The following is a 72,089-nucleotide window of genomic DNA, read 5'->3' as shown; positions in this document are numbered from 1 at the left end:
AAACCAGAGACTCTGCAACTAGAAACTCCGCAGCTAGAAACTCCACAAATAGAAACTCCGCAACTAGAAACTCCGCAGCCAGAAACTACACAACTGAAAACTCCACAACTAGATACTCCACAACTGGAAACTCCACAACTAGAAACTCCACAACTACAACTAAAGACTCCACAACTCGAAACTCCAAAACTAGAAACTCCACAACCAGAGACTCCGCAACTCCACAACTAGAAACTCCACAACTGGAAACTCCACAACTAGATACTGCGCAACTAGAAACTCCACAAATAGAAACTCCACAACTAGAAACTCCACAACTAGAAACTCCACAACTTGAAACCTCACAACCTTAAGTTACGCAACTAGAAAATCCACAGCTAGAGATTCCGCAACTTGAAACTCCACAACTAGAAACTCCACAACTAGAAACTCAACAACTAGAAACTCCGCAACTAGAAACTCCACAACCAGAGACTCTGCAACTAGAAACTCCGCAGCTAGAAACTCCACAGATAGAAACTCCGCAACTAGGAACTGCGCAGCTAGGAACTACACAACTTGAAACTCAACAACTAGAAACTCCACAACTAAAAACTCCACAACTGGAAACTCCACAACTTGAGACTCCGCAACTTGAAACTTCACAACTAGAAACTCCGCTATTAAATACTCCGCAACTAGAAACTCCGCAAATAGAAACTCTACAACTTAAAACTCCACAACTAGATACTCCACAACTGGAAACTCCACAACTAGATACTTCACAACTGGAAACTTCACAACTAGATCCTCCACAACTGGAAACTCCGCAACTAGAAACTCCACAACTAGAGACTCCACAACTCGAAACTCAACTACTAGAAACTCCACAACCAGAGACTCTGCAACTCCACAACAAGAAACTCCACAACTAGAGACTCCACAACTTGAAACTCCTCAACTTTAAACTCCACAACTTGAGACTCCACAACTAGAAACTCAACAAATGAAAACTCCACAACTAGAAACTCCGCAGCTTGAAACTACACAACTAGAGACTCCACAACCAGAAACTCCAAAACTCGAAACTCCACAACTGGAAACTCCACAACTAGACACTCCACAACTAAAAACTCTTCAACTAGAAACTCATAAACTTGAGACTCCACAACTAGAGAATCTACAAGTAGAGACTTCAAACTAGAAACTCAACAACTAAAAACTCCACAACTAAAAACTCAACAACTAGAAACTGCACAGCTTGAGACTCCGCAACTGGAAACTCCACAACTTGAAACTCCACAACTAGAAACTCCGCAATCAGAAACTCCACAACTAGGGACTCCGCAACTAGAAACTCCACAACTAGAAACTCCACAACTGGAAACTCCACTACTAGATACGCCATAACTGGAAACTCGACAACTAGAAACTCCACATCTAGAGACTCCACAACTTGAAACTCCACAACTAGAAACTCTGCAAATAGAAACTCCACAACTTGAAACTCCACAACTACAAATTCCACAAATGGAGACTCGGCAACTAGAAATTCCAAGAATAGAGACTCGGCAACAAGAAATTCCACAACTAGCGACTCTGCAACTAGAAATTCCACAAATAGAGACTCGGCAACTAGAAATTCTATATCTAAAAACTCCACAACTAGAAACTGCAAAACTAGAGAGTTCACAACTAGAAACTCAACAACTAGAAACTCCACAACTAAAAACTCCACAACTGGAAAAGCCACAACTTGAGTCTCCGCAACTTGAAACTTCAAAAGTAGAAACTCCACTATTAAATACTCCGCAACTAGAAACTCCGCAACTAGAAACTCCACAACTTAAAACTCCCCAACTAGATACTCCACAACTGGAAACTCCACAACTAGAAACTCCACAACTAGAGACTCCACAACTCGAAACTCAACAACTAGAAACTCCACAACCAGAGACTCCGCCACTCCACAACAAGAAACTCCACAACTGGAAACTCCACAACTAGATACTCCGCAACTAGTAACTCTACAACTAGAGACTCCACAACTTGAAACTCCACAACTTTAAACTCCACAACTTGAGACTCCACAACTAGAAACTCAACAAATGAAAACTCCGCAACTAGAAACTCCGCAGCTAGAAACTACATAACTAGAGACTCCACAACTAGAAACTCCAAAACTCGAAACTCCACAACCAGAAACTCCAGAATTAGAAACTCCGCAGCTAGAAACTCCACAACTAGAGACTCCACAACTAGAAACTCCACAACTAGAAACTCCACAACTTGAAACCTCACAACCATAAGTGCCGCAACTAGAAAATCCACAGCTAGAGATTCCGCAACTAGAAACTCCACAACTAGAAACTGCGCAGCTAGAAACTACACAACTAGAGACTCCACAACTAGAAACTCCACAACTAGAAACTCCACAACTAGCAACTCCACAACTTGAAACCTCAAAACCTTAAGTTACGCAACTAGAAAATCCACAGCTCGAGATTCCGCAACTAGAAACTCCACAACTAGAAACTCCACAACTAGAAACTCAACAACTAGAAACTCCGCAACTTGAGACTCCACAACTTCAAACTCCACAACTTGAAACTCCACAACTAGATACTCCACAACTTTAAACTCCACAACTTGAGACTCCACAACTAGAAACTCAACAAATGAAAACTCCGCAACTAGAAACTCCGCAGCTAGAAACTACACAACTAGAGACTCCAGAACTAGAAACTCCAAAACTCGAAACTTCACAACTGGAAACTCCACAACTAGACACTCCAGAACTAAAAACTCTTCAACTAGAAACTCCTAAACTTGAGACTCCAAAACTAGAGAATCTACAAGTAGAGACTTCAAACTAGAAACTCAACAACTAAAAACTCCTCAACTAAAAACTCAACAACTAGAAACTGCACAGCTTGAGACTCCGCAACTTGAAACTCCACAACTTGAAACTCCACAACTAGAAACTCCGAAACTAGAAACTCCACAACAAGAAACTCCACAACTGGAAACTCCACAACTAGATACTCCGCAACTAGTAACTCTACAACTAGAGACTCCACAACAACAAACTCCACAAATAGTGGCTCGGCAACTACAAAAAATTCCATATCTAGAAACTTCACAACTAAAAACCCCACAACTAAAAACTCCACAACTAGAAACTCCAAAACTAGAAACTCTACAACAAGAGACTCCGCAACTAGAAACTCCACAGCCAGAGACTCTGCAACTAGAAACTCTGCAGCTAGAAACTCCACAAACAGAAACTCCACAATTAGAAACTCTGCAGCTAGAAACTCCACAACTAGAAACTCCACAACTTGAAACCTCACAACCTTAAGTTCCGCAAATAGAAAATCCACAGTTAGAAATTCCGCAACTAGAAACTCCACAACTAGAAACTCCAGAACTCAAAACTCCACAACTCGAAACTCCACAACTGGAAACTCCACAACTGGAAACTCCACAACTAGACACTCCACAACTAAAAACTCTAAAACCAGAAACTCCTAAACTAGAGACTCCACAACTAGAGACTACAACTAGAGACTTCAAACTAGAAACTCAACAACTAGAACCTCCACAACTTGAAACTCCACAACTAGAAACTCCACAACTAGAAACTCTACAACTAGAGACTGTTCAACTAGAGAATTCGCAACTAGAAACTCCAAAACTAGAGACTGAACTAGAAACTCCGCAGCTAGAAACTCCACAAGTAGAAACTCCACAACTCGAAACTCCACAACTACAAACTCCACAATTAGAGACTCGGCTACAAGAAATTTCATGTCTCGAAAGTCCACAACTAAGAACTCCACAACTGGAAACTCCACAACTAGAAACCCCACAACTAGAAATAGCACAACTAGAGACTCCGCAACTAGAAACTCCACAACCAGAGACTCTGCAACTAGAAACTCCGCAGCTAGAAACTCCACAAATAGAAACTCCGCAACTAGAAACTCCGCAGCTAGAAACTACACAACTAGAGACTCCACAACTAGAAACTCCACAACTAGAAACTCCTCAACTTGAAACCTCACAACCTCAAGTTACGCAACAAGAAAATCCACAGCTAGAGATTCCGCAACTAGAAACTTCACAACTAGAAACTCCACAACTAGAAACTCAACAACTAGAAACTCCGGAACTAGAAACTCCACAACTAGAAACTCCACAACTTGAAACTCCACAAAAAGAAACTCCACAACTACAAACTCCACGAATAGAGACTCGGCAACTAGAAATTCCATATCTAGAAACTCCACAACTAAAAACTCCACAACTAGAGACTCCGCAGCTAGAAACTCCAAAACCAGAGACTCTGCAACTAGAAACTCCGCAGCTAGAAACTCCACAAATAGAAACTCCGCAACTAGAAACTCCGCAGCCAGAAACTACACAACTGAAAACTCCACAACTAGATACTCCACAACTGGAAACTCCACAACTAGAAACTCCACAACTACAACTAAAGACTCCACAACTCGAAACTCCAAAACTAGAAACTCCACAACCAGAGACTCCGCAACTCCACAACTAGAAACTCCACAACTGGAAACTCCACAACTAGATACTGCGCAACTAGAAACTCCACAAATAGAAACTCCACAACTAGAAACTCCACAACTAGAAACTCCACAACTTGAAACCTCACAACCTTAAGTTACGCAACTAGAAAATCCACAGCTAGAGATTCCGCAACTTGAAACTCCACAACTAGAAACTCCACAACTAGAAACTCAACAACTAGAAACTCCGCAACTAGAAACTCCACAACCAGAGACTCTGCAACTAGAAACTCCGCAGCTAGAAACTCCACAGATAGAAACTCCGCAACTAGGAACTGCGCAGCTAGGAACTACACAACTTGAAACTCAACAACTAGAAACTCCACAACTAAAAACTCCACAACTGGAAACTCCACAACTTGAGACTCCGCAACTTGAAACTTCACAACTAGAAACTCCGCTATTAAATACTCCGCAACTAGAAACTCCGCAAATAGAAACTCTACAACTTAAAACTCCACAACTAGATACTCCACAACTGGAAACTCCACAACTAGATACTTCACAACTGGAAACTTCACAACTAGATCCTCCACAACTGGAAACTCCGCAACTAGAAACTCCACAACTAGAGACTCCACAACTCGAAACTCAACTACTAGAAACTCCACAACCAGAGACTCTGCAACTCCACAACAAGAAACTCCACAACTAGAGACTCCACAACTTGAAACTCCACAACTTTAAACTCCACAACTTGAGACTCCACAACTAGAAACTCAACAAATGAAAACTCCACAACTAGAAACTCCGCAGCTTGAAACTACACAACTAGAGACTCCACAACCAGAAACTCCAAAACTCGAAACTCCACAACTGGAAACTCCACAACTAGACACTCCACAACTAAAAACTCTTCAACTAGAAACTCATAAACTTGAGACTCCACAACTAGAGAATCTACAAGTAGAGACTTCAAACTAGAAACTCAACAACTAAAAACTCCACAACTAAAAACTCAACAACTAGAAACTGCACAGCTTGAGACTCCGCAACTGGAAACTCCACAACTTGAAACTCCACAACTAGAAACTCCGCAATCAGAAACTCCACAACTAGGGACTCCGCAACCGGAAACTCCACAACTAGAAACTCCACAACTGGAAACTCCACTACTAGATACGCCATAACTGGAAACTCGACAACTAGAAACTCCACATCTAGAGACTCCACAACTTGAAACTCCACAACTAGAAACTCTGCAAATAGAAACTCCACAACTTGAAACTCCACAACTACAAATTCCACAAATGGAGACTCGGCAACTAGAAATTCCAAGAATAGAGACTCGGCAACAAGAAATTCCACAACTAGCGACTCTGCAACTATAAATTCCACAAATAGAGACCCGGCAACTAGAAATTCTATATCTAAAAACTCCACAACTAGAAACTGCAAAACTAGAGAGTTCACAACTTGAAACTCAACAACTAGAAACTCCACAACTAAAAACTCCACAACTGGAAAAGCCACAACTTGAGTCTCCGCAACTTGAAACTTCAAAAGTAGAAACTCCACTATTAAATACTACGCAACTAGAAACTCCGCAACTAGAAACTCCACAACTTAAAACTCCCCAACTAGATACTCCACAACTGGAAACTCCACAACTAGAAACTCCACAACTAGAGACTCCACAACTCGAAACTCAACAACTAGAAACTCCACAACCAGAGACTCCGCCACTCCACAACAAGAAACTCCACAACTGGAAACTCCACAACTAGATACTCCGCAACTAGTAACTCTACAACTAGAGACTCCACAACTTGAAACTCCACAACTTTAAACTCCACAACTTGAGACTCCACAACTAGAAACTCAACAAATGAAAACTCCGCAACTAGAAACTCCGCAGCTAGAAACTACATAACTAGAGACTCCACAACTAGAAACTCCAAAACTCGAAACTCCACAACCAGAAACTCCAGAATTAGAAACTCCGCAGCTAGAAACTCCACAACTAGAGACTCCACAACTAGAAACTCCACAACTAGAAACTCCACAACTTGAAACCTCACAACCATAAGTGCCGCAACTAGAAAATCCACAGCTAGAGATTCCGCAACTAGAAACTCCACAACTAGAAACTCCAGAACTCAATACTCCACAACTCGAAACTCCACAACTGGAAACTCCACAACTGGAAACTCCACAACTAGACACTCCACAACTAAAAACTCTACAACCAGAAACTCCTAAACTAGAGACTCCACAACTAGAGACTACAACTAGAGACTTCAAACTAGAAACTCAACAACTAGAAACTCCACAACTTGAAACTCTAAAACTAGAAACTCCACAACTAGAAACTCTACAACTAGAGACTCTTCAACTAGAGAATTCGCAACTAGAAACTCCAAAACTAGAGACTCTGAACTAGAAACTCCACAGCTAGAAACTCCACGAGTAGAAACTCCACAACTTGAAACTGCACAACTACAAACTCCACAAATGGAGACTCGGCTACAAGAAATTTCATGTCTCGAAAGTCCACAACTAAAAACTCCACAACTGGAAACTCCACAACTAGAAACCCCACAACTAGAAATACCACAACTAGAGACTCCGCAACTAGAAACTCCACAACCAGAGACTCTGCAACTAGAAACTCCACAAATAGAAACTCCGCAACTAGAAACTCCGCAGCTAGAAACTACACAACTAGAGACTCCACAACTAGAAACTCCACAACTAGAAACTCCACAACTTGAAACCTCACAACCTTAAATTACGCAACTAGAAAATCCACAGCTAGAGATTCCGCAACTAGAAACTCCACAACTAGAAACTCCACAACTAGAAACTCAACAACTAGAAACTCCGGAACTAGAGACTCCACAACTAGAAACTCCACAACCTGAAACTCCACAACGAGAAACTCCACAACTACAAACTCCACAAATAGAGACTCGGCAACTAGAAATTCCATATCTAGAAACTCCACAACTAGAAACTTCACAACTAGAGACTCCGCAACTAGAAACTCCACAACCAAAGACTCTGCAACTAGAAACTCCGCAGCTAGAAACTCCACAAATAGAAACTCCACAACTAGAAACTCCACAACTAGAAACTCCACAACTTGAAACCTCACAACCTTAAGTTACGCAACTAGAAAATCCACAGCTAGAGATTCCGCAACTAGAAACTCCACAACTAGAAACTCCACAACTAGAAACTCAACAACTAGAAACTCCGCAACTAGAAACTCCACAACCAGAGACTCTGCAACTAGAAACTCCGCAGCTAGAAACTCCACAGATAGAAACTCCGCAACTAGGAACTGCGCAGCTAGGAACTACACAACTTGAAACTCAACAACTAGAAACTCCACAACTAAAAACTCCACAACTGGAAACTCCACAACTTGAGACTCCGCAACTTGAAACTTCACAACTAGAAACTCCGCTATTAAATACTCCGCAACTAGAAACTCCGCAAATAGAAACTCTACAACTTAAAACTCCACAACTAGATACTCCACAACTGCAAACTCCACAACTAGATACTTCACAACTGGAAACTCCACAACTAGATCCTCCACAACTGGAAACTCCGCAACTAGAAACTCCACAACTAGAGACTCCACAACTTGAAACTCAACTACTAGAAACTCCACAACCAGAGACTCTGCAACTCCACAACTTGATACTCCACAACTAGAAACTCCACAACTTTAAACTTCACAACTAGAAACTCCACAACCAGAAAATCTACAACTAGAAACTCCGCAACTAGAAACTCCACAACCAGAGACTCTGCACCTAGAAACTCCACAACTCGAAACTCCACAACTAGAAACTCCACAACTAGAAACTCCACAACTAGAGACTCCGCAACTCCACAAATAGAAACTCCACAACTGGAAACTCCACAACTAGATACTCCGCAACTAGAAACTCCACAACTAGAGACTCCCCAACTTGAAACTCCACAACTTTAAACTCCACAGCTTGAGACTCCACAACTAGAAACTCCACAACTTGAAACTCCACAACTAGAAACTCCACAACCAGAAACTGTACAACTAGAAACTCCACAACTAGAAACTCCACAACTAGAAACTCCACAACTATAATCTCCGCCGCTAGAGACTCCACAACTAAAAACTCTACAACTAGAAACTCCACAACAACAAACTCAACAAATATAGACTCGGCAACTAGAAATTCCATATCTAGAAACTCCTCAACTAAAAACCCCACAACTAAAAACTCCACAACTAGAAACTCCACAACTAGAAACTCTACAACTAGAGACTCCGCAACTAGAAACTCCACAGCCAGAGACTCTGCAACTAGAAACTCTGCAGCTAGAAACTCCACATACAGAAACTCCACAATTAGAAACTCCGCAGCTAGAAACTCCTCAACTAGACGCTCCACAGCTAGAAACTCCACAACTAGAAACTCCACAACTAGAAACTCCACAACTAGAAACTCCACAACTTGAAACCTCACAACCTTAAGTTCCACAACTAGAAAATCCACAGCTAGAGATTCCGCAACTAGAAACTCCACAACTAGAAACTCCACAACTAGAAACTCAACAACTAGAAACTCCACAAATAGAAACTCCACAACTAGAAACTGCGCAGCTAGAAACTACACAACTAGAGACTCCACAACTAGAAACTCCACAACTAGAAACTCCACAACTAGCAACTCCACAACTTGAAACCTCAAAACCTTAAGTTACGCAACTAGAAAATCCACAGCTCGAGATTCCGCAACTAGAAACTCCACAACTAGAAACTCCACAACTAGAAACTCAACAACTAGAAACTCCGCAACTTGAGACTCCACAACTTCAAACTCCACAACTTGAAACTCCACAACTAGATACTCCACAACTTTAAACTCCACAACTTGAGACTCCACAACTAGAAACTCAACAAATGAAAACTCCGCAACTAGAAACTCCGCAGCTAGAAACTACACAACTAGAGACTCCAGAACTAGAAACTCCAAAACTCGAAACTTCACAACTGGAAACTCCACAACTAGACACTCCAGAACTAAAAACTCTTCAACTAGAAACTCCTAAACTTGAGACTCCAAAACTAGAGAATCTACAAGTAGAGACTTCAAACTAGAAACTCAACAACTAAAAACTCCTCAACTAAAAACTCAACAACTAGAAACTGCACAGCTTGAGACTCCGCAACTTGAAACTCCACAACTTGAAACTCCACAACTAGAAACTCCGAAACTAGAAACTCCACAACAAGAAACTCCACAACTGGAAACTCCACAACTAGATACTCCGCAACTAGTAACTCTACAACTAGAGACTCCACAACAACAAACTCCACAAATAGTGGCTCGGCAACTACAAAAAATTCCATATCTAGAAACTTCACAACTAAAAACCCCACAACTAAAAACTCCACAACTAGAAACTCCAAAACTAGAAACTCTACAACAAGAGACTCCGCAACTAGAAACTCCACAGCCAGAGACTCTGCAACTAGAAACTCTGCAGCTAGAAACTCCACAAACAGAAACTCCACAATTAGAAACTCTGCAGCTAGAAACTCCACAAACAGAAACTCCACAATTAGAAACTCTGCAGCTAGAAACTCCACAACTAGAGACTCCACAACTAGAAACTCCACAACTAGAAACACCACAACTAGAAACTCCACAACTTGAAACCTCACAACCTTAAGTTCCGCAACTAGAAAATCCACAGTTAGAGATTCCGCAACTAGAAACTCCACAACTAGAAACTCCAGAACTCAAAACTCCACAACTCGAAACTCCACAACTGGAAACTCCACAACTGGAAACTCCACAACTAGACACTCCACAACTAAAAACTCTAAAACCAGAAACTCCTAAACTAGAGACTCCACAACTAGAGACTACAACTAGAGACTTCAAACTAGAAACTCAACAACTAGAACCTCCACAACTTGAAACTCCACAACTAGAAACTCCACAACTAGAAACTCTACAACTAGAGACTGTTCAACTAGAGAATTCGCAACTAGAAACTCCAAAACTAGAGACTGAACTAGAAACTCCGCAGCTAGAAACTCCACAAGTAGAAACTCCACAACTCGAAACTCCACAACTACAAACTCCACAATTAGAGACTCGGCTACAAGAAATTTCATGTCTCGAAAGTCCACAACTAAGAACTCCAAAACTGGAAACTCCACAACTAGAAACCCCACAACTAGAAATACCACAACTAGAGACTCCGCAACTAGAAACTCCACAACCAGAGACTCTGCAACTAGAAACTCCGCAGCTAGAAACTCCACAAATAGAAACTCCGCAACTAGAAACTCCGCAGCTAGAAACTACACAACTAGAGACTCCACAACTAGAAACTCCACAACTAGAAACTCCTCAACTTGAAACCTCACAACCTTAAGTTACGCAACTAGAAAATCCACAGCTAGAGATTCCGCAACTAGAAACTTCACAACTAGAAACTCCACAACTAGAAACTCAACAACTAGAAACTCCGGAACTAGAAACTCCACAACTAGAAACTCCACAACTTGAAACTCCACAAAAAGAAACTCCACAACTACAAACTCCACGAATAGAGACTCGGCAACTAGAAATTCCATATCTAGAAACTCCACAACTAAAAACTCCACAACTAGAGACTCCGCAACTAGAAACTCCAAAACCAGAGACTCTGCAACTAGAAACTCCGCAGCTAGAAACTCCACAAATAGAAACTCCGCAACTAGAAACTCCGCAGCCAGAAACTACACAACTGAAAACTCCACAACTAGATACTCCACAACTGGAAACTCCACAACTAGAAACTCCACAACTACAACTAAAGACTCCACAACTCGAAACTCCGAAACTAGAAACTCCACAACCAGAGACTCCGCAACTCCACAACTAGAAACTCCACAACTGGAAACTCCACAACTAGATACTGCGCAACTAGAAACTCCACAAATAGAAACTCCACAACTAGAAACTCCACAACTAGAAACTCCACAACTTGAAACCTCACAACCTTAAGTTACGCAACTAGAAAATCCACAGCTAGAGATTCCGCAACTAGAAACTCCACAACTAGAAACTCCACAACTAGAAACTCAACAACTAGAAACTCCGCAACTAGAAACTCCACAACCAGAGACTCTGCAACTAGAAACTCCGCAGCTAGAAACTCCACAGATAGAAACTCCGCAACTAGGAACTGCGCAGCTAGGAACTACACAACTTGAAACTCAACAACTAGAAACTCCACAACTAAAAACTCCACAACTGGAAACTCCACAACTTGAGACTCCGCAACTTGAAACTTCACAACTAGAAACTCCGCTATTAAATACTCCGCAACTAGAAACTCCGCAAATAGAAACTCTACAACTTAAAACTCCACAACTAGATACTCCACAACTGGAAACTCCACAACTAGATACTTCACAACTGGAAACTCCACAACTAGATCCTCCACAACTGGAAACTCCGCAACTAGAAACTCCACAACTAGAGACTCCACAACTCGAAACTCAACTACTAGAAACTCCACAACCAGAGACTCTGCAACTCCACAACAAGAAACTCCACAACTAGAGACTCCACAACTTGAAACTCCACAACTTTAAACTCCACAACTTGAGACTCCACAACTAGAAACTCAACAAATGAAAACTCCACAACTAGAAACTCCGCAGCTTGAAACTACACAACTAGAGACTCCACAACTAGAAACTCCAAAACTCGAAACTCCACAACTGGAAACTCCACAACTAGACACTCCACAACTAAAAACTCTTCAACTAGAAACTCATAAACTTGAGACTCCACAACTAGAGAATCTACAAGTAGAGACTTCAAACTAGAAACTCAACAACTAAAAACTCCACAACTAAAAACTCAACAACTAGAAACTGCACAGCTTGAGACTCCGCAACTGGAAACTCCACAACTTGAAACTCCACAACTAGAAACTCCGCAATTAGAAACTCCACAACTAGGGACTCCGCAACTAGAAACTCCACAACTAGAAACTCCACAACTGGAAACTCCACTACTAGATACGCCATAACTGGAAACTCGACAACTAGAAACTCCACATCTAGAGACTCCACAACTTGAAACTCCACAACTAGAAACTCTGCAAATAGAAACTCCACAACTTGAAACTCCACAACTACAAATTCCACAAATGGAGACTCGGCAACTAGAAATTCCAAGAATAGAGACTCGGCAACAAGAAATTCCACAACTAGCGACTCTGCAACTAGAAATTCCACAAATAGAGACTCGGCAACTAGAAATTCTATATCTAAAAACTCCACAACTAGAAACTGCAAAAACTAGAGAGTTCACAACTAGAAACTCAACAACTAGAAACTCCACAACTAAAAACTCCACAACTGGAAAAGCCACAACTTGAGTCTCCGCAACTTGAAACTTCAAAAGTAGAAACTCCACTATTAAATACTCCGCAACTAGAAACTCCGCAACTAGAAACTCCACAACTTAAAACTCCCCAACTAGATACTCCACAACTGGAAACTCCACAACTAGAAACTCCACAACTAGAGACTCCACAACTCGAAACTCAACAACTAGAAACTCCACAACCAGAGACTCCGCCACTCCACAACAAGAAACTCCACAACTGGAAACTCCACAACTAGATACTCCGCAACTAGTAACTCTACAACTAGAGACTCCACAACTTGAAACCTCACAACCTTAAGTTCCACAACTAGAAAATCCACAGCTAGAGATTCCGCAACTAGAAACTCCACAACTAGAAACTCCACAACTAGAAACTCAACAACTAGAAACTCCACAAATAGAAACTCCACAACTAGAAACTGCGCAGCTAGAAACTACACAACTAGAGACTCCACAACTAGAAACTCCACAACTAGAAACTCCACAACAAGCAACTCCACAACTTGAAACCTCAAAACCTTAAGCTACGCAACTAGAAAATCCACAGCTCGAGATTCCGCAACTAGAAACTCCACAACTAGAAACTCCACAACTAGAAACTCAACAACTAGAAACTCCGCAACTTGAGACTCCACAACTTCAAACTCCACAACTTGAAACTCCACAACTAGATACTCCACAACTTTAAACTCCACAACTTGAGACTCCACAACTAGAAACTCAACAAATGAAAACTCCGCAACTAGAAACTCCGCAGCTAGAAACTACACAACTAGAGACTCCAGAACTAGAAACTCCAAAACTCGAAACTTCACAACTGGAAACTCCACAACTAGACACTCCAGAACTAAAAACTCTTCAACTAGAAACTCCTAAACTTGAGACTCCAAAACTAGAGAATCTACAAGTAGAGACTTCAAACTAGAAACTCAACAACTAAAAACTCCTCAACTAAAAACTCAACAACTAGAAACTGCACAGCTTGAGACTCCGCAACTTGAAACTCCACAACTTGAAACTCCACAACTAGAAACTCCGAAACTAGAAACTCCACAACAAGAAACTCCACAACTGGAAACTCCACAACTAGATACTCCGCAACTAGTAACTCTACAACTAGAGACTCCACAACAACAAACTCCACAAATAGTGGCTCGGCAACTACAAAAAATTCCATATCTAGAAACTTCACAACTAAAAACCCCACAACTAAAAACTCCACAACTAGAAACTCCAAAACTAGAAACTCTACAACAAGAGACTCCGCAACTAGAAACTCCACAGCCAGAGACTCTGCAACTAGAAACTCTGCAGCTAGAAACTCCACAAACAGAAACTCCACAATTAGAAACTCTGCAGCTAGAAACTCCACAAACAGAAACTCCACAATTAGAAACTCTGCAGCTAGAAACTCCACAACTAGAGACTCCACAACTAGAAACTCCACAACTAGAAACACCACAACTAGAAACTCCACAACTTGAAACCTTACAACCTTAAGTTCCGCAACTAGAAAATCCACAGTTAGAGATTCCGCAACTAGAAACTCCACAACTAGAAACTCCAGAACTCAAAACTCCACAACTCGAAACTCCACAACTGGAAACTCCACAACTGGAAACTCCACAACTAGACACTCCACAACTAAAAACTCTAAAACCAGAAACTCCTAAACTAGAGACTCCACAACTAGAGACTACAACTAGAGACTTCAAACTAGAAACTCAACAACTAGAACCTCCACAACTTGAAACTCCACAACTAGAAACTCCACAACTAGAAACTCTACAACTAGAGACTGTTCAACTAGAGAATTCGCAACTAGAAACTCCAAAACTAGAGACTGAACTAGAAACTCCGCAGCTAGAAACTCCACAAGTAGAAACTCCACAACTCGAAACTCCACAACTACAAACTCCACAATTAGAGACTCGGCTACAAGAAATTTCATGTCTCGAAAGTCCACAACTAAGAACTCCACAACTGGAAACTCCACAACTAGAAACCCCACAACTAGAAATAGCACAACTAGAGACTCCGCAACTAGAAACTCCACAACCAGAGACTCTGCAACTAGAAACTCCGCAGCTAGAAACTCCACAAATAGAAACTCCGCAACTAGAAACTCCGCAGCTAGAAACTACACAACTAGAGACTCCACAACTAGAAACTCCACAACTAGAAACTCCTCAACTTGAAACCTCACAACCTTAAGTTACGCAACTAGAAAATCCACAGCTAGAGATTCCGCAACTAGAAACTTCACAACTAGAAACTCCACAACTAGAAACTCAACAACTAGAAACTCCGGAACTAGAAACTCCACAACTTGAAACTCCACAACTTGAAACTCCACAAAAAGAAACTCCACAACTACAAACTCCACGAATAGAGACTCGGCAACTAGAAATTCCATATCTAGAAACTCCACAACTAAAAACTCCACAACTAGAGACTCCGCAGCTAGAAACTCCAAAACCAGAGACTCTGCAACTAGAAACTCCGCAGCTAGAAACTCCACAAATAGAAACTCCGCAACTAGAAACTCCGCAGCCAGAAACTACACAACTGAAAACTCCACAACTAGATACTCCACAACTGGAAACTCCACAACTAGAAACTCCACAACTACAACTAAAGACTCCACAACTCGAAACTCCAAAACTAGAAACTCCACAACCAGAGACTCCGCAACTCCACAACTAGAAACTCCACAACTGGAAACTCCACAACTAGATACTGCGCAACTAGAAACTCCACAAATAGAAACTCCACAACTAGAAACTCCACAACTAGAAACTCCACAACTTGAAACCTCACAACCTTAAGTTACGCAACTAGAAAATCCACAGCTAGAGATTCCGCAACTTGAAACTCCACAACTAGAAACTCCACAACTAGAAACTCAACAACTAGAAACTCCGCAACTAGAAACTCCACAACCAGAGACTCTGCAACTAGAAACTCCGCAGCTAGAAACTCCACAGATAGAAACTCCGCAACTAGGAACTGCGCAGCTAGGAACTACACAACTTGAAACTCAACAACTAGAAACTCCACAACTAAAAACTCCACAACTGGAAACTCCACAACTTGAGACTCCGCAACTTGAAACTTCACAACTAGAAACTCCGCTATTAAATACTCCGCAACTAGAAACTCCGCAAATAGAAACTCTACAACTTAAAACTCCACAACTAGATACTCCACAACTGGAAACTCCACAACTAGATACTTCACAACTGGAAACTTCACAACTAGATCCTCCACAACTGGAAACTCCGCAACTAGAAACTCCACAACTAGAGACTCCACAACTCGAAACTCAACTACTAGAAACTCCACAACCAGAGACTCTGCAACTCCACAACAAGAAACTCCACAACTAGAGACTCCACAACTTGAAACTCCACAACTTTAAACTCCACAACTTGAGACTCCACAACTAGAAACTCAACAAATGAAAACTCCACAACTAGAAACTCCGCAGCTTGAAACTACACAACTAGAGACTCCACAACTAGAAACTCCAAAACTCGAAACTCCACTACTGGAAACTCCACAACTAGACACTCCACAACTAAAAACTCTTCAACTAGAAACTCATAAACTTGAGACTCCACAACTAGAGAATCTACAAGTAGAGACTTCAAACTAGAAACTCAACAACTAAAAACTCCACAACTAAAAACTCAACAACTAGAAACTGCACAGCTTGAGACTCCGCAACTGGAAACTCCACAACTAGAAACTCCGCAATCAGAAACTCCACAACTAGGGACTCCGCAACTAGAAACTCCACAACTAGAAACTCCACAACTGGAAACTCCACTACTAGATACGCCATAACTGGAAACTCGACAACTAGAAACTCCACATCTAGAGACTCCACAACTTGAAACTCCACAACTAGAAACTCTGCAAATAGAAACTCCACAACTTGAAACTCCACAACTACAAATTCCACAAATGGAGACTCGGCAACTAGAAATTCCAAGAATAGAGACTCGGCAACAAGAAATTCCACAACTAGCGACTCTGCAACTAGAAATTCCACAAATAGAGACTCGGCAACTAGAAATTCTATATCTAAAAACTCCACAACTAGAAACTGCAAAACTAGAGAGTTCACAACTAGAAACTCAACAACTAGAAACTCCACAACTAAAAACTCCACAACTGGAAAAGCCACAACTTGAGTCTCCGCAACTTGAAACTTCAAAAGTAGAAACTCCACTATTAAATACTCCGCAACTAGAAACTCCGCAACTAGAAACTCCACAACTTAAAACTCCCCAACTAGATACTCCACAACTGGAAACTCCACAACTAGAAACTCCACAACTAGAGACTCCACAACTCGAAACTCAACTACTAGAAACTCCACAACCAGAGACTCCGCCACTCCACAACAAGAAACTCCACAACTGGAAACTCCACAACTAGATACTCCGCAACTAGTAACTCTACAACTAGAGACTCCACAACTTGAAACTCCACAACTTTAAACTCCACAACTTGAGACTCCACAACTAGAAACTCAACAAATGAAAACTCCGCAACTAGAAACTCCGCAGCTAGAAACTACATAACTAGAGACTCCACAACTAGAAACTCCAAAACTCGAAACTCCACAACCAGAAACTCCAGAATTAGAAACTCCGCAGCTAGAAACTCCACAACTAGAGACTCCACAACTAGAAACTCCACAACTAGAAACTCCACAACTTGAAACCTCACAACCATAAGTTCCGCAACTAGAAAATCCACAGCTAGAGATTCCGCAACTAGAAACTCCACAACTAGAAACTCCAGAACTCAATACTCCACAACTCGAAACTCCACAACTGGAAACTCCACAACTGGAAACTCCACAACTAGACACTCCACAACTAAAAACTCTACAACCAGAAACTCCTAAACTAGAGACTCCACAACTAGAGACTACAACTAGAGACTTCAAACTAGAAACTCAACAACTAGAAACTCCACAACTTGAAACTCTAAAACTAGAAACTCCACAACTAGAAACTCTACAACTAGAGACTCTTCAACTAGAGAATTCGCAACTAGAAACTCCAAAACTAGAGACTCTGAACTAGAAACTCCACAGCTAGAAACTCCACGAGTAGAAACTCCACAACTTGAAACTGCACAACTACAAACTCCACAAATGGAGACTCGGCTACAAGAAATTTCATGTCTCGAAAGTCCACAACTAAAAACTCCACAACTGGAAACTCCACAACTAGAAACCCCACAACTAGAAATACCACAACTAGAGACTCCGCAACTAGAAACTCCACAACCAGAGACTCTGCAACTAGAAACTCCACAAATAGAAACTCCGCAACTAGAAACTCCGCAGCTAGAAACTACACAACTAGAGACTCAACAACTAGAAACTCCACAACTAGAAACTCCACAACTTGAAACCTCACAACCTTAAATTACGCAACTAGAAAATCCACAGCTAGAGATTCCGCCACTAGAAACTCCACAACTAGAAACTCCACAACTAGAAACTCAACAACTAGAAACTCCGGAACTAGAGACTCCACAACTAGAAACTCCACAACCTGAAACTCCACAACGAGAAACTCCACAACTACAAACTCCACAAATAGAGACTCGGCAACTAGAAATTCCATATCTAGAAACTCCACAACTAGAAACTTCACAACTAGAGACTCCCCAACTAGAAACTCCACAACCAAAGACTCTGCAACTAGAAACTCCGCAGCTAGAAACTCCACAAATAGAAACTCCACAACTAGAAACTCCACAACTAGAAACTCCACAACTTGAAACCTCACAACCTTAAGTTACGCAACTAGAAAATCCACAGCTAGAGATTCCGCAACTAGAAACTCCACAACTAGAAACTCCACAACTAGAAACTCAACAACTAGAAACTCCGCAACTAGAAACTCCACAACCAGAGACTCTGCAACTAGAAACTCCGCAGCTAGAAACTCCACAGATAGAAACTCCGCAACTAGGAACTGCGCAGCTAGGAACTACACAACTTGAAACTCAACAACTAGAAACTCCACAACTAAAAACTCCACAACTGGAAACTCCACAACTTGAGACTCCGCAACTTGAAACTTCACAACTAGAAACTCCGCTATTAAATACTCCGCAACTAGAAACTCCGCAAATAGAAACTCTACAACTTAAAACTCCACAACTAGATACTCCACAACTGGAAACTCCACAACTAGATACTTCACAACTGGAAACTCCACAACTAGATCCTCCACAACTGGAAACTCCGCAACTAGAAACTCCACAACTAGAGACTCCACAACTCGAAACTCAACTACTAGAAACTCCACAACCAGAGACTCTGCAACTCCACAACAAGAAACTCCACAACTAGAGACTCCACAACTTGAAACTCCACAACTTTAAACTCCACAACTTGAGACTCCACAACTAGAAACTCAACAAATGAAAACTCCACAACTAGAAACTCCGCAGCTTGAAACTACACAACTAGAGACTCCACAACTAGAAACTCCAAAACTCGAAACTCCACAACTGGAAACTCCACAACTAGACACTCCACAACTAAAAACTCTTCAACTAGAAACTCATAAACTTGAGACTCCACAACTAGAGAATCTACAAGTAGAGACTTCAAACTAGAAACTCAACAACTAAAAACTCCACAACTAAAAACTCAACAACTAGAAACTGCACAGCTTGAGACTCCGCAACTGGAAACTCCACAACTTGAAACTCCACAACTAGAAACTCCGCAATTAGAAACTCCACAACTAGGGACTCCGCAACTAGAAACTCCACAACTAGAAACTCCACAACTGGAAACTCCACTACTAGATACGCCATAACTGGAAACTCGACAACTAGAAACTCCACATCTAGAGACTCCACAACTTGAAACTCCACAACTAGAAACTCTGCAAATAGAAACTCCACAACTTGAAACTCCACAACTACAAATTCCACAAATGGAGACTCGGCAACTAGAAATTCCAAGAATAGAGACTCGGCAACAAGAAATTCCACAACTAGCGACTCTGCAACTAGAAATTCCACAAATAGAGACTCGGCAACTAGAAATTCTATATCTAAAAACTCCACAACTAGAAACTGCAAAAACTAGAGAGTTCACAACTAGAAACTCAACAACTAGAAACTCCACAACTAAAAACTCCACAACTGGAAAAGCCACAACTTGAGTCTCCGCAACTTGAAACTTCAAAAGTAGAAACTCCACTATTAAATACTCCGCAACTAGAAACTCCGCAACTAGAAACTCCACAACTTAAAACTCCCCAACTAGATACTCCACAACTGGAAACTCCACAACTAGAAACTCCACAACTAGAGACTCCACAACTCGAAACTCAACAACTAGAAACTCCACAACCAGAGACTCCGCCACTCCACAACAAGAAACTCCACAACTGGAAACTCCACAACTAGATACTCCGCAACTAGTAACTCTACAACTAGAGACTCCACAACTTGAAACCTCACAACCTTAAGTTCCACAACTAGAAAATCCACAGCTAGAGATTCCGCAACTAGAAACTCCACAACTAGAAACTCCACAACTAGAAACTCAACAACTAGAAACTCCACAAATAGAAACTCCACAACTAGAAACTGCGCAGCTAGAAACTACACAACTAGAGACTCCACAACTAGAAACTCCACAACTAGAAACTCCACAACAAGCAACTCCACAACTTGAAACCTCAAAACCTTAAGCTACGCAACTAGAAAATCCACAGCTCGAGATTCCGCAACTAGAAACTCCACAACTAGAAACTCCACAACTAGAAACTCAACAACTAGAAACTCCGCAACTTGAGACTCCACAACTTCAAACTCCACAACTTGAAACTCCACAACTAGATACTCCACAACTTTAAACTCCACAACTTGAGACTCCACAACTAGAAACTCAACAAATGAAAACTCCGCAACTAGAAACTCCGCAGCTAGAAACTACACAACTAGAGACTCCAGAACTAGAAACTCCAAAACTCGAAACTTCACAACTGGAAACTCCACAACTAGACACTCCAGAACTAAAAACTCTTCAACTAGAAACTCCTAAACTTGAGACTCCAAAACTAGAGAATCTACAAGTAGAGACTTCAAACTAGAAACTCAACAACTAAAAACTCCTCAACTAAAAACTCAACAACTAGAAACTGCACAGCTTGAGACTCCGCAACTTGAAACTCCACAACTTGAAACTCCACAACTAGAAACTCCGAAACTAGAAACTCCACAACAAGAAACTCCACAACTGGAAACTCCACAACTAGATACTCCGCAACTAGTAACTCTACAACTAGAGACTCCACAACAACAAACTCCACAAATAGTGGCTCGGCAACTACAAAAAATTCCATATCTAGAAACTTCACAACTAAAAACCCCACAACTAAAAACTCCACAACTAGAAACTCCAAAACTAGAAACTCTACAACAAGAGACTCCGCAACTAGAAACTCCACAGCCAGAGACTCTGCAACTAGAAACTCTGCAGCTAGAAACTCCACAAACAGAAACTCCACAATTAGAAACTCTGCAGCTAGAAACTCCACAAACAGAAACTCCACAATTAGAAACTCTGCAGCTAGAAACTCCACAACTAGAGACTCCACAACTAGAAACTCCACAACTAGAAACACCACAACTAGAAACTCCACAACTTGAAACCTTACAACCTTAAGTTCCGCAACTAGAAAATCCACAGTTAGAGATTCCGCAACTAGAAACTCCACAACTAGAAACTCCAGAACTCAAAACTCCACAACTCGAAACTCCACAACTGGAAACTCCACAACTGGAAACTCCACAACTAGACACTCCACAACTAAAAACTCTAAAACCAGAAACTCCTAAACTAGAGACTCCACAACTAGAGACTACAACTAGAGACTTCAAACTAGAAACTCAACAACTAGAACCTCCACAACTTGAAACTCCACAACTAGAAACTCCACAACTAGAAACTCTACAACTAGAGACTGTTCAACTAGAGAATTCGCAACTAGAAACTCCAAAACTAGAGACTGAACTAGAAACTCCGCAGCTAGAAACTCCACAAGTAGAAACTCCACAACTCGAAACTCCACAACTACAAACTCCACAATTAGAGACTCGGCTACAAGAAATTTCATGTCTCGAAAGTCCACAACTAAGAACTCCACAACTGGAAACTCCACAACTAGAAACCCCACAACTAGAAATAGCACAACTAGAGACTCCGCAACTAGAAACTCCACAACCAGAGACTCTGCAACTAGAAACTCCGCAGCTAGAAACTCCACAAATAGAAACTCCGCAACTAGAAACTCCGCAGCTAGAAACTACACAACTAGAGACTCCACAACTAGAAACTCCACAACTAGAAACTCCTCAACTTGAAACCTCACAACCTTAAGTTACGCAACTAGAAAATCCACAGCTAGAGATTCCGCAACTAGAAACTTCACAACTAGAAACTCCACAACTAGAAACTCAACAACTAGAAACTCCGGAACTAGAAACTCCACAACTTGAAACTCCACAACTTGAAACTCCACAAAAAGAAACTCCACAACTACAAACTCCACGAATAGAGACTCGGCAACTAGAAATTCCATATCTAGAAACTCCACAACTAAAAACTCCACAACTAGAGACTCCGCAGCTAGAAACTCCAAAACCAGAGACTCTGCAACTAGAAACTCCGCAGCTAGAAACTCCACAAATAGAAACTCCGCAACTAGAAACTCCGCAGCCAGAAACTACACAACTGAAAACTCCACAACTAGATACTCCACAACTGGAAACTCCACAACTAGAAACTCCACAACTACAACTAAAGACTCCACAACTCGAAACTCCAAAACTAGAAACTCCACAACCAGAGACTCCGCAACTCCACAACTAGAAACTCCACAACTGGAAACTCCACAACTAGATACTGCGCAACTAGAAACTCCACAAATAGAAACTCCACAACTAGAAACTCCACAACTAGAAACTCCACAACTTGAAACCTCACAACCTTAAGTTACGCAACTAGAAAATCCACAGCTAGAGATTCCGCAACTTGAAACTCCACAACTAGAAACTCCACAACTAGAAACTCAACAACTAGAAACTCCGCAACTAGAAACTCCACAACCAGAGACTCTGCAACTAGAAACTCCGCAGCTAGAAACTCCACAGATAGAAACTCCGCAACTAGGAACTGCGCAGCTAGGAACTACACAACTTGAAACTCAACAACTAGAAACTCCACAACTAAAAACTCCACAACTGGAAACTCCACAACTTGAGACTCCGCAACTTGAAACTTCACAACTAGAAACTCCGCTATTAAATACTCCGCAACTAGAAACTCCGCAAATAGAAACTCTACAACTTAAAACTCCACAACTAGATACTCCACAACTGGAAACTCCACAACTAGATACTTCACAACTGGAAACTTCACAACTAGATCCTCCACAACTGGAAACTCCGCAACTAGAAACTCCACAACTAGAGACTCCACAACTCGAAACTCAACTACTAGAAACTCCACAACCAGAGACTCTGCAACTCCACAACAAGAAACTCCACAACTAGAGACTCCACAACTTGAAACTCCACAACTTTAAACTCCACAACTTGAGACTCCACAACTAGAAACTCAACAAATGAAAACTCCACAACTAGAAACTCCGCAGCTTGAAACTACACAACTAGAGACTCCACAACTAGAAACTCCAAAACTCGAAACTCCACTACTGGAAACTCCACAACTAGACACTCCACAACTAAAAACTCTTCAACTAGAAACTCATAAACTTGAGACTCCACAACTAGAGAATCTACAAGTAGAGACTTCAAACTAGAAACTCAACAACTAAAAACTCCACAACTAAAAACTCAACAACTAGAAACTGCACAGCTTGAGACTCCGCAACTGGAAACTCCACAACTAGAAACTCCGCAATCAGAAACTCCACAACTAGGGACTCCGCAACTAGAAACTCCACAACTAGAAACTCCACAACTGGAAACTCCACTACTAGATACGCCATAACTGGAAACTCGACAACTAGAAACTCCACATCTAGAGACTCCACAACTTGAAACTCCACAACTAGAAACTCTGCAAATAGAAACTCCACAACTTGAAACTCCACAACTACAAATTCCACAAATGGAGACTCGGCAACTAGAAATTCCAAGAATAGAGACTCGGCAACAAGAAATTCCACAACTAGCGACTCTGCAACTAGAAATTCCACAAATAGAGACTCGGCAACTAGAAATTCTATATCTAAAAACTCCACAACTAGAAACTGCAAAACTAGAGAGTTCACAACTAGAAACTCAACAACTAGAAACTCCACAACTAAAAACTCCACAACTGGAAAAGCCACAACTTGAGTCTCCGCAACTTGAAACTTCAAAAGTAGAAACTCCACTATTAAATACTCCGCAACTAGAAACTCCGCAACTAGAAACTCCACAACTTAAAACTCCCCAACTAGATACTCCACAACTGGAAACTCCACAACTAGAAACTCCACAACTAGAGACTCCACAACTCGAAACTCAACTACTAGAAACTCCACAACCAGAGACTCCGCCACTCCACAACAAGAAACTCCACAACTGGAAACTCCACAACTAGATACTCCGCAACTAGTAACTCTACAACTAGAGACTCCACAACTTGAAACTCCACAACTTTAAACTCCACAACTTGAGACTCCACAACTAGAAACTCAACAAATGAAAACTCCGCAACTAGAAACTCCGCAGCTAGAAACTACATAACTAGAGACTCCACAACTAGAAACTCCAAAACTCGAAACTCCACAACCAGAAACTCCAGAATTAGAAACTCCGCAGCTAGAAACTCCACAACTAGAGACTCCACAACTAGAAACTCCACAACTAGAAACTCCACAACTTGAAACCTCACAACCATAAGTTCCGCAACTAGAAAATCCACAGCTAGAGATTCCGCAACTAGAAACTCCACAACTAGAAACTCCAGAACTCAATACTCCACAACTCGAAACTCCACAACTGGAAACTCCACAACTGGAAACTCCACAACTAGACACTCCACAACTAAAAACTCTACAACCAGAAACTCCTAAACTAGAGACTCCACAACTAGAGACTACAACTAGAGACTTCAAACTAGAAACTCAACAACTAGAAACTCCACAACTTGAAACTCTAAAACTAGAAACTCCACAACTAGAAACTCTACAACTAGAGACTCTTCAACTAGAGAATTCGCAACTAGAAACTCCAAAACTAGAGACTCTGAACTAGAAACTCCACAGCTAGAAACTCCACGAGTAGAAACTCCACAACTTGAAACTGCACAACTACAAACTCCACAAATGGAGACTCGGCTACAAGAAATTTCATGTCTCGAAAGTCCACAACTAAAAACTCCACAACTGGAAACTCCACAACTAGAAACCCCACAACTAGAAATACCACAACTAGAGACTCCGCAACTAGAAACTCCACAACCAGAGACTCTGCAACTAGAAACTCCACAAATAGAAACTCCGCAACTAGAAACTCCGCAGCTAGAAACTACACAACTAGAGACTCAACAACTAGAAACTCCACAACTAGAAACTCCACAACTTGAAACCTCACAACCTTAAATTACGCAACTAGAAAATCCACAGCTAGAGATTCCGCCACTAGAAACTCCACAACTAGAAACTCCACAACTAGAAACTCAACAACTAGAAACTCCGGAACTAGAGACTCCACAACTAGAAACTCCACAACCTGAAACTCCACAACGAGAAACTCCACAACTACAAACTCCACAAATAGAGACTCGGCAACTAGAAATTCCATATCTAGAAACTCCACAACTAGAAACTTCACAACTAGAGACTCCCCAACTAGAAACTCCACAACCAAAGACTCTGCAACTAGAAACTCCGCAGCTAGAAACTCCACAAATAGAAACTCCACAACTAGAAACTCCACAACTAGAAACTCCACAACTTGAAACCTCACAACCTTAAGTTACGCAACTAGAAAATCCACAGCTAGAGATTCCGCAACTAGAAACTCCACAACTAGAAACTCCACAACTAGAAACTCAAAAACTAGAAACTCCGCAACTAGAAACTCCACAACTTGAAACTCCACAACTACAAATTCCACAAATGGAGACTCGGCAACTAGAAATTCCAAGAATAGAGAATCGGCAACAAGAAATTCCACAACTAGCGACTCTGCAACTAGAAATTCCACAAATAGAGACTCGGCAACTAGAAATTCTATATCTAAAAACTCCACAACTAGAAACTGCAAAAACTAGAGAGTTCACAACTAGAAACTCAACAACTAGAAACTCCACAACTAAAAACTCCACAACTGGAAAAGCCACAACTTGAGTCTCCGCAACTTGAAACTTCAAAAGTAGAAACTCCACTATTAAATACTCCGCAACTAGAAACTCCGCAACTAGAAACTCCACAACTTAAAACTCCCCAACTAGATACTCCACAACTGGAAACTCCACAACTAGAAACTCCACAACTAGAGACTCCACAACTCGAAACTCAACAACTAGAAACTCCACAACCAGAGACTCCGCCACTCCACAACAAGAAACTCCACAACTGGAAACTCCACAACTAGATACTCCGCAACTAGTAACTCTACAACTAGAGACTCCACAACTTGAAACCTCACAACCTTAAGTTCCACAACTAGAAAATCCACAGCTAGAGATTCCGCAACTAGAAACTCCCCAACTAGAAACTCCACAACTAGAAACTCAACAACTAGAAACTCCACAAATAGAAACTCCACAACTAGAAACTGCGCAGCTAGAAACTACACAACTAGAGACTCCACAACTAGAAACTCCACAACTAGAAACTCCACAACTAGCAACTCCACAACTTGAAACCTCAAAACCTTAAGCTACGCAACTAGAAAATCCACAGCTCGAGATTCCGCAACTAGAAACTCCACAACTAGAAACTCCACAACTAGAAACTCAACAACTAGAAACTCCGCAACTTGAGACTCCACAACTTCAAACTCCACAACTTGAAACTCCACAACTAGATACTCCACAACTTTAAACTCCACAACTTGAGACTCCACAACTAGAAACTCAACAAATGAAAACTCCGCAACTAGAAACTCCGCAGCTAGAAACTACACAACTAGAGACTCCAGAACTAGAAACTCCAAAACTCGAAACTTCACAACTGGAAACTCCACAACTAGACACTCCAGAACTAAAAACTCTTCAACTAGAAACTCCTAAACTTGAGACTCCAAAACTATAGAATCTACAAGTAGAGACTTCAAACTAGAAACTCAACAACTAAAAACTCCTCAACTAAAAACTCAACAACTAGAAACTGCACAGCTTGAGACTCCGCAACTTGAAACTCCACAACTTGAAACTCCACAACTAGAAACTCCGAAACTAGAAACTCCACAACAAGAAACTCCACAACTGGAAACTCCACAACTAGATACTCCGCAACTAGTAACTCTACAACTAGAGACTCCACAACAACAAACTCCACAAATAGTGGCTCGGCAACTACAAAAAATTCCATATCTAGAAACTTCACAACTAAAAACCCCACAACTAAAAACTCCACAACTAGAAACTCCAAAACTAGAAACTCTACAACAAGAGACTCCGCAACTAGAAACTCCACAGCCAGAGACTCTGCAACTAGAAACTCTGCAGCTAGAAACTCCACAAACAGAAACTCCACAATTAGAAACTCTGCAGCTAGAAACTCCACAAACAGAAACTCCACAATTAGAAACTCTGCAGCTAGAAACTCCACAACTAGAGACTCCACAACTAGAAACTCCACAACTAGAAACACCACAACTAGAAACTCCACAACTTGAAACCTTACAACCTTAAGTTCCGCAACTAGAAAATCCACAGTTAGAGATTCCGCAACTAGAAACTCCACAACTAGAAACTCCAGAACTCAAAACTCCACAACTCGAAACTCCACAACTGGAAACTCCACAACTAGACACTCCACAACTAAAAACTCTAAAACCAGAAACTCCTAAACTAGAGACTCCACAACTAGAGACTACAACTAGAGACTTCAAACTAGAAACTCAACAACTAGAACCTCCACAACTTGAAACTCCACAACTAGAAACTCCACAACTAGAAACTCTACAACTAGAGACTGTTCAACTAGAGAATTCGCAACTAGAAACTCCAAAACTAGAGACTGAACTAGAAACTCCGCAGCTAGAAACTCCACAAGTAGAAACTCCACAACTCGAAACTCCACAACTACAAACTCCACAATTAGAGACTCGGCTACAAGAAATTTCATGTCTCGAAAGTCCACAACTAAGAACTCCACAACTGGAAACTCCACAACTAGAAACCCCACAACTAGAAATAGCACAACTAGAGACTCCGCAACTAGAAACTCCACAACCAGAGACTCTGCAACTAGAAACTCCGCAGCTAGAAACTCCACAAATAGAAACTCCGCAACTAGAAACTCCGCAGCTAGAAACTACACAACTAGAGACTCCACAACTAGAAACTCCACAACTAGAAACTCCTCAACTTGAAACCTCACAACCTTAAGTTACGCAACTAGAAAATCCACAGCTAGAGATTCCGCAACTAGAAACTTCACAACTAGAAACTCCACAACTAGAAACTCAACAACTAGAAACTCCGGAACTAGAAACTCCACAACTTGAAACTCCACAACTTGAAACTCCACAAAAAGAAACTCCACAACTACAAACTCCACGAATAGAGACTCGGCAACTAGAAATTCCATATCTAGAAACTCCACAACTAAAAACTCCACAACTAGAGACTCCGCAGCTAGAAACTCCAAAACCAGAGACTCTGCAACTAGAAACTCCGCAGCTAGAAACTCCACAAATAGAAACTCCGCAACTAGAAACTCCGCAGCCAGAAACTACACAACTGAAAACTCCACAACTAGATACTCCACAACTGGAAACTCCACAACTAGAAACTCCACAACTACAACTAAAGACTCCACAACTCGAAACTCCAAAACTAGAAACTCCACAACCAGAGACTCCGCAACTCCACAACTAGAAACTCCACAACTGGAAACTCCACAACTAGATACTGCGCAACTAGAAACTCCACAAATAGAAACTCCACAACTAGAAACTCCACAACTAGAAACTCCACAACTTGAAACCTCACAACCTTAAGTTACGCAACTAGAAAATCCACAGCTAGAGATTCCGCAACTTGAAACTCCACAACTAGAAACTCCACAACTAGAAACTCAACAACTAGAAACTCCGCAACTAGAAACTCCACAACCAGAGACTCTGCAACTAGAAACTCCGCAGCTAGAAACTCCACAGATAGAAACTCCGCAACTAGGAACTGCGCAGCTAGGAACTACACAACTTGAAACTCAACAACTAGAAACTCCACAACTAAAAACTCCACAACTGGAAACTCCACAACTTGAGACTCCGCAACTTGAAACTTCACAACTAGAAACTCCGCTATTAAATACTCCGCAACTAGAAACTCCGCAAATAGAAACTCTACAACTTAAAACTCCACAACTAGATACTCCACAACTGGAAACTCCACAACTAGATACTTCACAACTGGAAACTTCACAACTAGATCCTCCACAACTGGAAACTCCGCAACTAGAAACTCCACAACTAGAGACTCCACAACTCGAAACTCAACTACTAGAAACTCCACAACCAGAGACTCTGCAACTCCACAACAAGAAACTCCACAACTAGAGACTCCACAACTTGAAACTCCACAACTTTAAACTCCACAACTTGAGACTCCACAACTAGAAACTCAACAAATGAAAACTCCACAACTAGAAACTCCGCAGCTTGAAACTACACAACTAGAGACTCCACAACTAGAAACTCCAAAACTCGAAACTCCACAACTGGAAACTCCACAACTAGACACTCCACAACTAAAAACTCTTCAACTAGAAACTCATAAACTTGAGACTCCACAACTAGAGAATCTACAAGTAGAGACTTCAAACTAGAAACTCAACAACTAAAAACTCCACAACTAAAAACTCAACAACTAGAAACTGCACAGCTTGAGACTCCGCAACTGGAAACTCCACAACTTGAAACTCCACAACTAGAAACTCCGCAATTAGAAACTCCACAACTAGGGACTCCGCAACTAGAAACTCCACAACTAGAAACTCCACAACTGGAAACTCCACTACTAGATACGCCATAACTGGAAACTCGACAACTAGAAACTCCACATCTAGAGACTCCACAACTTGAAACTCCACAACTAGAAACTCTGCAAATAGAAACTCCACAACTTGAAACTCCACAACTACAAATTCCACAAATGGAGACTCGGCAACTAGAAATTCCAAGAATAGAGACTCGGCAACAAGAAATTCCACAACTAGCGACTCTGCAACTAGAAATTCCACAAATAGAGACTCGGCAACTAGAAATTCTATATCTAAAAACTCCACAACTAGAAACTGCAAAAACTAGAGAGTTCACAACTAGAAACTCAACAACTAGAAACTCCACAACTAAAAACTCCACAACTGGAAAAGCCACAACTTGAGTCTCCGCAACTTGAAACTTCAAAAGTAGAAACTCCACTATTAAATACTCCGCAACTAGAAACTCCGCAACTAGAAACTCCACAACTTAAAACTCCCCAACTAGATACTCCACAACTGGAAACTCCACAACTAGAAACTCCACAACTAGAGACTCCACAACTCGAAACTCAACAACTAGAAACTCCACAACCAGAGACTCCGCCACTCCACAACAAGAAACTCCACAACTGGAAACTCCACAACTAGATACTCCGCAACTAGTAACTCTACAACTAGAGACTCCACAACTTGAAACCTCACAACCTTAAGTTCCACAACTAGAAAATCCACAGCTAGAGATTCCGCAACTAGAAACTCCACAACTAGAAACTCCACAACTAGAAACTCAACAACTAGAAACTCCACAAATAGAAACTCCACAACTAGAAACTGCGCAGCTAGAAACTACACAACTAGAGACTCCACAACTAGAAACTCCAGAACTAGAAACTCCACAACAAGCAACTCCACAACTTGAAACCTCAAAACCTTAAGCTACGCAACTAGAAAATCCACAGCTCGAGATTCCGCAACTAGAAACTCCACAACTAGAAACTCCACAACTAGAAACTCAACAACTAGAAACTCCGCAACTTGAGACTCCACAACTTCAAACTCCACAACTTGAAACTCCACAACTAGATACTCCACAACTTTAAACTCCACAACTTGAGACTCCACAACTAGAAACTCAACAAATGAAAACTCCGCAACTAGAAACTCCGCAGCTAGAAACTACACAACTAGAGACTCCAGAACTAGAAACTCCAAAACTCGAAACTTCACAACTGGAAACTCCACAACTAGACACTCCAGAACTAAAAACTCTTCAACTAGAAACTCCTAAACTTGAGACTCCAAAACTAGAGAATCTACAAGTAGAGACTTCAAACTAGAAACTCAACAACTAAAAACTCCTCAACTAAAAACTCAACAACTAGAAACTGCACAGCTTGAGACTCCGCAACTTGAAACTCCACAACTTGAAACTCCACAACTAGAAACTCCGAAACTAGAAACTCCACAACAAGAAACTCCACAACTGGAAACTCCACAACTAGATACTCCGCAACTAGTAACTCTACAACTAGAGACTCCACAACAACAAACTCCACAAATAGTGGCTCGGCAACTACAAAAAATTCCATATCTAGAAACTTCACAACTAAAAACCCCACAACTAAAAACTCCACAACTAGAAACTCCAAAACTAGAAACTCTACAACAAGAGACTCCGCAACTAGAAACTCCACAGCCAGAGACTCTGCAACTAGAAACTCTGCAGCTAGAAACTCCACAAACAGAAACTCCACAATTAGAAACTCTGCAGCTAGAAACTCCACAAACAGAAACTCCACAATTAGAAACTCTGCAGCTAGAAACTCCACAACTAGAGACTCCACAACTAGAAACTCCACAACTAGAAACACCACAACTAGAAACTCCACAACTTGAAACCTTACAACCTTAAGTTCCGCAACTAGAAAATCCACAGTTAGAGATTCCGCAACTAGAAACTCCACAACTAGAAACTCCAGAACTCAAAACTCCACAACTCGAAACTCCACAACTGGAAACTCCACAACTGGAAACTCCACAACTAGACACTCCACAACTAAAAACTCTAAAACCAGAAACTCCTAAACTAGAGACTCCACAACTAGAGACTACAACTAGAGACTTCAAACTAGAAACTCAACAACTAGAACCTCCACAACTTGAAACTCCACAACTAGAAACTCCACAACTAGAAACTCTACAACTAGAGACTGTTCAACTAGAGAATTCGCAACTAGAAACTCCAAAACTAGAGACTGAACTAGAAACTCCGCAGCTAGAAACTCCACAAGTAGAAACTCCACAACTCGAAACTCCACAACTACAAACTCCACAATTAGAGACTCGGCTACAAGAAATTTCATGTCTCGAAAGTCCACAACTAAGAACTCCACAACTGGAAACTCCACAACTAGAAACCCCACAACTAGAAATAGCACAACTAGAGACTCCGCAACTAGAAACTCCACAACCAGAGACTCTGCAACTAGAAACTCCGCAGCTAGAAACTCCACAAATAGAAACTCCGCAACTAGAAACTCCGCAGCTAGAAACTACACAACTAGAGACTCCACAACTAGAAACTCCACAACTAGAAACTCCTCAACTTGAAACCTCACAACCTTAAGTTACGCAACTAGAAAATCCACAGCTAGAGATTCCGCAACTAGAAACTTCACAACTAGAAACTCCACAACTAGAAACTCAACAACTAGAAACTCCGGAACTAGAAACTCCACAACTTGAAACTCCACAACTTGAAACTCCACAAAAAGAAACTCCACAACTACAAACTCCACGAATAGAGACTCGGCAACTAGAAATTCCATATCTAGAAACTCCACAACTAAAAACTCCACAACTAGAGACTCCGCAGCTAGAAACTCCAAAACCAGAGACTCTGCAACTAGAAACTCCGCAGCTAGAAACTCCACAAATAGAAACTCCGCAACTAGAAACTCCGCAGCCAGAAACTACACAACTGAAAACTCCACAACTAGAAACTCCACAACTACAACTAAAGACTCCACAACTCGAAACTCCAAAACTAGAAACTCCACAACCAGAGACTCCGCAACTCCACAACTAGAAACTCCACAACTGGAAACTCCACAACTAGATACTGTGCAACTAGAAACTCCACAAATAGAAACTCCACAACTAGAAACTCCACAACTAGAAACTCCACAACTTGAAACCTCACAACCTTAAGTTACGCAACTAGAAAATCCACAGCTAGAGATTCCGCAACTTGAAACTCCACAACTAGAAACTCCACAACTAGAAACTCAACAACTAGAAACTCCGCAACTAGAAACTCCACAACCAGAGACTCTGCAACTAGAAACTCCGCAGCTAGAAACTCCACAGATAGAAACTCCGCAACTAGGAACTGCGCAGCTAGGAACTACACAACTTGAAACTCAACAACTAGAAACTCCACAACTAAAAACTCCACAACTGGAAACTCCACAACTTGAGACTCCGCAACTTGAAACTTCACAACTAGAAACTCCGCTATTAAATACTCCGCAACTAGAAACTCCGCAAATAGAAACTCTACAACTTAAAACTCCACAACTAGATACTCCACAACTGGAAACTCCACAACTAGATACTTCACAACTGGAAACTTCACAACTAGATCCTCCACAACTGGAAACTCCGCAACTAGAAACTCCACAACTAGAGACTCCACAACTCGAAACTCAACTACTAGAAACTCCACAACCAGAGACTCTGCAACTCCACAACAAGAAACTCCACAACTAGAGACTCCACAACTTGAAACTCCACAACTTTAAACTCCACAACTTGAGACTCCACAACTAGAAACTCAACAAATGAAAACTCCACAACTAGAAACTCCGCAGCTTGAAACTACACAACTAGAGACTCCACAACTAGAAACTCCAAAACTCGAAACTCCACTACTGGAAACTCCACAACTAGACACTCCACAACTAAAAACTCTTCAACTAGAAACTCATAAACTTGAGACTCCACAACTAGAGAATCTACAAGTAGAGACTTCAAACTAGAAACTCAACAACTAAAAACTCCACAACTAAAAACTCAACAACTAGAAACTGCACAGCTTGAGACTCCGCAACTGGAAACTCCACAACTAGAAACTCCGCAATCAGAAACTCCACAACTAGGGACTCCGCAACTAGAAACTCCACAACTAGAAACTCCACAACTGGAAACTCCACTACTAGATACGCCATAACTGGAAACTCGACAACTAGAAACTCCACATCTAGAGACTCCACAACTTGAAACTCCACAACTAGAAACTCTGCAAATAGAAACTCCACAACTTGAAACTCCACAACTACAAATTCCACAAATGGAGACTCGGCAACTAGAAATTCCAAGAATAGAGACTCGGCAACAAGAAATTCCACAACTAGCGACTCTGCAACTAGAAATTCCACAAATAGAGACTCGGCAACTAGAAATTCTATATCTAAAAACTCCACAACTAGAAACTGCAAAACTAGAGAGTTCACAACTAGAAACTCAACAACTAGAAACTCCACAACTAAAAACTCCACAACTGGAAAAGCCACAACTTGAGTCTCCGCAACTTGAAACTTCAAAAGTAGAAACTCCACTATTAAATACTCCGCAACTAGAAACTCCGCAACTAGAAACTCCACAACTTAAAACTCCCCAACTAGATACTCCACAACTGGAAACTCCACAACTAGAAACTCCACAACTAGAGACTCCACAACTCGAAACTCAACTACTAGAAACTCCACAACCAGAGACTCCGCCACTCCACAACAAGAAACTCCACAACTGGAAACTCCACAACTAGATACTCCGCAACTAGTAACTCTACAACTAGAGACTCCACAACTTGAAACTCCACAACTTTAAACTCCACAACTTGAGACTCCACAACTAGAAACTCAACAAATGAAAACTCCGCAACTAGAAACTCCGCAGCTAGAAACTACATAACTAGAGACTCCACAACTAGAAACTCCAAAACTCGAAACTCCACAACCAGAAACTCCAGAATTAGAAACTCCGCAGCTAGAAACTCCACAACTAGAGACTCCACAACTAGAAACTGCACAACTAGAAACTCCACAACTTGAAACCTCACAACCATAAGTTCCGCAACTAGAAAATCCACAGCTAGAGATTCCGCAACTAGAAACTCCACAACTAGAAACTCCAGAACTCAATACTCCACAACTCGAAACTCCACAACTGGAAACTCCACAACTGGAAACTCCACAACTAGACACTCCACAACTAAAAACTCTACAACCAGAAACTCCTAAACTAGAGACTCCACAACTAGAGACTACAACTAGAGACTTCAAACTAGAAACTCAACAACTAGAAACTCCACAACTTGAAACTCTAAAACTAGAAACTCCACAACTAGAAACTCTACAACTAGAGACTCTTCAACTAGAGAATTCGCAACTAGAAACTCCAAAACTAGAGACTCTGAACTAGAAACTCCACAGCTAGAAACTCCACGAGTAGAAACTCCACAACTTGAAACTGCACAACTACAAACTCCACAAATGGAGACTCGGCTACAAGAAATTTCATGTCTCGAAAGTCCACAACTAAAAACTCCACAACTGGAAACTCCACAACTAGAAACCCCACAACTAGAAATACCACAACTAGAGACTCCGCAACTAGAAACTCCACAACCAGAGACTCTGCAACTAGAAACTCCACAAATAGAAACTCCGCAACTAGAAACTCCGCAGCTAGAAACTACACAACTAGAGACTCCACAACTAGAAACTCCACAACTAGAAACTCCACAACTTGAAACCTCACAACCTTAAATTACGCAACTAGAAAATCCACAGCTAGAGATTCCGCCACTAGAAACTCCACAACTAGAAACTCCACAACTAGAAACTCAACAACTAGAAACTCCGGAACTAGAGACTCCACAACTAGAAACTCCACAACCTGAAACTCCACAACGAGAAACTCCACAACTACAAACTCCACAAATAGAGACTCGGCAACTAGAAATTCCATATCTAGAAACTCCACAACTAGAAACTTCACAACTAGAGACTCCCCAACTAGAAACTCCACAACCAAAGACTCTGCAACTAGAAACTCCGCAGCTAGAAACTCCACAAATAGAAACTCCACAACTAGAAACTCCACAACTAGAAACTCCACAACTTGAAACCTCACAACCTTAAGTTACGCAACTAGAAAATCCACAGCTAGAGATTCCGCAACTAGAAACTCCACAACTAGAAACTCCACAACTAGAAACTCAAAAACTAGAAACTCCGCAACTAGAAACTCCACAACTTGAAACTCCACAACTACAAATTCCACAAATGGAGACTCGGCAACTAGAAATTCCAAGAATAGAGAATCGGCAACAAGAAATTCCACAACTAGCGACTCTGCAACTAGAAATTCCACAAATAGAGACTCGGCAACTAGAAATTCTATATCTAAAAACTCCACAACTAGAAACTGCAAAAACTAGAGAGTTCACAACTAGAAACTCAACAACTAGAAACTCCACAACTAAAAACTCCACAACTGGAAAAGCCACAACTTGAGTCTCCGCAACTTGAAACTTCAAAAGTAGAAACTCCACTATTAAATACTCCGCAACTAGAAACTCCGCAACTAGAAACTCCACAACTTAAAACTCCCCAACTAGATACTCCACAACTGGAAACTCCACAACTAGAAACTCCACAACTAGAGACTCCACAACTCGAAACTCAACAACTAGAAATTCCACAACCAGAGACTCCGCCACTCCACAACAAGAAACTCCACAACTGGAAACTCCACAACTAGATACTCCGCAACTAGTAACTCTACAACTAGAGACTCCACAACTTGAAACCTCACAACCTTAAGTTCCACAACTAGAAAATCCACAGCTAGAGATTCCGCAACTAGAAACTCCACAACTAGAAACTCCACAACTAGAAACTCAACAACTAGAAACTCCACAAATAGAAACTCCACAACTAGAAACTGCGCAGCTAGAAACTACACAACTAGAGACTCCACAACTAGAAACTCCACAACTAGAAACTCCACAACTAGCAACTCCACAACTTGAAACCTCAAAACCTTAAGCTACGCAACTAGAAAATCCACAGCTCGAGATTCCGCAACTAGAAACTCCACAACTAGAAACTCCACAACTAGAAACTCAACAACTAGAAACTCCGCAACTTGAGACTCCACAACTTCAAACTCCACAACTTGAAACTCCACAACTAGATACTCCACAACTTTAAACTCCACAACTTGAGACTCCACAACTAGAAACTCAACAAATGAAAACTCCGCAACTAGAAACTCCGCAGCTAGAAACTACACAACTAGAGACTCCAGAACTAGAAACTCCAAAACTCGAAACTTCACAACTGGAAACTCCACAACTAGACACTCCAGAACTAAAAACTCTTCAACTAGAAACTCCTAAACTTGAGACTCCAAAACTAGAGAATCTACAAGTAGAGACTTCAAACTAGAAACTCAACAACTAAAAACTCCTCAACTAAAAACTCAACAACTAGAAACTGCACAGCTTGAGACTCCGCAACTTGAAACTCCACAACTTGAAACTCCACAACTAGAAACTCCGAAACTAGAAACTCCACAACAAGAAACTCCACAACTGGAAACTCCACAACTAGATACTCCGCAACTAGTAACTCTACAACTAGAGACTCCACAACAACAAACTCCACAAATAGTGGCTCGGCAACTACAAAAAATTTCATATCTAGAAACTTCACAACTAAAAACCCCACAACTAAAACTCCACAACTAGAAACTCCAAAACTAGAAACTCTACAACAAGAGACTCCGCAACTAGAAACTCCACAGCCAGAGACTCTGCAACTAGAAACTCTGCAGCTAGAAACTCCACAAACAGAAACTCCACAATTAGAAACTCTGCAGCTAGAAACTCCACAAACAGAAACTCCACAATTAGAAACTCTGCAGCTAGAAACTCCACAACTAGAGACTCCACAACTAGAAACTCCACAACTAGAAACACCACAACTAGAAACTCCACAACTTGAAACCTTACAACCTTAAGTTCCGCAACTAGAAAATCCACAGTTAGAGATTCCGCAACTAGAAACTCCACAACTAGAAACTCCAGAACTCAAAACTCCACAACTCGAAACTCCACAACTGGAAACTCCACAACTGGAAACTCCACAACTAGACACTCCACAACTAAAAACTCTAAAACCAGAAACTCCTAAACTAGAGACTCCACAACTAGAGACTACAACTAGAGACTTCAAACTAGAAACTCAACAACTAGAACCTCCACAACTTGAAACTCCACAACTAGAAACTCCACAACTAGAAACTCTACAACTAGAGACTGTTCAACTAGAGAATTCGCAACTAGAAACTCCAAAACTAGAGACTGAACTAGAAACTCCGCAGCTAGAAACTCCACAAGTAGAAACTCCACAACTCGAAACTCCACAACTACAAACTCCACAATTAGAGACTCGGCTACAAGAAATTTCATGTCTCGAAAGTCCACAACTAAGAACTCCACAACTGGAAACTCCACAACTAGAAACCCCACAACTAGAAATAGCACAACTAGAGACTCCGCAACTAGAAACTCCACAACCAGAGACTCTGCAACTAGAAACTCCGCAGCTAGAAACTCCACAAATAGAAACTCCGCAACTAGAAACTCCGCAGCTAGAAACTACACAACTAGAGACTCCACAACTAGAAACTCCACAACTAGAAACTCCTCAACTTGAAACCTCACAACCTTAAGTTACGCAACTAGAAAATCCACAGCTAGAGATTCCGCAACTAGAAACTTCACAACTAGAAACTCCACAACTAGAAACTCAACAACTAGAAACTCCGGAACTAGAAACTCCACAACTTGAAACTCCACAACTTGAAACTCCACAAAAAGAAACTCCACAACTACAAACTCCACGAATAGAGACTCGGCAACTAGAAATTCCATATCTAGAAACTCCACAACTAAAAACTCCACAACTAGAGACTCCGCAGCTAGAAACTCCAAAACCAGAGACTCTGCAACTAGAAACTCCGCAGCTAGAAACTCCACAAATAGAAACTCCGCAACTAGAAACTCCGCAGCCAGAAACTACACAACTGAAAACTCCACAACTAGATACTCCACAACTGGAAACTCCACAACTAGAAACTCCACAACTACAACTAAAGACTCCACAACTCGAAACTCCAAAACTAGAAACTCCACAACCAGAGACTCCGCAACTCCACAACTAGAAACTCCACAACTGGAAACTCCACAACTAGATACTGCGCAACTAGAAACTCCACAAATAGAAACTCCACAACTAGAAACTCCACAACTAGAAACTCCACAACTTGAAACCTCACAACCTTAAGTTACGCAACTAGAAAATCCACAGCTAGAGATTCCGCAACTTGAAACTCCACAACTAGAAACTCCACAACTAGAAACTCAACAACTAGAAACTCCGCAACTAGAAACTCCACAACCAGAGACTCTGCAACTAGAAACTCCGCAGCTAGAAACTCCACAGATAGAAACTCTGCAACTAGGAACTGCGCAGCTAGGAACTACACAACTTGAAACTCAACAACTAGAAACTCCACAACTAAAAACTCCACAACTGGAAACTCCACAACTTGAGACTCCGCAACTTGAAACTTCACAACTAGAAACTCCGCTATTAAATACTCCGCAACTAGAAACTCCGCAAATAGAAACTCTACAACTTAAAACTCCACAACTAGATACTTCACAACTGGAAACTCCACAACTAGATACTTCACAACTGGAAACTTCACAACTAGATCCTCCACAACTGGAAACTCCGCAACTAGAAACTCCACAACTAGAGACTCCACAACTCGAAACTCAACTACTAGAAACTCCACAACCAGAGACTCTGCAACTCCACAACAAGAAACTCCACAACTAGAGACTCCACAACTTGAAACTCCACAACTTTAAACTCCACAACTTGAGACTCCACAACTAGAAACTCAACAAATGAAAACTCCACAACTAGAAACTCCGCAGCTTGAAACTACACAACTAGAGACTCCACAACTAGAAACTCCAAAACTCGAAACTCCACAACTGGAAACTCCACAACTAGACACTCCACAACTAAAAACTCTTCAACTAGAAACTCATAAACTTGAGACTCCACAACTAGAGAATCTACAAGTAGAGACTTCAAACTAGAAACTCAACAACTAAAAACTCCACAACTAAAAACTCAACAACTAGAAACTGCACAGCTTGAGACTCCGCAACTGGAAACTCCACAACTAGAAACTCCGCAATCAGAAACTCCACAACTAGGGACTCCGCAACTAGAAACTCCACAACTAGAAACTCCACAACTGGAAACTCCACTACTAGATACGCCATAACTGGAAACTCGACAACTAGAAACTCCACATCTAGAGACTCCACAACTTGAAACTCCACAACTAGAAACTCTGCAAATAGAAACTCCACAACTTGAAACTCCACAACTACAAATTCCACAAATGGAGACTCGGCAACTAGAAATTCCAAGAATAGAGACTCGGCAACAAGAAATTCCACAACTAGCGACTCTGCAACTAGAAATTCCACAAATAGAGACTCGGCAACTAGAAATTCTATATCTAAAAACTCCACAACTAGAAACTGCAAAACTAGAGAGTTCACAACTAGAAACTCAACAACTAGAAACTCCACAACTAAAAACTCCACAACTGGAAAAGCCACAACTTGAGTCTCCGCAACTTGAAACTTCAAAAGTAGAAACTCCACTATTAAATACTCCGCAACTAGAAACTCCGCAACTAGAAACTCCACAACTTAAAACTCCCCAACTAGATACTCCACAACTGGAAACTCCACAACTAGAAACTCCACAACTAGAGACTCCACAACTCGAAACTCAACTACTAGAAACTCCACAACCAGAGACTCCGCCACTCCACAACAAGAAACTCCACAACTGGAAACTCCACAACTAGATACTCCGCAACTAGTAACTCTACAACTAGAGACTCCACAACTTGAAACTCCACAACTTTAAACTCCACAACTTGAGACTCCACAACTAGAAACTCAACAAATGAAAACTCCGCAACTAGAAACTCCGCAGCTAGAAACTACATAACTAGAGACTCCACAACTAGAAACTCCAAAACTCGAAACTCCACAACCAGAAACTCCAGAATTAGAAACTCCGCAGCTAGAAACTCCACAACTAGAGACTCCACAACTAGAAACTCCACAACTAGAAACTCCACAACTTGAAACCTCACAACCATAAGTTCCGCAACTAGAAAATCCACAGCTAGAGATTCCGCAACTAGAAACTCCACAACTAGAAACTCCAGAACTCAATACTCCACAACTCGAAACTCCACAACTGGAAACTCCACAACTGGAAACTCCACAACTAGACACTCCACAACTAAAAACTCTACAACCAGAAACTCCTAAACTAGAGACTCCACAACTAGAGACTACAACTAGAGACTTCAAACTAGAAACTCAACAACTAGAAACTCCACAACTTGAAACTCTAAAACTAGAAACTCCACAACTAGAAACTCTACAACTAGAGACTCTTCAACTAGAGAATTCGCAACTAGAAACTCCAAAACTAGAGACTCTGAACTAGAAACTCCACAGCTAGAAACTCCACGAGTAGAAACTCCACAACTTGAAACTGCACAACTACAAACTCCACAAATGGAGACTCGGCTACAAGAAATTTCATGTCTCGAAAGTCCACAACTAAAAACTCCACAACTGGAAACTCCACAACTAGAAACCCCACAACTAGAAATACCACAACTAGAGACTCCGCAACTAGAAACTCCACAACCAGAGACTCTGCAACTAGAAACTCCACAAATAGAAACTCCGCAACTAGAAACTCCGCAGCTAGAAACTACACAACTAGAGACTCCACAACTAGAAACTCCACAACTAGAAACTCCACAACTTGAAACCTCACAACCTTAAATTACGCAACTAGAAAATCCACAGCTAGAGATTCCGCCACTAGAAACTCCACAACTAGAAACTCCACAACTAGAAACTCAACAACTAGAAACTCCGGAACTAGAGACTCCACAACTAGAAACTCCACAACCTGAAACTCCACAACGAGAAACTCCACAACTACAAACTCCACAAATAGAGACTCGGCAACTAGAAATTCCATATCTAGAAACTCCACAACTAGAAACTTCACAACTAGAGACTCCCCAACTAGAAACTCCACAACCAAAGACTCTGCAACTAGAAACTCCGCAGCTAGAAACTCCACAAATAGAAACTCCACAACTAGAAACTCCACAACTAGAAACTCCACAACTTGAAACCTCACAACCTTAAGTTACGCAACTAGAAAATCCACAGCTAGAGATTCCGCAACTAGAAACTCCACAACTAGAAACTCCACAACTAGAAACTCAAAAACTAGAAACTCCGCAACTAGAAACTCCACAACCAGAGACTCTGCAACTAGAAACTCCGCAGCTAGAAACTCCACAGATAGAAACTCCGCAACTAGGAACTGCGCAGCTAGGAACTACACAACTTGAAACTCAACAACTAGAAACTCCACAACTAAAAACTCCACAACTGGAAACTCCACAACTTGAGACTCCGCAACTTGAAACTTCACAACTAGAAACTCCGCTATTAAATACTCCGCAACTAGAAACTCCGCAAATAGAAACTCTACAACTTAAAACTCCACAACTAGATACTCCACAACTGGAAACTCCACAACTAGATACTTCACAACTGGAAACTCCACAACTAGATCCTCCACAACTGGAAACTCCGCAACTAGAAACTCCACAACTAGAGACTCCACAACTCGAAACTCAACTACTAGAAACTCCACAACCAGAGACTCTGCAACTCCACAACAAGAAACTCCACAACTAGAGACTCCACAACTTGAAACTCCACAACTTTAAACTCCACAACTTGAGACTCCACAACTAGAAACTCAACAAATGAAAACTCCACAACTAGAAACTCCGCAGCTTGAAACTACACAACTAGAGACTCCACAACTAGAAACTCCAAAACTCGAAACTCCACAACTGGAAACTCCACAACTAGACACTCCACAACTAAAAACTCTTCAACTAGAAACTCATAAACTTGAGACTCCACAACTAGAGAATCTACAAGTAGAGACTTCAAACTAGAAACTCAACAACTAAAAACTCCACAACTAAAAACTCAACAACTAGAAACTGCACAGCTTGAGACTCCGCAACTGGAAACTCCACAACTAGAAACTCCGCAATCAGAAACTCCACAACTAGGGACTCCGCAACTAGAAACTCCACAACTAGAAACTCCACAACTAGAAACTCCACAACTGGAAACTCCACTACTAGATACGCCATAACTGGAAACTCGACAACTAGAAACTCCACATCTAGAGACTCCACAACTTGAAACTCCACTAGAAACTCTGCAAATAGAAACTCCACAACTTGAAACTCCACAACTACAAATTCCACAAATGGAGACTCGGCAACTAGAAATTCCAAGAATAGAGACTCGGCAACAAGAAATTCCACAACTAGCGACTCTGCAACTAGAAATTCCACAAATAGAGACTCGGCAACTAGAAATTCTATATCTAAAAACTCCACAACTAGAAACTGCAAAACTAGAGAGTTCACAACTAGAAACTCAACAACTAGAAACTCCACAACTAAAAACTCCACAACTGGAAAAGCCACAACTTGAGTCTCCGCAACTTGAAACTTCAAAAGTAGAAACTCCACTATTAAATACTCCGCAACTAGAAACTCCGCAACTAGAAACTCCACAACTTAAATCTCCCCAACTAGATACTCCACAACTGGAAACTCCACAACTAGAAACTCCACAACTAGAGACTCCACAACTCGAAACTCAACAACTAGAAACTCCACAACCAGAGACTCCGCCACTCCACAACAAGAAACTCCACAACTGGAAACTCCACAACTAGATACTCCGCAACTAGTAACTCTACAACTAGAGACTCCACAACTTGAAACTCCACAACTTTAAACTCCACAACTTGAGACTCCACAACTAGAAACTCAACAAATGAAAACTCCGCAACTAGAAACTCCGCAGCTAGAAACTACATAACTAGAGACTCCACAACTAGAAACTCCAAAACTCGAAACTCCACAACCAGAAACTCCAGAATTAGAAACTCCGCAGCTAGAAACTCCACAACTAGAGACTCCACAACTAGAAACTCCACAACTAGAAACTCCACAACTTGAAACCTCACAACCATAAGTTCCGCAACTAGAAAATCCACAGCTAGAGATTCCGCAACTAGAAACTCCACAACTAGAAACTCCAGAACTCAATACTCCACAACTCGAAACTCCACAACTGGAAACTCCACAACTGGAAACTCCACAACTAGACACTCCACAACTAAAAACTCTACAACCAGAAACTCCTAAACTAGAGACTCCACAACTAGAGACTACAACTAGAGACTTCAAACTAGAAACTCAACAACTAGAAACTCCACAACTTGAAACTCTAAAACTAGAAACTCCACAACTAGAAACTCTACAACTAGAGACTCTTCAACTAGAGAATTCGCAACTAGAAACTCCAAAACTAGAGACTCTGAACTAGAAACTCCACAGCTAGAAACTCCACGAGTAGAAACTCCACAACTTGAAACTGCACAACTACAAACTCCACAAATGGAGACTCGGCTACAAGAAATTTCATGTCTCGAAAGTCCACAACTAAAAACTCCACAACTGGAAACTCCACAACTAGAAACCCCACAACTAGAAATACCACAACTAGAGACTCCGCAACTAGAAACTCCACAACCAGAGACTCTGCAACTAGAAACTCCACAAATAGAAACTCCGCAACTAGAAACTCCGCAGCTAGAAACTACACAACTAGAGACTCCACAACTAGAAACTCCACAACTAGAAACTCCACAACTTGAAACCTCACAACCTTAAATTACGCAACTAGAAAATCCACAGCTAGAGATTCCGCAACTAGAAACTCCACAACTAGAAACTCCACAACTAGAAACTCAACAACTAGAAACTCCGGAACTAGAGACTCCACAACTAGAAACTCCACAACCTGAAACTCCACAACGAGAAACTCCACAACTACAAACTCCACAAATAGAGACTCGGCAACTAGAAATTCCATATCTAGAAACTCCACAACTAGAAACTTCACAACTAGAGACTCCGCAACTAGAAACTCCACAACCAAAGACTCTGCAACTAGAAACTCCGCAGCTAGAAACTCCACAAATAGAAACTCCGCAACTAGAAACTCCGCAGCTAGAAACTACACAACTGGAAACACCACAACTAGATACTCCACAACTAGAAACTCCACAACTACAACTAAAGACTCCACCACTCGAAACTCCAAAACTAGAAACTCCACAACCAGAGACTCCGCAACTCCACAACTAGAAACTCCACAACTGGAAACTCCACAACTAGATACTGCGCAACTAGAAACTCCACAACTAGAGACTCCACAACTTTAAACTCCACAACTTGAAACTCCACAACTTGAGACTCCACAACTAGAAACTCCACAACCAGAAACTCCACAACTAGAAACTCCACAACTAGAAACTCTGCAACTAGAGACTCCACAAATAGAAACTCCACAACTAGAAACACCACAACTACAAACTCAACAACTAGAAACTCCACAACTAGAAACTCCACAACTAGAAACTCCACAACTTGAAACCTCACAACCTTAAGTTACGCAACTAGAAAATCCACAACTAGAGATTCCGCAACTAGAAACTCCACAACTAGAGACTCCGCAACTAGAAACTCCACAACCAGAGACTCTGCAACTAGAAACTCCGCAGCTAGAAACTCCACAAATAGAAACTCCGCAACTAGAACCTCCGCAGCTAGAAACTACACAACTAGAGACTCCACAACTAGAAACTCCACAACTAGAAACTCCACAACTAGAAACTCCACAACTTGAAACCTCCCAACCTTAAGTTACGCAACTAGAAAATCCACAGCCAGAGATTCCGCAACTAGAAATTCCATAACTAGAAACTCCACAACTAGAAGCTCCACAACTAGAAACTCCGCAGCTATAGACTCCACAACTAGAAACTCCACAACTTGAAACTCCACAACTAGAAACTCCACAACTACAAACTCCAGAAATAGAGACTCGGCAACTAGAAATTCCATATCTAGAAACTCCACAACTAAAAACTTTACAACTAGAATCTGCAAAACTAGAGACTTCACCACTAGAAACTCAACAACTAGAAACTCCACAACTAAAAACGCCACAACTGGAAACTCCACAACTTGAGACTCCGCAACTTCAAACTCCACAACTAGAAAACTCAGCTATTAAAAACTCCGCAACTAGAAACTCCACAACTAGATACTCCAACTGGAAACTCCACAACTAGAAACTTCACAACCGGAAACTCCACAACTAGATACTCCACAACTGGAAACTCCACCAACAGAGACTCTGCAACTAGAAACTCCGCAACTCGAAACTCCAAGACTAGAAACTCCACAACTAGAAACTCCACAACTAGAGACTCCGCATTTCCACAACTAGAAACTCCACAACTGGAAACTCCGCAACTAGATACTCCACAACTAGAAACTCCACAACTAGAGACTCCCCAACTTGAAACTCCACAACTTTGAACTCCACAACTTGATACTCCACAACTAGAAACTCCACAAATTTAAACTTCACAACTAGAAACTCCACAACCAGAAAATCTACAACTAGAAACTCCGCAACTAGAAACTCCACAACCAGAGACTCTGCACCTAGAAACTCCACAACTCAAAACTCCACAACTAGAAACTCCACAACTAGAAACTCCACAACTAGAGACTCCGCAACTCCACAAATAGAAACTCCACAACTGGAAACTCCACAACTAGATACTCCGCAACTAGAAACTCCACAACTAGAGACTCCCCAACTTGAAACTCCACCACTTTAAACTCCACAGCTTGAGACTCCACAACTAGAAACTCCACAACTTGAAACTCCACAACTAGAAACTCCACAACCAGAAACTGTACAACTAGAAACTCCACAACTAGAAACTCCACAACTATAATCTCCGCAACTAGAGACTCCACAACTAAAAACTCTACAACTAGAAACTCCACAACAACAAACTCAACAAATATAGACTCGGCAACTAGAAATTCCATATCTAGAAACTCCTCAACTAAAAACCCCACAACTAAAAACTCCACAACTAGAAACTCCACAACTAGAAACTCTACAACTAGAGACTCCGCAACTAGAAACTCCACAGCCAGAGACTCTGCAACTAGAAACTCTGCAGCTAGAAACTCCACAAACAGAAACTCCACAATTAGAAACTCCGCAGCTAGAAACTCCTCAACTAGACACTCCACAGCTAGAAACTCCACAACTAGAAACTCCACAACTAGAAACTCCACAACTTGAAACCTCACAACCTTAAGTTCCACAACTAGAAAATCCACAGCTAGAGATTCCGCAACTAGAAACTCCACAACTAGAAACTCCACAACTAGAAACTCAACAACTAGAAACTCCACAAATAGAAACTCCACAACTAGAAACTGCGCAGCTAGAAACTACACAACTAGAGACTCCACAACTAGAAACTCCACAACTAGCAACTCCACAACTTGAAACCTCAAAACCTTAAGTTACGCAACTAGAAAATCCACAGCTCGAGATTCCGCAACTAGAAACTCCACAACTAGAAACTCCACAACTAGAAACTCAACAACTAGAAACTCCGCAACTTGAGACTCCACAACTTCAAACTCCACAACTTGAAACTCCACAACTAGATACTCCACAACTTTAAACTCCACAACTTGAGACTCCACAACTAGAAACTCAACAAATGAAAACTCCGCAACTAGAAACTCCGCAGCTAGAAACTACACAACTAGAGACTCCAGAACTACAAACTCCAAAACTCGAAACTTCACAACTGGAAACTCCACAACTAGACACTCCACAACTAAAAACTCTTACACTAGAAACTCCTAAACTTGAGACTCCAAAACTAGAGAATCTACAAGTAGAGACTTCAAACTAGAAACTCAACAACTAAAAACTCCACAACTAAAAACTCAACAACTAGAAACTGCACAGCTTGAGACTCCGCAACTTGAAACTCCACAACTTGAAACTCCACAACTAGAAACTCCGAAACTAGAAACTCCACAACTAGAAACTCCACAACTTGAAACTCCACAACTAGAAACTCCACAACCAGAAACTCTACAACTAGAAACTCCACAACTAGAAACTCCACAAAAAGAAACTTCGCAACTAGAGACTCCACAACAAAAAACTCCACAACTAGAAACTCCACAACAACAAACTCCACAAATAGAGACTCGGCAACTAGAAAAAAATTCCATATATAGAAACTTCACAACTAAAAACCCCACAACTAAAAACTCCACAACTAGAAACTCCACAACTAGAAACTCTACAACTAGAGACCCCGCAACTAGAAACTCCACAGCCAGAGACTCTGCAACTAGAAACTCTGCAGCTAGAAACTCCACAAACAGAAACTCCACAATTAGAAACTCCGCAGCTAGAAACTCCACAACTAGAGACTCCACAACTAGAAACTCCACAACTAGAAACTCCACAACTAGAAACTCCACAACTTGAAACCTCACAACCTTAAGTTCCGCAACTAGAAAATCCACAGCTAGAGATTCCGCAACTAGAAACTCCACAACTAGATACTCCAGAACTCAAAACTCCACAACTCGAAACTCCACAACTGGAAACTCCACAACTGGAAACTCCACAACCAGACACTCCACAACTAAAAACTCTACAACCAGAAACTCCTAAACTAGAGACTCCACAACTAGAGACTACAACTAGAGACTTCAAACTAGAAACTCAATAACTAGAAACTCCACAACTTGAAACTCCACAACTAGAAACTCCACAACTAGAAACTCAACAACTAGAGGATCTGCAACTAGAAACTCCGCAGCTAGAAACTCCACAAATAGAAACTCCGCAACTAGAAACTCTGCAGCTAGAAACTACACAACTAGAGACTCCACAACTAGAAACTCCACAACTAGAAACTCCACAACTAAAAAACTCAACAACTAGAAACTCCGGAACTAGAGACTCCACAACTAGAAACTCCACAACTTGAAACTCCACAACTAGAAACTCCACAACTACAAACTCCACAAATAGAGACTCGGCAACTGGAAATTTCATATCTAGAAACTCCACAACTAAAAACCCCACAACTAGAGACTCCGCAACTACAAACTCCACAACCAGAGACTCTGACACTAGAAACTCCGCAGCTAGAAACTCCACAAATAGAAAATCCGCAACTAGAAACTCCGCAGCTAGAATCTACACAACTGGAAACTCCACAACTAGATACTCCACAACTGGAAACTCCACAACTAGAAACTCCACAACTACAACTAAAGACTCCACAACTCGAAACTCCAAAACTAAAAACTCCACAACCAGAGACTCCGCAACTCCACAACTAGAAACTCCACAACTGGAAACTCCACAACTAGATACTGCACAACTAGAAACTCCACAACTAGACACTCCACAACTTTAAACTCCACAACTTGAAACTCCACAACTTGAGACTCCACAACTAGAAACTCCACAACTTGAAACTCCACAACTAGAAACTCCACAACCAGAAACTCCCCAACTAGAAACTCCACAACTAGAAACTCTGCAACTAGAGACTCCACAAATAGAAACTCCACAACTAGAAACTCCACAACTACAAACTCCACAACTAGAAAGTCCACAACTAGAAACTCCACAACTAGAAACTCCACAACTTGAAACCTCACAACCTTAAGTTACGCAACTAGAAAATCCACAGCTAGAGATTCCGCAACTAGAAACTCCACAACTAGAAACACCACAACTAGAAACTCAACAACTAGAAACTCCGCAACTAGAAACTCCACAACCAGAGACTCTGCAACTAGAAACTCCGCAGCTAGAAACTCCACAAATAGAAACTCCGCAACTAGAAACTGCGCAGCTAGAAACTACACAACTAGAGACTCCACAACTAGAAAATCCACAACTAGAAACTCCACAACTAGAAACTCCACAACTTGAAACCTGACAACCTTAAGTTACGCAACTAGAAAATCCCCAGCTAGAGATTCCGCAACTAGAAACTCCACAACTAGAAACTCCACAACTAGAAACTCAGCAACTAGAAACTCCGCAACTAGAAACTCCGCAGCTAGAAACTCCACAAATAGAAACTCCGCAACTAGAAACGTTGCAGCTAGAAACTACACAACTAGAGACTCGGCAACTAGAAATTCCACAACTAGAGACTCTGCAACTAGAAACTCCACAACTAGATACTCGGCAACTAGAAATTCCACAAATAGAGACTCGGCAACTAGAAATTCTATATCTAGAAACTCCACAACTAGAAACTGCAAAACTAGAGACTTCACAACTAGAAACTCCACAACTGGAAACTCCACAACTAGATACTCCACAACTAGTAACTCTACAACTAGAGACTCCACAACTTTAAACTCCACAAATGAAAACTCCGCAACTAGAAACTCCGCAGCTAGAAACTGCACAGCTAGAGACTCCACAACTAGAAACTCCAAAACTCGAAACTTCACAACTAGAAACTCCACAACTAGACACTCCACAACTAAAAACTCTTCAACTAGAAACTCCTAAACTTGAGACTCCACAACTAGAGAATCTACAAGTAGAGACTTCAAACTAGAAGCGCAACAACTAAAAACTCCACAACTAGAAACTCAAACATAGAAACTGCACAGCTTGAGACTCCGCAACTTGAAACTCCACAACTTGAAACTCCACAACTAGAAACTCCGCAACTAGAAACTCCACAACTAGGAACTCCGCAACTAGAAACTCCACAACTAGAAACTCCACAACTGGAAACTCCACTACTAGATACGCCACATCTAGAGACTCCACGACTTGAAACTCCACAACTAGAAACTCTGCAACTAGAAACTCCACAACTAGAAACTCCGCAACTACAAACTCCACAAATAGAGACTCGGCAACTAGAAAATCCACAAATAGAGACTCGGCAACTAGAAATTCCACAACTAAAGACTCTGCAACTAGAAACTCCAAAACTAGAGATTCGGCAACTAGAAATCCCACAAATAGAGACTCGGCAACTAGAAAATCTATATCTAGAAACTCCACAACTAGAAACTGCAAAACTAGAGACTTCACAACTAGAAACTTAACAACTAGAAACTCCACAACTAAAAACTCCACAACTGGAAACTCCACAACTTGAGACTCCGCAACTTGAAACTTCACAAGTAGAAACTCCGCTATTAAATACTCTGCAACTAGAAACTGCGCAACTAGAAACTCCACAACTTAAAACTCCACAACTAGATACTCCACAACTGGAAACTCCACAACTAGATACTTCACAACTGTAAACTCCACAACTAGATACTCCACAACTGGAAACTCCACAACTAGAAACTCCACAACTAGAGACTCCACAACTCGAAGCTCAACAACTAGAAACTCCACAACCAGAGACTCCGCAACTCCACAACAAGAAACTCCACAACTGGAAACTCCACAACTAGATACTCCGCAACTAGTAACTCTACAACTAGAGACTCCACAACTAGAAACTCCACAACAACAAACTCCACAAATAGAGGCTCGGCAACTACAAAAAATTCCATATCTAGAAACTTCACAACTAAAAACCCCACAGCTAAAAACTCCACAACTAGAAACTCCAAAACTAGAAAGTCTACAACTAGAGACTCCGCAACTAGAAACTCCACAGCCAGAGACTCTGCAACTAGAAACTCTGCAGCTAGAAACTCCACAAACAGAAACTCCACAATTAGAAACTCTGCAGCTAGAAACTCCACAAACAGAAACTCCACAATTAGAAACTCTGCAGCTAGAAACTCCACAACTAGAGACTCCACAACTAGAAACTCCACAACTAGAAACACCACAACTAGAAACTCCACAACTTGAAACCTCACAACCTTAAGTTCCGCAACTAGAAAATCCACAGTTAGAGATTCCGCAACTAGAAACTCCACAACTAGAAACTCCAGAACTCAAAACTCCACAACTGGAAACTCCACAACTGGAAACTCCACAACTGGAAACTCCACAACTAGACACTCCACAACTAAAACTCTACAACCAGAAACTCCTAAACTAGAGACTCCACAACTAGAGACTACAACTAGAGACTTCAAACTAGAAACTCAACAACTAGAAACTCCACAACTTGAAACTCCAAAACTAGAAACTCCACAACTAGAAACTCTACAACTAGAGACTGTTCAACTAGAGAATTCGCAACTAGAAACTCCAAAACTAGAGACTGAACTAGAAACTCCGCAGCTAGAAACTCCACAAGTAGAAACTCCACAACTCGAAACTCCACAACTACAAACTCCACAATTAGAGACTCGGCTACAAGAAATTTCATGTCTCGAAAGTCCACAACTAAGAACTCCACAACTGGAAACTCCACAACTAGAAACCCCACAACTAGAAATACCACAACTAGAGACTCCGCAACTAGAAACTCCACAACCAGAGACTCTGCAACTAGAAACTCCCCAGCTAGAAACTCCACAAATAGAAACTACGCAACTAGAAACTCCGCAGCTAGAAACTACACAACTAGAGACTCCACAACTAGAAACTCCACAACTAGAAACTCCACAACTTGAAACCTCACAACCTTAAGTTACGCAACTAGAAAATCCACAGCTAGAGATTCCGCAACTAGAAACTTCACAACTAGAAACTCCACAACTAGAAACTCAACAACTAGAAACTCCGGAACTAGAAACTCCACAACCAGAGACTCTGCAACTAGAAACTCCGCAGCTAGAAACTCCACAGATAGAAACTCCGCAACTAGAAACTGCGCAGCTAGGAACTACACAACTTGAAACTCAACAACTAGAAACTCCACAACTGAAAACTCCACAACTGGAAACTCCACAACTTTAGACTCCGCAACTTGAAACTTCACAACTAGAAACTCCGCTATTAAATACTCCGCAACTAGAAACTCCGCAAATAGAAACTCTACAACTTAAAACTCCACAACTAGATACTCCACAACTAGATACTTCACAACTGGAAACTCCACAACTATATACTCCACAACTGGAAACTCCGCAACTAGAAACTCCACAACTAGAGACTCCACAACTCGAAACTCAACTACTAGAAACTCCACAACCAGAGACTCTGCAACTCCACAACAAGAAACTCCACAACTAGAGACTCCACAACTTGAAACTCCACAACTTTAAACTCCACAACTTGAGACTCCACAACTAGAAACTCAACAAATGAAAACTCCACAACTAGAAACTCCGCAGCTTGAAACTACACAACTAGAGAATCTACAAGTAGAGACTTCAAACTAGAAACTCAACAACTAAAAACTCCACAACTAAAAACTCAACAACTAGAAACTGCACAGCTTGAGACTCCGCAACTGGAAACTCCACAACTTGAAACTCCACAACTAGAAACTCCGCAATTAAAAACTTCACAACTAGGGACTCCGCAACTAGAAACTCCACAACTAGAAACTCCACAACTGGAAACTCCACTACTAGATACGCCATAACTGGAAACTCGACAACTAGAAACTCCACATCTAGAGACTCCACAACTTGAAACTCCACAACTAGAAACTCTGCAAATAGAAACTCCACAACTTGAAACTCCACAACTACAAATTCCACAAATGGAGACTCGGCAACTAGAAATTCCAGGAATAGAGACTCGGCAACAAGAAATTCCACAACTAGCGACTCTGCAACTAGAAACTCCACAACTAGAGACTCGGCAACTAGAAATTCCACAAATAGAGACTCGGCAAATAGAAATTCTATATCTAAAAACTCCACAACTAGAAACTGCAAAACTAGAGACTTCACAACTAGAAACTCAACAACTAGAAACTCCACAACTAAAAACTCCACAACTGGAAAAGCCACAACTTGAGTCTCCGCAACTTGAAACTTCAAAAGTAGAAACTCCGCTATTAAATACTCCGCAACTAGAAACTCCGCAACTAGAAACTCCACAACTTAAAACTCCCCAACTAGATACTCCACAACTGGAAACTCCACAACTAGAAACTCCACAACTAGAGACTCCACAACTCGAAACTCAACAACTAGAAACTCCACAACCAGAGACTCCGCCACTCCACAACAAGAAACTCCACAACTGGAAACTCCACAACTAGATACTCCACAACTAGATACTCCGCAACTAGTAACTCTACAACTAGAGACTCCACAACTTGAAACTCCACAACTTTAAACTCCACAACTTGAGACTCCACAACTAGAAACTCAACAAATGAAAACTCCGCAACTAGAAACTCCGCAGCTAGAAACTACATAACTAGAGACTCCACAACTAGAAACTCCAAAACTCGAAACTCCACAACCAGAAACTCCACAATTAGAAACTCCGCAGCTAGAAACTCCACAACTAGAGACTCCACAACTAGAAACTCCACAACTAGAAACTCCACAACTTGAAACCTCACAACCATAAGTTCCGCAACTAGAAAATCCACAGCTAGAGATTCCGCAACTAGAAACTCCACAACTAGAAACTCCAGAACTCAATACTCCACAACTCGAAACTCCACAACTGGAAACTCCACAACTGGAAACTCCACAACTAGACACTCCACAACTAAAAACTCTACAACCAGAAACTCCTAAACTAGAGACTCCACAACTAGAGACTACAACTAGAGACTTCAAACTAGAAACTCAACAACTAGAAACTCCACAACTTGAAACTCTAAAACTAGAAACTCCACAACTAGAAACTCTACAACTAGAGACTCTTCAACTAGAGAATTCGCAACTAGAAGCTCCAAAACTAGAGACTCTGAACTAGAAACTCCACAGCTAGAAACTCCACGAGTAGAAACTCCACAACTTGAAACTCCACAACTACAAACTCCACAAATGGAGACTCGGCTACAAGAAATTTCATGTCTCGAAAGTCCACAACTAAAAACTCCACAACTGGAAACTCCACAACTAGAAACCCCACAACTAGAAATACCACAACTAGAGACTCCGCAACTAGAAACTCCACAACCAGAGACTCTGCAACTAGAAACTCCACAAATAGAAACTCCGCAACTAGAAACTCCGCAGCTAGAAACTACACAACTAGAGACTCCACAACTAGAAACTCCACAACTAGAAACTCCACAACTTGAAACCTCACAACCTTAAATTACGCAACTAGAAAATCCACAGCTAGAGATTCCGCAACTAGAAACTCCACAACTAGAAACTCCACAACTAGAAACTCAACAACTAGAAACTCCGGAACTAGAGACTCCACAATTAGAAACTCCACAACCTGAAACTCCACAACGAGAAACTCCACAACTACAAACTCCACAAATAGAGACTCGGCAACTAGAAATTCCATATCTAGAAACTCCACAACTAGAAACTTCACAACTAGAGACTCCGCAACTAGAAACTCCACAACCAGAGACTCTGCAACTAGAAACTCCGCAGCTAGAAACTCCACAAATAGAAACTCCGCAACTAGAAACTCCGCAGCTAGAAACTACACAACTGGAAACACCACAACTAGATACTCCACAACTAGAAACTCCACAACTACAACTAAAGACTCCACAACTCGAAACTCCAAAACTAGAAACTCCACAACCAGAGACTCCGCAACTCCACAACTAGAAACTCCACAACTGGAAACTCCACAACTAGATACTGCGCAACTAGAAACTCCACAACTAGAGACTCCACAACTTAAAACTCCACAACTTGAAACTCCACAACTTGAGACTCCACAACTAGAAACTCCACAACCAGAAACTCCACAACTAGAAACTCCACAACTAGAAACTCTGCAACTAGAGACTCCACAAATAGAAACTCCACAACTAGAAACACCACAACTACAAACTCAACAACTAGAAACTCCACAACTAGAAACTCCACAACTAGAAACTCCACAACTTGAAACCTCACAACCTTAAGTTACGCAACTAGAAAATCCACAGCTAGAGATTCCGCAACTAGAAACTCCACAACTAGAGACTCCGCAACTAGAAACTCCACAACCAGAGACTCTGCAACTAGAAACTCCGCAGCTAGAAACTCCACAAATAGAAACTCCGCAACTAGAACCTCCGCAGCTAGAAACTACACAACTAGAGACTCCACAACTAGAAACTCCACAACTAGAAACTCCACAACTTGAAACCTCCCAACCTTAAGTTACGCAACTAGAAAATCCACAGCCAGAGATTCCGCAACTAGAAATTCCATAACTAGAAACTCCACAACTAGAAACTCCACAACTAGAAACTCCGCAGCTAGAGACTCCACAACTAGAAACTCCACAACTTGAAACTCCACAACTAGAAACTCCACAACTACAAACTCCAGAAATAGAGACTCGGCAACTAGAAATTCCATATCTAGAAACTCCACAACTAAAAACTTTACAACTAGAATCTGCAAAACTAGAGACTTCAACACTAGAAACTCAACAACTAGAAACTCCACAACTAAAAACGCCACAACTGGAAACTCCGCAACTTGAGACTCCGCAACTTCAAACTCCACAACTAGAAAACTCAGCTATTAAAAACTCCGCAACTAGAAACTCCACAACTAGATACTCCAACTGGAAACTCCACAACTAGAAACTTCACAACCGGAAACTCCACAACTAGATACTCCACAACTGGAAACTCCACCAACAGAGACTCTGCAACTAGAAACTCCGCAACTCGAAACTACACAACTAGAAACTCCACAACTAGAAACTCCACAACTAGAGACTCCGCATTTCCACAACTAGAAACTCCACAACTGGAAACTCCACAACTAGATACTCCACAACTAGAAACTCCACAACTAGTGACTCCCCAACTTGAAACTCCACAACTTTGAACTCCACAACTTGAGACTCCACAACTAGAAACTCCACAACTTGAAGCTCCACAACTAGAAACTCCACAACCAGAAACTGTACAACTAGAAACTCCACAACTAGAAACTCCACAACTATAATCTCCGCAACTAGAGACTCCACAACTAAAAACTCTACAACTAGAAACTCCACAACAACAAACTCAACAAATATAGACTCGGCAACTAGAAATTCCATATCTAGAAACTCCTCAACTAAAAACCCCACAACTAAAAACTCCACAACTAGAAACTTCACAACTAGAAACTCTACAACTAGAGACTCCGCAACTAGAAACTCCACAGCCAGAGACTCTGCAACTAGAAACTCTGCAGCTAGAAACTCCACAAACAGAAACTCCACAATTAGAAACTCCGCAGCTAGAAACTCCTCAACTAGACACTCCACAGCTAGAAACTCCACAACTAGAAACTCCACAACTAGAAACTCCACAACTAGAAACTCCACAAATTGAAAGCTCACAACCTTAAGTTCCACAAATAGAAAATCCACAGCTAGAGATTCCGCAACTAGAAACTCCACAACTAGAAACTCCACAACTAGAAACTCAACAACTAGAAACTCCACAAATAGAAACTCCACAACTAGAAACTGCGCAGCTAGAAACTACACAACTAGAGACTCCACAACTAGAAACTCCACAACTAGAAACTCCACAACTAGCAACTCCACAACTTGAAACCTCAAAACCTTAAGTTACGCAACTAGAAAATCCACAGCTCGAGATTCCGCAACTAGAAACTCCACAACTAGAAACTCCACAACTAGAAACTCAACAACTAGAAACTCCGCAACTTGAGACTCCACAACTTCAAACTCCACAACTTGAAACTCCACAACTAGATACTCCACAACTTTAAACTCCACAACTTGAGACTCCACAACTAGAAACTCAACAAATGAAAACTCCGCAACTAGAAACTCCGCAGCTAGAAACTACACAACTAGAGACTCCAGAACTAGAAACTCCAAAACTCGAAACTTCACAACTGGAAACTCCACAACTAGACACTCCACAACTAAAAACTCTTCAACTAGAAACTCCTAAACTTGAGACTCCAAAACTAGAGAATCTACAAGTAGAGACTTCAAACTAGAAACTCAACAACTAAAAACTCCTCAACTAAAAACTCAACAACTAGAAACTGCACAGCTTGAGACTCCGCAACTTGAAACTCCACAACTTGAAACTCCACAACTAGAAACTCCGAAACTAGAAACTCCACAACAAGAAACTCCACAACTGGAAACTCCACAACTAGATACTCCGCAACTAGTAACTCTACAACTAGAGACTCCACAACTAGAAACTCCACAACAACAAACTCCACAAATAGTGGCTCGGCAACTACAAAAAATTCCATATCTAGAAACTTCACAACTAAAAACCCCACAACTAAAAACTCCACAACTAGAAACTCCAAAACTAGAAACTCTACAACTAGAGACTCCGCAACTAGAAACTCCACAGCCAGAGACTCTGCAACTAGAAACTCTGCAGCTAGAAACTCCACAAACAGAAACTCCACAATTAGAAACTCTGCAGCTAGAAACTCCACAAACAGAAACTCCACAATTAGAAACTCTGCAGCTAGAAACTCCACAACTAGAGACTCCACAACTAGAAACTCCACAACTAGAAACACCACAACTAGAAACTCCACAACTTGAAACCTCACAACCTTAAGTTCCGCAACTAGAAAATCCACAGTTAGAGATTCCGCAACTAGAAACTCCAGAACTCAAAACTCCACAACTCGAAACTCCACAACTGGAAACTCCACAACTGGAAACTCCACAACTAGACACTCCACAACTAAAAACTCTAAAACCAGAAACTCCTAAACTAGAGACTCCACAACTAGAGACTACAACTAGAGACTTCAAACTAGAAACTCAACAACTAGAAACTCCACAACTTGAAACTCCACAACTAGAAACTCCACAACTAGAAACTCTACAACTAGAGACTGTTCAACTAGAGAATTCGCAACTAGAAACTCCAAAACTAGAGACTGAACTAGAAACTCCGCAGCTAGAAACTCCACAAGTAGAAACTCCACAACTCAAAACTCCACAACTACAAACTCCACAATTAGAGACTCGGCTACAAGAAATTTCATGTCTCGAAAGTCCACAACTAAGAACTCCACAACTGGAAACTCCACAACTAGAAACCCCACAACTAGAAATACCACAACTAGAGACTCCGCAACTAGAAACTCCACAACCAGAGACTCTGCAACTAGAAACTCCGCAGCTAGAAACTCCACAAATAGAAACTCCGCAACTAGAAACTCCGCAGCTAGAAACTACACAACTAGAGACTCCACAACTAGAAACTCCACAACTAGAAACTCCTCAACTTGAAACCTCACAACCTTAAGTTACGCAACTAGAAATTCCACAGCTAGAGATTCCGCAACTAGAAACTTCACAACTAGAAACTCCACAACTAGAAACTCAACAACTAGAAACTCCGGAACTAGAAACTCCACAACTAGAAACTCCACAACTTGAAACTCCACAAAAAGAAACTCCACAACTACAAACTCCACGAATAGAGACTCGGCAACTAGAAATTCCATATCTAGAAACTCCACAACTAAAAACTCCACAACTAGAGACTCTGCAACTAGAAACTCCAAAACCAGAGACTCTGCAACTAGAAACTCCGCAGCTAGAAACTCCACAAATAGAAACTCCTCAACTAGAAACTCCGCAGCCAGAAACTACACAACTGAAAACTCCACAACTAGATACTCCACAACTGGAAACTCCACAACTAGAAACTCCACAACTACAACTAAAGACTCCACAACTCGAAACTCCAAAACTAGAAACTCCACAACCAGAGACTCCGCAACTGGAAACTCCACAACTAGATACTGCGCAACTAGAAACTCCACAAATAGAAACTCCACAACTAGAAACTCCACAACTAGAAACTCCACAACTTGAAACCTCACAACCTTAAGTTACGCAACTAGAAAATCCACAGCTAGAGATTCCGCAACTAGAAACTCCACAACTAGAAACTCGACAACTAGAAACTCAACAACTAGAAACTCCGCAACTAGAAACTCCACAACCAGAGACTCTGCAACTAGAAACTCCGCAGCTAGAAACTCCACAGATAGATACTCCGCAACTAGGAACTGCGCAGCTAGGAACTACACAACTTGAAACTCAACAACTAGAAACTCCACAACTAAAAACTCCACAACTGGAAACTCCACAACTTGAGACTCCGCAACTTGAAACTTCACAACTAGAAACTCCGCTATTAAATACTCCGCAACTAGAAACTCCGCAAATAGAAACTCTACAACTTAAAACTCCACAACTAGATACTCCACAACTGGAAACTCCACAACTAGATACTTCACAACTGGAAACTCCACAACTAGATACTCCACAACTGGAAACTCCGCAACTAGAAACTCCACAACTAGAGACTCCACAACTCGAAACTCAACTACTAGAAACTCCACAACCAGAGACTCTGCAACTCCACAACAAGAAACTCCACAACTAGAGTCTCCACAACTTGAAACTCCACAACTTTAAACTCCACAACTTGAGACTCCACAACTAGAAACTCAACAAATGAAAACTCCACAACTAGAAACTCCGCAGCTTGAAACTACACAACTAGAGACTCCACAACTAGAAACTCCAAAACTCGAAACTCCACAACTGGAAACTCCACAACTAGACACTCCACAACTAAAAACTCTTCAACTAGAAACTCCTAAACTTGAGACTCCACCACTAGAGAATCTACAAGTAGAGACTTCAAACTAGAAACTCAACAACTAAAAACTCCACAACTAAAAACTCAACAACTAGAAACTGCACAGCTTGAGACTCCGCAACTGGAAACTCCACAACTTGAAACTCCACAACTAGAAACTCCGCAATTAGAAACTCCACAACTAGGGACTCCGCAACTAGAAACTCCACAGCTAGAAACTCCACAACTGGAAACTCCACTACTAGATACGCCATAACTGGAAACTCGACAACTAGAAACTCCACATCTAGAGACTCCACAACTTGAAACTCCACAACTAGAAACTCTGCAAATAGAAACTCCACAACTTGAAACTCCACAACTACAAATTCCACAAATGGAGACTCGGCAACTAGAAATTCCAGGAATAGAGACTCGGCAAGAAGAAATTCCACAACTAGCGACTCTGCAACTAGAAATTCCACAAATAGAGACTCGGCAACTAGAAATTCTATATATAAAAACTCCACAACTAGAAACTGCAAAACTAGAAAGCTCACAACTAGAAACTCAACAACTAGAAACTCCACAACTAAAAACTCCACAACTGGAAAAGCCACAACTTGAGTCTCCGCAACTTGAAACTTCAAAAGTAGAAACTCCACTATTAAATACTCCGCAACTAGAAACTCCGCAACTAGAAACTCCACAACTTAAAACTCCCCAACTAGATACACCACAACTGGAAACTCCACAACTAGAAACTCCACAACTAGAGACTACACAACTCGAAACTCAACAACTAGAAACTCCACAACCAGAGACTCCGCCACTCCACAACAAGAAACTCCACAACTGGAAACTCCACAACTAGATACTCCGCAACTAGTAACTCTACAACTAGAGACTCCACAACTTGAAACTCCACAACTTTAAACTCCACAACTTGAGACTCCACAACTAGAAACTCAACAAATGAAAACTCCGCAACTAGAAACTCCGCAGCTAGAAACTACATAACTAGAGACTGCACAACTAGAAACTCCAAAACTCGAAACTCCACAACCAGAAACTCCACAATTAGAAACTCCGCTGCTAGAAACTCCACAACTAGAGACTCCACAACTAGAAACTCCACAACTAGAAACTCCACAACTTGAAACCTCACAACCATAAGTTCCGCAACTAGAAAATCCACAGCTAGAGATTCCGCAACTAGAAACTCCACAACTAGAAACTCCAGAACTCAATACTCCACAACTCGAAACTCTACAACTGGAAACTCCACAACTGGAAACTCCACAACTAGACACTCCACAACTAAAAACTCTACAACCAGAAACTCCTAAACTAGAGACTCCACAACTAGAGACTACAACTAGAGACTTCAAACTAGAAACTCAACAACTAGAAACTCCACAACTTGAAACTCTAAAACTAGAAACTCCACAACTAGAAACTCTACAACTAGAGACTCTTCAACTAGAGAATTCGCAACTAGAAACTCCAAAACTAGAGACTCTGAACTAGAAACTCCACAGCTAGAAACTCCACGAGTAGAAACTCCACAACTTGAAACTCCACAACTACAAACTCCACAAATGGAGACTCGGCTACAAGAAATTTCATGTCTCGAAAGTCCACAACTAAAAACTCCACAACTGGAAACTCCACAACTAGAAACCCCACAACTAGAAATACCACAACTAGAGACTCCGCAACTAGAAACTCCACAACCAGAGACTCTGCAACTAGAAACTCCACAAATAGAAACTCCGCAACTAGAAACTCCGCAGCTAGAAACTACACAACTAGAGACTCCACAACTAGAAACTCCACAACTAGAAACTCCACAACTTGAAACCTCACAACCTTAAATTACGCAACTAGAAAATCCACAGCTAGAGATTCCGCAACTAGAAACTCCACAACTAGAAACTCCACAACTAGAAACTCAACAACTAGAAACTCCGGAACTAGAGACTCCACAACTAGAAACTCCACAACCTGAAACTCCACAACGAGAAACTCCACAACTACAAACTCCACAAATAGAGACACGGCAACTAGAAATTCCATATCTAGAAACTCCACAACTAGAAACTTCACAACTAGAGACTCCAACACTAGAAACTCCACAACCAGAGACTCTGCAACTAGAAACTCCGCAGCTAGAAACTCCACAAATAGAAACTCCGCAACTAGAAACTCCGCAGCTAGAAACTACACAACTGGAAACACCACAACTAGATACTCCACAACTAGAAACTCCACAACTACAACTAAAGACTCCACAACTCGAAACTCCAAAACTAGAAACTCCACAACCAGAGACTCCGCAACTCCACAACTAGAAACTCCACAACTGGAAACTCCACAACTAGATACTGCGCAACTAGAAACTCCACAACTAGAGACTCCACAACTTTAAACTCCACAACTTGAAACTCCACAACTTGAGACTCCACAACTAGAAACTCCACAACCAGAAACTCCACAACTAGAAACTCCACAACTAGAAACTCTGCAACTAGAGACTCCACAAATAGAAACTCCACAACTAGAAACACCACAACTACAAACTCAACAACTAGAAACTCCACAACTAGAAACTCCACAACTAGAACCTCCACAACTTGAAACCTCACAACCTTAAGTTACGCAACTAGAAAATCCACAGCTAGAGATTCCGCAACTAGAAACTCCACAACTAGAGACTCCGCAACTAGAAACTCCACAACCAGAAACTCTGCAACTAGAAACTCCGCAGCTAGAAACTCCACAAATAGAAACTCCGCAACTAGAACCTCCGCAGCTAGAAACTACACAACTAGAGACTCCACAACTAGAAACTCCACAACTAGAAACTCCACAACTAGAAACTCCACAACTTGAAACCTCCCAACCTTAAGTTACGCAACTAGAAAATCCACAGCCAGAGATTCCGCAACTAGAAATTCCATAACTAGAAACTCCACAACTAGAAACTCCACAACTAGAAACTCCACAACTAAAAACGCCACAACTGGAAACTCCACAACTTGAGACTCCGCAACTTCAAACTCCACAACTAGAAAACTCAGCTATTAAAAACTCCGCAACTAGAAACTCCACAACTAGATACTCCAACTGGAAACTCCACAACTAGAAACTTCACAACCGGAAACTCCACAACTAGATACTCCACAACTGGAAACTCCACCAACAGAGACTCTGCAACTAGAAACTCCGCAACTCGAAACTCCACAACTAGAAACTCCACAACTAGAAACTCCACAACTAGAGACTCCGCATTTCCACAACTAGAAACTCCACAACTGGAAACTCCGCAACTAGATACTCCACAACTAGAAACTCCACAACTAGAGACTCCCCAACTTGAAACTCCACAACTTTGAACTCCACAACTTGATACTCCACAACTAGAAACTCCACAAATTTAAACTTCACAACTAGAAACTCCACAACCAGAAAATCTACAACTAGAAACTCCGCAACTAGAAACTCCACAACCAGAGACTCTGCACCTAGAAACTCCACAACTCGAAACTCCACAACTAGAAACTCCACAACTAGAAACTCCACAACTAGAGACTCCGCAACTCCACAAATAGAAACTCCACAACTGGAAACTCCACAACTAGATACTCCGCAACTAGAAACTCCACAACTAGAGACTCCCCAACTTGAAACTCCACAACTTTAAACTCCACAGCTTGAGACTCCACAACTAGAAACTCCACAACTTGAAACTCCACAACTAGAAACTCCACAACCAGAAACTGTACAACTAGAAACTCCACAACTAGAAACTCCACAACTATAATCTCCGCAACTAGAGACTCCACAACTAAAAACTCTACAACTAGAAACTCCACAACAACAAACTCAACAAATATAGACTCGGCAACTAGAAATTCCATATCTAGAAACTCCTCAACTAAAAACCCCACAACTAAAAACTCCACAACTAGAAACTCCACAACTAGAAACTCTACAACTAGAGACTCCGCAACTAGAAACTCCACAGCCAGAGACTCTGCAACTAGAAACTCTGCAGCTAGAAACTCCACAAACAGAAACTCCACAATTAGAAACTCCGCAGCTAGAAACTCCTCAACTAGACACTCCACAGCTAGAAACTCCACAACTAGAAACTCCACAACTAGAAACTCCACAACTAGAAACTCCACAACTTGAAACCTCACAACCTTAAGTTCCACAACTAGAAAATCCACAGCTAGAGATTCCGCAACTAGAAACTCCACAACTAGAAACTCCACAACTAGAAACTCAACAACTAGAAACTCCACAAATAGAAACTCCACAACTAGAAACTGCGCAGCTAGAAACTACACAACTAGAGACTCCACAACTAGAAACTCCACAACTAGAAACTCCACAACTAGCAACTCCACAACTTGAAACCTCAAAACCTTAAGTTACGCAACTAGAAAATCCACAGCTCGAGATTCCGCAACTAGAAACTCCACAACTAGAAACTCCACAACTTGAGACTCCACAACTTCAAACTCCACAACTTGAAACTCCACAACTAGATACTCCACAACTTTAAACTCCACAACTTGAGACTCCACAACTAGAAACTCAACAAATGAAAACTCCGCAACTAGAAACTCCGCAGCTAGAAACTACACAACTAGAGACTCCAGAACTAGAAACTCCAAAACTCGAAACTTCAAAACTGGAAACTCCACAACTAGACACTCCACAACTAAAAACTCTTCAACTAGAAACTCCTAAACTTGAGACTCCAAAACTAGAGAATCTACAAGTAGAGACTTCAAACTAGAAACTCAACAACTAAAAACTCCACAACTAAAAACTCAACAACTAGAAACTGCACAGCTTGAGACTCCGCAACTTGACACTCCACAACTTGAAACTCCACAACTAGAAACTCCGAAACTAGAAACTCCACAACTAGAAACTCCACAACTTGAAACTCCACAACTAGAAACTCCACAACCAGAAACTCTACAACTAGAAACTCCACAACTAGAAACTCCACAAAAAGAAACTTCGCAACTTCAGACTCCACAACAAAAAACTCCACAACAAGAAACTCCACAACAACAAACTCCACAAATAGAGACTCGGCAACTAGAAAAAAATTCCATATATAGAAACTTCACAACTAAAAACCCCACAACTAAAAACTCCACAACTAGAAACTCCACAACTAGAAACTCTACAACTAGAGACCCCGCAACTAGAAACTCCACAACTAGAAACTCCACAACTAGAAACTCCACAACTTGAAACCTCACAACCTTAAGTTCCGCAACTAGAAAATCCACAGCTAGAGATTCCGCAACTAGAAACTCCACAACTAGAAACTCCAGAACTCAAAACTCCACAACTCGAAACTCCACAACTGGAAACTCCACAACTGGAAACTCCACAACCAGACACTCCACAACTAAAAAATCCACAACCAGAAACTCCTAAACTAGAGACTCCACAACTAGAGACTACAACTAGAGACTTCAAACTAGAAACTCAATAACTAGAAACTCCACAACTTGAAACTCCACAACTAGAAACTCTACAACTAGAAACTCAACAACTAGAGGATCTGCAACTAGAAACTCCGCAGCTAGAAACTCCACAAATAGAAACTCCGCAACTAGAAACTCTGCAGCTAGAAACTACACAACTAGAGACTCCACAACTAGAAACTCCACAACTAGAAACTCCACAACTTGAAACCTCACAACCTTAAGTTATGCAACTAGAAAATCCACAGCTAGAGATTCCGCAACTAGAAACTCCACAACTAGAAACTCCACAACTAGAAACTCAACAACTAGAAACTCCGGAACTAGAGACTCCACAACTAGAAACTCCACAACTTGAAACTCCACAACTAGAAACTCCACAACTACAAACTCCACAAATAGAGACTCGGCAACTGGAAATTTCATATCTAGAAACTCCACAACTAAAAACCCCACAACTAGAGACTCCGCAACCACAAACTCCACAACCAGAGACTCTGCAACTAGAAACTCCGCAGCTAGAAACTCCACAAATAGAAAATCCGCAACTCGAAAACTCCGCAGCTAGAATCTACACAACTGGAAACTCTACAACTAGATACTCCACAACTGGAAACTCCACAACTAGAAACTCCACAACTACAACTAAAGACTCCACAACTCGAAACTCCAAAACTAAAAACTCCACAACCAGAGACTCCGCAACTCCACAACTAGAAACTCCACAACTGGAAACTCCACAACTAGATACTGCGCAACTAGAAACTCCACAACTAGAGACTCCACAACTTTAAACTCCACAACTTGAAACTCCACAACTAGAAACTCCACAACTTGAAACTCCACAACTAGAAACTCCACAACCAGAAACTCCCCAACTAGAAACTCCACAACTAGAAACTCTGCAACTAGAGACTCCACAAATAGAAACTCCACAACTAGAAACTCCACAACTACAAACTCCACAACAAGAAAGTCCACAACTAGAAACTCCACAACTAGAAACTCCACAACTTGAAACCTCACAACCTTAAGTTACGCAACTAGAAAATCCACAGCTAGAGATTCCGCAACTAGAAACTCCACAACTAGAAACACCACAACTAGAAACTCAACAACTAGAAACTCCGCAACTAGAAACTCCACAACCAGAGACTCTGCAACTAGAAACTCCGCAGCTAGAAACTCCACAAATAGAAACTCCGCAACTAGAAACTGCGCAGCTAGAAACTACACAACTAGAGACTCCACAACTAGAAAATCCACAACTAGATTCTCCACAACTAGAAACTCCACAACTTGAAACCTGACAACCTTAAGTTACGCAACTAGAAAATCCCCAGCTAGAGATTCCGCAACTAGAAACTCCACAACTAGAAACTCCACAACTAGAAACTCAACAACTAGAAACTCCGCAACTAGAAACTCCGCAGCTAGAAACTCCACAAATAGAAACTCCGCAACTAGAAACGTTGCAGCTAGAAACTACACAACTAGAGACTCGGCAACTAGAAATTCCACAACTAGAGACTCTGCAACTAGAAACTCCACAACTAGATACTCGGCAACTAGAAATTCCACAAATAGAGACTCGGCAACTAGAAATTCTATATCTAGAAACTCCACAACTAGAAACTGCAAAACTAGAGACTTCACAACTAGAAACTCCACAACTGGAAACTCCACAACTAGATACTCCACAACTAGTAACTCTACAACTAGAGACTCCACAACTTGAAACTCCACAACTTTAAACTCCACAACTTGAGACTCCACAACTAGAAACTCAACAAATGAAAACTCCGCAACTAGAAACTCCGCAGCTAGAAACTGCACAGCTAGAGACTCCACAACTAGAAACTCCAAAACTCGAAACTTCACAACTAGAAACTCCACAACTAGACACTCCACAACTAAAAACTCTTCAACTAGAAACTCCTAAACTTGAGACTCCACAACTAGAGAATCTACAAGTAGAGACTTCAAACTAGAAGCGCAACAACTAAAAACTCCACAACTAGAAACTCAAACATAGAAACTGCACAGCTTGAGACTCCGCAACTTGAAACTTCACAACTTGAAACTCCGCAACTAGAAACTCCACAACTAGGAACTCCGCAACTAGAAACTCCACAACTAGAAACTCCACAACTGGAAACTCCACTACTAGATACGCCACATCTAGAGACTCCACGACTTGAAACTCCACAACTAGAAACTCTGCAACTAGAAACTCCACAACTAGAAACTCCGCAACTACAAACTCCACAAATAGAGACTCGGCAACTAGAAAATCCACAAATAGAGACTCGGCAACTAGAAATTCCACAACTAGAGACTCTGCAACTAGAAACTCCAAAACTAGAGATTCGGCAACTAGAAATCCCACAAATAGAGACTCGGCAACTAGAAATTCTATATCTAGAAACTCCACAACTAGAAACTGCAAAACTAGAGACTTCACAACTAGAAACTCAACAACTAGAAACTCCACAACTAAAAACTCCACAACTGGAAACTCCACAACTTGAGACTCCGCAACTTGAAACTTCACAAGTAGAAACTCCGCTATTAAACACTCCGCAACTAGAAACTGCGCAACTAGACACTCCACAACTTAAAACTACACAACTAGATACTCCACAACTGGAAACTCCACAACTAGATACTTCACAACTGTAAACTCCACAACTAGATACACCACAACTGGAAACTCCACAACTAGAAACTCCACAACTAGAGACTCCACAACTCGAAGCTCAACAACTAGAAACTCCACAACCAGAGACTCCGCAACTCCACAACAAGAAACTCCACAACTGGAAACTCCACAACTAGATACTCCGCAACTAGTAACTCTACAACTAGAGACTCCACAACTAGAAACTCCACAACAACAAACTCCACAAATAGAGGCTCGGCAACTACAAAAAATTCCATATCTAGAAACTTCACAACTAAAAACCCAACAACTAAAAACTTCACAACTACAAACTCCAAAACTAGAAAGTCTACAACTAGAGACTCCGCAACTAGAAACTCCACAGCCAGAGACTCTGCAACTAGAAACTCTGCAGCTAGAAACTCCACAAACAGAAACTCCACAATTAGAAACTCTGCAGCTAGAAACTCCACAAACAGAAACTCCACAATTAGAAACTCTGCAGCTAGAAACTCCACAACTAGAGACTCCACAACTAGAAACTCCACAACTAGAAACACCACAACTAGAAACTCCACAACTTGAAACCTCACAACCTTAAGTTCCGCAACTAGAAAATCCACAGTTAGAGATTCCGCAACTAGAAACTCCACAACTAGAAACTCCAGAACTCAAAACTCCACAACTCGAAACTCCACAACTGGAAACTCCACAACTGGAAACTCCACAACTAGACACTCCACAACTAAAAACTCTACAACTAGAGACTGTTCAACTAGAGAATTCGCAACTAGAAACTCCACAACTAGAGACTACAACTAGAGACTTCAAACTAGAAACTCAACAACTAGAAACTCCACAACTTGAAACTCCGCAACTAGAAACTCCACAACTAGAAACTCTACAACTAGAGACTGTTCAACTAGAGAATTCGCAACTAGAAACTCCAAAACTAGAGACTGAACTAGAAACTCCGCAGCTAGAAACTCCACAAGTAGAAACTCCACAACTCGAAACTCCACAACTACAAACTCCACAATTAGAGACTCGGCTACAAGAAATTTCATGTCTCGAAAGTCCACAACTAAGAACTCCACAACTGGAAACTCCACAACTAGAAACCCCACAACTAGAAATACCACAACTAGAGACTCCGCAACTAGAAATTCCACAACCAGAGACTCTGCAACTAGAAACTCCGCAGCTAGAAACTGCACAGCTTGAGACTCCACAACTGGAAACTCCACAACTTGAAACTCCACAACTAGAAACTCCACAATTAGAAACTCCACAACTAGGGACTCCGCAACTAGAAACTCCACAACTAGAAACTCCACAACTTGAAACTCCACAACTAGAAACTCTGCAAATAGAAACTCCACAACTTGAAACTCCACAACTACAAATTCCACAAATGGAGACTCGGCAACTAGAAATTCCAGGAATAGAGACTCGGCAACAAGAAATTCCACAACTAGCGACTCTGCAACTAGAAACTCCACAACTAGAGACTCGGCAACTAGAAATTCCACAAATAGAGACTCGGCAACTAGAAATTCTATATCTAAAAACTCCACAACTAGAAACTGCAAAACTAGAGACTTCACAACTAGAAACTCAACAACTAGAAACTCCACAACTAAAAACTCCACAACTAGAAAAGCCACAGCTTGAGTCTCCGCAACTTGAAACTTCACAAGTAGAAACTCCGCTATTAAATACTCCGCAACTAGAAACTCCGCAACTAGAAACTCCACAACTTAAAACTCCACTACTAGATACTCCACAACTGGAAACTCCACATTTAGATTCTTCACAACTGTAAACTCCCCAACTAGATACTCCACAACTGGAAACTCCACAACTAGAAACTCCACAACTAGAGACTCCACAACTCGAAACTCAACAACTAGAAACTCCACAACCAGAGACTCCGCCACTCCACAACAAGAAACTCCACAACTGGAAACTCCACAACTAGATACTCCGCAACTAGTAACTCTACAACTAGAGACTCCACAACTTGAAACTCCACAACTTTAAACTCCACAACTTGAGACTCCACAACTAGAAACTCAACAAATGAAATCTCCGCAACTAGAAACTCCGCAGCTAGAAACTACATAACTAGAGACTCCACAACTAGAAACTCCAAAACTCGAAACTCCACAACCAGAAACTCCACAATTAGAAACTCCGCAGCTAGAAACTCCACAACTAGAGACTCCACAACTAGAAACTCCACAACTTGAAACCTCACAACCATAACTTCCGCAACTAGAAAATCCACAGCTAGAGATTCCGCAACTAGAAACTCCACAACTAGAAACTCCAGAACTCAATACTCCACAACTCGAAACTCCACAACTGGAAACTCCACAACTGGAAACTCCACAACTAGACACTCCACAACTAAAAACTTTACAACCAGAAACTCCTAAACTAGAGACTCCACAACTAGAGACTACAACTAGAGACTTCAAACTAGAAACTCAACAACTAGAAACTCCACAACTTGAAACTCTAAAACTAGAAACTCCACAACTAGAAACTCTACAACTAGAGACTCTTCAACTAGAGAATTCGCAACTAGAAACTCCAAAACTAGAGACTCTGAACTAGAAACTCCACAGCTAGAAACTCCACGAGTAGAAACTCCACAACTTGAAACTCCACAACTACAAACTCCACAAATGGAGACTCGGCTACAAGAAATTTCATGTCTCGAAAGTCCACAACTAAAAACTCCACAACTGGAAACTCCACAACTAGAAACCCCACAACTAGAAATACCACAAC

The sequence above is a fragment of the Rhipicephalus microplus genome, unplaced genomic scaffold (genome assembly GCF_043290135.1).
Source record: "Rhipicephalus microplus isolate Deutch F79 unplaced genomic scaffold, USDA_Rmic scaffold_40, whole genome shotgun sequence".
In the NCBI taxonomy this organism is placed as follows: Eukaryota; Metazoa; Arthropoda; class Arachnida; order Ixodida; family Ixodidae; genus Rhipicephalus; species Rhipicephalus microplus.
This window is presented reverse-complemented; position numbering follows the sequence as displayed.